The sequence below is a fragment of the Muntiacus reevesi genome, chromosome 6 (assembly GCF_963930625.1).
Source record: "Muntiacus reevesi chromosome 6, mMunRee1.1, whole genome shotgun sequence".
Classification (NCBI taxonomy): domain Eukaryota; kingdom Metazoa; phylum Chordata; class Mammalia; order Artiodactyla; family Cervidae; genus Muntiacus; species Muntiacus reevesi.
In genome coordinates this window covers 108,567,699-108,639,787 of record NC_089254.1, presented here as the reverse complement: position 1 = coordinate 108,639,787, position 72,089 = coordinate 108,567,699, and the positions used below count along the sequence as shown (strand labels likewise).

The window sequence follows — 72,089 nt, the reverse complement described above, 5'->3', positions numbered from 1 at the left end:
GATCCAATGAGTGTTATCGATTTGATCTCTGGTTCCTCTGCCTTTCCTAAATCCAGCTTGAACATCTGGAAGTTCTCGGTTCACGTATTGCTGAAGCCTAGCTTGAGGGATTTTGAGCAGAACCTTGCTAGCTTGAGAAATGAGTGCAACTGTGTGGTAGTTTGAACGTTCTTTGGCATTGCCCTTCTTGAAGATGAAGAAGAGGCAAAACTAATGTTACAGAGTTAAGAATAGCTCCTGGATGTGAGGGCGATCTGGTTGCGACATCTGTCACCCCATTGATCGCCAGGGTTGATTCGGCTGATCTGGCTGGCTAGGCGGGTGTCCCCTTCCTCCCTCACCGCTCCATGTGCGTCCCTCCCGAAGCTGCGCGCTCGGTCGAAGAGGACGACCATCCCCGATAGAGGAGGACCGGTCTTCGGTCAAGTGTATATGAGTAGCTGCGCTCCCCTGCTAGAACCTCCAAACAAGCTCTTGAGAATAGCTCCTGGCTCTAGGTGGAAGGGGGTGGGGTGGTGCCTGGGAAGGAATCTAGGAGAACATTCTCGGCTGCACCTTGTTTTGGGTGGTGATGACTCCGCTGTGCACAGTGTGAAAATTTATGAAGCTTTATATACTGAATGCATGTTATATTCAAACAGGCACATGCAGATAAAAAACAATAAACTGAAATATACACTCCCACCATTTCCAATCCTCAGTAACCATACTAATAAATTCTCACTCATTTCTTGATTATCTTTTCCCTATTTACCCTACAAATTTGTCCACAAATTGGGTTAAAGTTCTGTTAGGAATTATTACAGTTTTTCACCCTGAAATCAGAATCTGCGTTTTTTTTCCCCATCCCCTTTATGTATTAAGAGTCCATGACTCACAAACGGAGCAAAAACAAAACAGCCTCTCTAGGTGAAGTACCCAAGCGGTGGAAGCCGATAGAAATGGTCATGTCTTGACGTATCTTGGTCAATTACTGGCAGGCAGAGGCTTTAGCCAGGTTCCCCCACCCTTCTGTGGATCTCTCTTCACACGCCTTTATGCTGTTCATCCATCTCAGAGGTTATGAGATTAAGTGTTAGTCACTCAGTCGTGCCTGACTCTGTGAGAGCCTGAGGACCGTAGCCCACCAGGCTCCTCTGCCCACGGGATTCTCCAGGCCAGAATACTGGAGGGGGTGGCCATTCCCTTCTCCAGGGGATCTTCCCCACCCAGGGATGGAACTCGGGTGCCCTGCGTGGCAGGCAGATTCCTTACTGCCTGGGCTGCCGGGGAAGCCACTGTTTTGGCCACCAATGAACTATCTCAACAGACTGAGTGGGAAAACAAATATAAACATCCTTTTTTTATAAGTGTTTTTTAAATTGAAGTATAGTTAATTTACAGCATTGTGTTAGTTTCAAGTGTAAAGCAAAGTGATTCAATTATTCATTAATATATATATAGATATTTTTTCAGATTTTTTCATTATAGCTTGTTACAAGATATTGGGCACAGTGCCCTGTGCTCTATAGTAGGCTAGGCTCTTGTTGTTCACCTATTTTATATATAATATGGTGTATATATTAATCCCAAACTCCTAATTTAGCTCCCCCTCCCTCCCAGCAGCCATGAACATTCTTTAGAAACCAGTGATGCCTTTGTCATCACTTCATGGCAAATAGATGGGGAAACAGTGGAAACAGTGGCTGACTTTATTTTGGGGGGCTCTAAAATCACTGTAGATGGTGACCACACCCATGAAATTAAAAGATGCTCACTCCTTGGAGGGAAAGTTATGACCAACCTAGACAGCATATTAAAAAGTAGAGACATTACTTTGCCAACAAACGTCCGTCTAGTCAAGGCTATGGTTTTTCCAGTGGTCATGTATGCATGTGAGAGTTGGACTGTGAAGAAAGCTGAGCGTCGAAGAATTGATGCTTTTGAATTGTGGTGTTGGAGAAGACTCTTGAGAGTCCCTTGGACTGCAAGGAGATCCAACCAGTCCATCCTAAAGATCAGTCCTGGGTGTTCATTGGAGGGACTGATGTTGAAGCTGAAACTCCAATACTTTGCCTACCTGATGCAAAGAACTGACTCATTTGAAAAGACCCTGATGCTGGGAAAGATTGAAGGCAGGAGGGCAAGGGGACGACAGAGGATGAGATGGTTGGATGGCATCACCGACTCAATGGACATGAGTTTGAGTAAACTCCAGGAGTTGGTGATGGACAGGGAGGCCTGGCATGCTGCAGTCCATGGAGTCACAAAGAGTAGGACACGACTGAGCGACTGAACTGAACAGAACTGAACTGATGCACCTGTCAAATGTTAAGCTTTTGTAACTGGTGCCTATCACAGTGCAGAAAACAAAATAAATGCTCAATAAACAGTTGAATAATGGATTGGTTATTACTGGCCAGCCAGGCAAGCTGCTTCAGGAAACCCTAAAAAGAGACAAATTCAGTACAACTTACTTTTAAACATTTCACTGTCAACACCAGTACCAAGTTGCTGGTTTTGTTTAAATTTCCAAGTCAGCCTTGCAACAGGTCTTCACAGGAGAGTCAGACACAAGAGCCATCTATTCAACTGGGTCATGGGCTGAAATGGGCAGGATTAAGTCAGAGAGAAACAAGCCGCAGCTGAAGTGTGGGTGGAAGGCTATTCTTTCCACCGACAGCAGCTAACACCAGTAGAGAAGAAACTGGAGCTGCTGGCAGCCATGTGGGCATCGTGGAAGGGACTTCATTCAGCAGTGGGATCTTCTTCCATTAAGGTCAGCTTGACTCTAGCTGTTGACCAGAGAGATTCTTTTCTCATATCAAGGCTTTTGTTTCTTTGATTTCACAGTTCTTAACTTTTTAAAAATCAGTCACCATTAAAATTCTAGCTCTCCTCTATGGCAATACTTAAATTTGAAAATTTTCCATTAAAAAAAAGAGGCTGTAAATTTGTAAGTGCCTGAGATTCTATGTCCATTCAAAGAAAAGTTTCTTCCTCTTCCTTTGTCACCTCTTTCCTCTTCACCTCATTCTTCCTATTCTTACCTCCTATTACCTCTATTTCTTAGGATTGCCCATCCAATGTAAAAAGAATTTTTTAAAGTAATTGCTTACTGCTAATTAAGAGAGACTTTTAGCATCAGCCTCTACCATAAGCAGACAGAAGGCTGGGCCTCTTCTGCTACTTCCTTGACCTTGCAGGATTTCAGCAACCCTGATCAACTCACACATCCTTGCTGTCAGCAGAGGGGGCTAACTCTGTCTCCCCGGATGATTGGGAGGGCAAGCGACATCATACACGTGAGCATGTTTTGGTGAAATGAGAAGAGTGACACAAACGTCAGGTGCTCTGATGAATAATTCATGAACCGAAACACTAATATTCTCTAACCAGAGAAAATTGGTCTCGGATTTTTTTTTTATTCCATTTAGTCTTATTAGAACATGGCTTTCACTAAAACCTGGAAATGTAAGGGTGGCTCATTCTCAACAAGTTGTTTGCATGCAAGGCACTCAAAAGTAAAGACTTAATATGTCAACAGAGACAATTAACTCACGGGTAAAGCTTATTGTACAACATCCAAAAAAAAAAAAATTAGAACAAAAGGCTTTTAGTAATCGTCCCTGTGGAAGCCTTTGGGAAGGTGCTGATTGCCGTGGGGAATCAACAATCATTTAACAGGATTTGATGACATCAGTGTGAGTCACGCTAGTGTGTAAAACTAGCATGAGGTCATTTTAAACTAATCAGATGGGTGGCTGGAGAAAGGTGCCATTCACTATTTATTACCTCGACCAGCAACAAAAGGACTGGATTCAGCTAATGGAAACCAAGGGCTTAATGAATCAGGCTAAATGAGGAGGGTGGTGGTAATTGTGTCATTAGGCCACTAATACTGGGAATCTGTCTACCTCTTCTATTGGCCCTAAGGCAACTCTTCCAAAGGTGATTCTATGGTCGTTTAAAAAGCTTTCTGCTTTCAGCGGTAGAGCTTTTCTTATTGCAGTCCCTGAAAATTCTGGGTTATTGGGAGTTTGTTCTGGGTCACTGGGAATGTTCATTATGGGTCTGTAAAAATGTTGGTGATGCCCACCAAATTCTCTTCCAATGGCAGGTGTCTAATCAGCCAGTTGACGTGACTACATTAAAAAAAAAAACTAAAGCTGATTATATTGAATAGTTTCTGGAAACCTGTCTCATTTTCTTACTGTGCGATCGTGTCAGACAGGCACACACATTATTGCAATTCAAGTGAGGTGCCCTAAAAGGCATATAAAGGGTTGTGGGGGAGGTGAGACCCAAGAATCGAGACTCTATCTCTGACTGGTGGGTCAGGACCTGCTCTTCAGAGTAGCTCTCACAGACACTCACAAGACAGGCTGAAATAGGGACAAGGGGAAGAGTTAAAAGGCTAGATGACATAAGACTCTGAGAAAATTGGTATGAGGGCTAGAAGAGTAGGCTGAAAGAGATTTTATAAGATGATATAGATAGGGTGTGGTGGTTCAGTCATTCTGTCATGTCCGACTCTTTGTAACCCCATGGGCTATAGCCCGCCAGGCTCCTCTGTCCATGGGATTCTCCAGACAAGAATAGTGGAGTGGGTAACCATTCCCTTTTCCAAGGGATCTTCCTGACCTGGAGATCAAACCTGAGTCTCCTGCATTGCATGAGGATTCTTTACCTACTAAGTCACGGGGGAAGCCCCCATAGATGGAGTAGCAAAAGCAATAAAAATTAAGGAGTACTTCACATTTCAGTTTGAGTATATGGGAAAGAAGTGAAATAAGGAACCAAAATGAAGAAGTGAGGGAGGAGGCATTTTGAGGAGGGGAAAAGATGACTTGGGTTTCTGGAAATGCTATCTGAAAAGGTGCAGACACCCAGGAAGAGAGAAGACAGAAAGGCAGGGACCTAGACCCAGAATGCAGCCTGCCTGCTGCAGCGATGCTCAGACTCTGATGGAGCAGGAGTGGGGAGGGCCCAAAACCTGGGCTAACAATTCTAGGATGCAGAGAAGGCAGACAGCAACAGGATAAAATGTGACAAAAAGCAATGGCTCAAACTTGGGCACCCGTCAGAATCACCCCGAGGGTGTGTTCTGAGTGATTGCTGGGCCCACCCCCAGAGTTTCAGATTCAGCAGATCTGGGGTGGTGGGTCTAAAAATTGCATTCCTAAGCAGTTTCCAGGTGCTGATCTGGGGACCACACTTTGAAAACCACTGGCGTAGAGGAAGTAGGGGCTTTACGTATAGAAGGATTTGAGATCAGTTTCCAACTCCATCAAGTTATCTAACCTCTCTCAGCTTCAGTTTTCTCAAGTGGAAAGTGGAGGAAAAAAATTTCTGATCTTGAACATGAAGGGTATGTGTGTAACCTATTACTAGTATCTGGCATATAGGTGGTATTCAGCATGTGATCTTACAGGCAGGAAGGCAGGAGGAAGATAGAAGTGGTTGGTAGGTAAGCAGATGGTCGCGTAGGAGAGCAGAAACCTGCCAGACATGGGCAGGGAGGGAGGAGATGACAAGTTGTACAGGGAAGTCTGTGATCGACAGGAGATGTGGGGAAGAAAGGAGAGATGTCCGTGGAAAACAGACTAGTGGTTCCCAAGGGGTCAATGGAGGAGGAAAGAATGGATTAGCAGTTTGGGACCAACAGATGCATCTATTACATACAGGATGGATGAACAAGGTCCTATTGTATAGCACTGGGAATTATACCCTGTATTAAACTGTAATAGAAAAGAATATGAGGAAGAGTATGTATAACGGAATCATTTTGCTGTAGAAGTTAACACAAGCAGAAGTTAACACAGCATTGAAAACCAACTACACGTCAATAAAATACAATTTAAAAAAAACAAAACAGATATGTCAGAATAGTAGCCTGAGCTGAAGAGCATTCCGCCCCATGTGCTTCTTTATCTGATACCTAGGTTTGTCAGCAGGGTCACTGACTTTTTAAAGATACATTTGGGGAGCAGGAGTAAACATGGTAGCCAGATGGAGTCCAGTAAGAGACGACGGGTCCAGACCGTGACGATGCCTGGGCTTCCCTTTCCGTGGGGTCACGTGACCGTGGCAGGTGCCTGTCAAAGGGAGACACACGCTCCTAGTCTTAGAGGTTGGGGTTGGGGAGTAAAAGATGGGTCCAGACCACCATCACCGAGACTCTTCTCTTTTTCCAGGCAAGGCTTAGGGCACAGCATGGTGCTGAGAACAGACAGTCAGGGCAGGAAGTGGGGAGAAAAGAGAAAGGTAGCAAATTCTATTACAAGCAGAACCAGTCACATGATTTGCAGGTCCCAGCGCAAAAGGAAAAGGTGGGGGCCATGGTTCAGAGAGTGTTCAGAAGATCAAGCTAGCATCAGCACGTTGAACCCAGTGTGGGACCGTCCTCAGGGTGGAGTCCTGTGGGTACCAGCCGCCATCCTCTTTACAAGACCACAGTATCCCTACCCTGCTGTATGTCTGCAGTACCCGGGGACTAGGTAAACTAGTCGCCTGTGTTTGCAAACTCTGGAGCTCAGTTCACTGGCTTCAGGAAACTCTTAAAGAGAGAAACTCCAAAAGAAAGCAAATCTCTTTTCTCCCATGTAGGGGTTGACCAAAAAATTATTTTGGGTCTTTCTATTGCATCTTATAGAATCCTTCAAGCGCAAACAGGTGGCTTAGTGTCTGAGGTGGGCCTATGAAGTGTTTGGGGGCGGGGAACGGGGCAAGGAGGGTCCCCTGATACTTTAAGCGCTTCTCAGGTTGCTCACTGGTAAAGAATCTGCCTGCAACACAGGAGATGCAGGTTCCATCTCTGGGTTATCCCTTGGAGGAGGAAATGGCAACCCTCTTCGGTATTCTTGCCTGGGAAATACCATGGACAGAGGAACCTGGCGGGCTACATTCCATAGGGTTCAAAACAGTTATACAGGGCTGAGCACGCATACACATGAATGATTAAACACTGAGAAAAGTGAATGCCTTTAACCACAGCTCTGTGACCCCTACCTGCCAGGCTCAGGAGGGGATGCGAATTTGAAGACCTGGTTTGAATCTTGGTTGTGAAAAATCAAAAGGCCCTTGTTTGGAATCCAGTTTGTGATTAAACTGTGGGTAAATACACTCTCAAACCAACCCCAAAACCTCCGTCTCCAGGTCACTACGGTTCTGTCCTTGGATGTGAAGCAGTACCTATATCGGACACTAGGAGACAGTGTTGTCTAGTTGTCTTATGAGGCCACATTTCAAGGGATTTTTCTTCCCCCACTCTGTCTCAGGTTCCACTTGCTAAAGGATTTTGAACCGTTATTGTAAAGAGGTGAAAGGACGGACACTCAATTGTCTACTTCACGGCAATTTAAATATATTAGCTTTATGAGGGACTCTGCCAAAAAGCAAAAATGCAAAGACACCTTTGAGGGCGGGGTGCTGTTATCAACTCCACTACATAAATTGTTCAACCAAAAACCACAGGGTCAAATGCTGATTTCAAGACAGGCTGAAAGGGATTCTGGAACTGAAGAAAGTGAAAGTTGCACAGTCGTGTCCGGCTCTTTGAAACCCCATGGACTGTAACCTGCCCCGCTCCCCTGTCCATGGGATTCTCCAGGCAAGAGTACTGGAGTGGGTTGCCATTCCCTTCCCCACGAGAATCTTCACGACCCAGAGATGGAACTCAGGTCTCCTGCCCTGCAGGCAGACCCTTTACCATCTGAGTGAGTGCCCTGAAGAAGGGCACAGGTTTTCTACCCCGCTTCCACCCCCTACAGGTCAACTTGGAAGGCGGTGCAGCCCAAGGACTGGCTGCGTGATTCTCATGGCCTGAGGCGAAACATCTTTGTTGGCAAAATTAAACAGAAATGATGGGAGATGGGAGAGAGGCCCCAAAGGGAGGGGATACATGTATACCTGTGGCTGATTCATGTTGAGGTTTGACAGAAAACAACAAAATTCTGTAAAGCAATTATCCTTTAATAAAAAAATGCATTAAAAATAAAAAAAAAAACTAAAAGTGATACTTCCAAGGCTGTTCATTCACCCCCACTGGGACCACAGATCCCTCCCGGTCCCACTTCCCGAAAAAACCAGCAAGACCTGTCTTGTGGAAACACCCATCGAGTGCCCATGAGGGTTATAGAAAGAGCCATGCACTGTTTGCATTCGTCTTCCAGGATATTTTCCTATCAGGCGATAATTCCTGTACACAAATAACTATACATGGTAACCTATTTGAGGAAGTAATATAAACTGCACAGTCCCTACCACACAATTTCCAGACGGGGTAGCAAGAACTCCCTCTAGAGAGGAATCACCTAGTTTCACAAAAGCTTGGCCCTTGAGAAAGAAAGGCCTCCGGGTCAGAGGAAAGAACAGCAGATGAGGCACAGCTCAGGTCCAAGGACAGGGCATGGGTACATCTCGTGGAGACAGTCTAGAGAGATGTGCGTGCAGGCTCCGCGACTCAGTCCTGTCTGACTCTTCTCGATCCCATGGACTGTAGCCCGCCAGGCTCCTCTGTCCATGGGATTCTCCATGCAAGAACACTGGAGTGGGTTGTCATTTCCTTCTCCAGGGGATCTTCCCGACCGAGGGATAGAAACTGAGTCTCCTGCATCTCCTACATTGACAGGCAGATTCTTTACCACTGAGCCACCTGGGAAGCCCCTAGAGAGATGGGTGGGAGTGTATCATGAAGATGCTGAATGCCAGGTTAGAAATGCAGAGTTTAATGGTGCAAATCAAGGGCCAGCTGAGATTTTCAGAAAAGAACAGTTTGAGGGACTTCTCTGATGGTCCAGTGGCTGAGACTCCATGTTCCCAATGCAGGGGACCCAGGTTCCTTCCCTGGTCAGGGAACAAAATACCACACGCCATAATTAAGACTGAGCCTAGCCTGATTTTTTTTTAAAGAATGATTTAGTAAGAGTCTTACAGGAGGATTCATAGAATAGAATGAAGGAGATGCAAGCAAGAAAGCACTTTAAAAAATTGCCCCCCAAATACAACTCAGACTATTTGCCCATGAATTCCCATTTCCTCACTTTGGGCTGTGTGACCTTGGGCAAGCTAATTAACCCCTCTGAGCATGTTGCTCATTTGTAGCACAGGTTAATAAGATATGATCCTCACAGTGTTGATGTGTAGATCACCTAGATCTTCTGTGTAAGGCGCTTATTACGCGGCTGGCGTATCCTAAGTGCTCACTAAATACTAGCTATGATGATACGATACAGATCATTGTACTGTGAGGAAACTGCAGCTCAAATAGACTGAAAAAAAAAAAACCAACAAGAGGTAAACCTGGGACACAAACCAAAGTCTTCTGACTCAGATCCAGTGTTTTTCTTCCCTGCTCACACATTTTAAGAATTTGGGAAAGTCCTAAAATATCTCCTGCAATCTTGTGTTTTGATCTTTATGTCAAAGCACACATTCTTTCATAAATATAGATCCTGTTGAAGCTCGTTTTTCAAAATTGTGAGGAAGAGAGTTGAATTAGTTCCTGCAGTTAAATGATTTCCAGTTCATAGAGATTTTATATAGCTGGGGATTTAAATTGTTTTTCAATCGAATCCATTTATTTGCATTTCAATAAGAAAACTTGATAGTATCTATAAAGTGGTCTAGTGGTAAAGAACCCACCCGCCAATGTAGGAAACATAAGAGACTCCAGTTCAATCCCTGGGTCGGGAAGATCCCTTGGAGGAGGGCATGGCAACCCAATCCAGTATTCTTGCCTGGAAAATCCTATGGGCAGGGAAGCCTGGTGGGCAACAGTCCATGAGGTCGCAGAGTCAGACAGACCGAGCAACTGAGCACACACTGTATTATAATACATGCAATGTAATGGCATAATAAAGTTATCACAGAAGAAACAAATCTTCCACAAAAGTGATTAACTCATTTTGTATAACTTCGAGCAAGCATACTTCTCTGCAGGTTTTTCTTTGGCAAGAAATGTATACGATTATTTTAGTTCTACAATGCCCCGTGAGGAATAACGAAACTCAAAATACTTTGACCAGAGATGAATCAGGCGGTAAAGGGATGGGTGACGGGAAAGTCAGAGGTGTAACCAAACACAGGTTCTTCAGCTCGCCACTTCACAGTCAATAAATCGAGAGGCAAGCTTCGTTAGAGAAGAAAGGTGTTTTATTCGGAAAAGCCAGCGATCTGGGGAGAAGGTGGACTCATGTCCAGAGACCAACTCCTAAGATTCTGCTCAGCCATGCCAATTTTCAAGGTGTTATTGTTGCTGTGTTGTCTTCCGGCCACACCACACAGCTTGTGAGATCTTAGTTCCCTGACCCGGGGTCGATCCTGCATTGGAAGCACGGAGTCTTAACCACTGGGCTGTCAGGGAAGTCCGGCCGTGATAGTCTTTCAAGGGAAAAGACTCTCAGTTGGTCATCAAGTCTGGAGGCCAGATTCTTCTTCATCTTCCGCTGCGCGCAGGCCTGCTGACGTCTCTCGACCTTCCTTGGGACGCTCTCCAGCCTGCCCAGCCCACCTGCGGCTGGCTGTTCTTTGCTCATCTGGCCTGCCTGCAAATCTCCTAAGGGAAATCTAGGGGTTGAGAGTCAGTCATTCTTTAATTACTTAATTCTTTATTCTTACTCCTTCTAATCCAGGGAAGGAATCAAAAAGTTAGGTCAGGCGCTTTGTATAGGTGGTGGCGCTAGTGGTAAAGAACCCGCCTGCCGATGCAGGAGCTGTAAGAGACTCGAGTTCGATCCCTGGGTCGGGAAGATCCCCTGGAGGAGGAAATGGCAGCCCACTCTAGTATTCTTGCCTGGGGAATGCTATGGACAGAGGAGCCTGGTGGGCTATGACCCATAGGCTTGCAGAGTTGGACAGGACTGAGGCGAGTTAGCACACACACAATGCGGGAAAGCCGAAATCAGGAGCTAAGTTAAATGTTGCCTGATGAGCTCATCTTTATGATGAAAGTCTAAGGCAAACAGCAGAGATAAACAAGCAGAAAAGGGGCAGGGGAGCTGCTTACAGAGGGTTTAAGAAGATAAACAAGAGAAGATCACTGTCTTGAAATTCTTGCAGAACCATCCTTTGTGCAAGAGGTCAGCTCATCCTTTAAAGTCCCAGAAATCCAGACACGGACTTGACCATTTGAAATCTGCAGAAATTCCTCTTCAATTTTAGATACAACTTGCTGTCAATTAGAGGGCTCAAAACAGAACTTAATATAGAATTACATTGTCATTTACAAAAAAACTAAAGGCGTGTGTAGTGCTGGTTGAAGGAAGGGTGCCACGTGCATGTGAACACACGTACAAAGCCTTCCTGGAACAAAACAACAATGGTTCTACAGGCTGGAGACTGAGGTAGGATGGAGAATTACCTGCTCTGCATATGCTTTTGTTCTGTACGTGTTTCTGTTGCTGTTTTAGCTGCGCTGCGTGGCTTGCAGGATCTTAGTTCCCGACCAGGGGTTGAAGCTGCCTCCTCGGCAGTGAAACTGCAGAGTCCTAACCACTGGACAGCCAGAGAATCCTGGAATGTGTTTCAGCACAGTTTAATAGTTTTTCTGACATTAACACAATAGATTTTCTGACATTGATGGTGCTTAAGCTAAGTCTTGTCAATGAGATGATGAGAACGCTTTAAAAGGAATTCCTGCTAAGGGTTAGGCCCAGTTCATGTCAGAATCAGTACTTGGCCTTTGAATTTACGGATGCTATGGATGAGGTCGTTGAGGTGGGGCGGGGGAACCAGGGAAAGTGGGGAGCCCTTGATCGACCCCATTTCCTTCCAGGTTCCAGGAGGGAAGGGGTGTGAGGCTCTCAGATGCCCGACAGCCCAGACTCAGCGGTGGTTATCAGAGGCAGACAGGAGCCTGCAGGCCCGTGTTGATTTTTTCCTTATGCCTTTCTGCTTGAACATTTAATCCCTCTTTTAGTTTCAAATCAGCACAGTGGCAGATATTATCAACAACCATTATCCCTGTCCTGAGGTAGTTGTCAACCCGGGGAAAGAAATAGGATCAACTCTGGGGAGAGGCCGCCTGGGCTTTGCCTCTGGAGGCTGTAATTGCCTCTGTCAGGAGAGGGATACAATTCCACTTCCCTCTCTGCCTGCAGACACCAGTGTGAAATTCTCTTCCCCTGCCCTCCTCTGGGGGCTGGTCCCGTTGAGAATGAGGCTGGTTCTGGACAAGGAGGAAAGGAAAGCTGACTGCCCCAGTTACAAAGTCTCAGCGGATCCTTCCAGCTGCCACGGCCTGCTCCAGGTCTGCTGGCTTCCCCCGGACCCTGCTGACCGCCAAGGACACTGAGCATCCTTAGCTCGTGTCCACTCTGATGGGCTGGCCCCGGCCCTGACTGTCCGATGGATTTTGGGCTGATCCCTGACTTGGCCACAATCTTTCTGAGGAGGTCACCTGCCTGACTTGCGCCTTCAGCCTGATGCCGTGACCCCCGCCCCAGGTGCAACATATGATGTTGCACAACCTCAGGTCATCAAGGAAGCGAAAAACAAGCTTAGTCCCTCTTGATGAAATACCTGATTCCCTTATGCTTTGCCTAAAGAGAAATTTGCTTCAAGGGAAAAAATAACACATAAATGCTGAAAATGAGCTTGCTTTTGAAAAAGGAGGATGTCTGTTCAGCTTCATGGCGGGGGGGGGGGGGGCATTCTCTCTATCTCCAACGTTCAGGTGAATTCTACAGTCTGTGATGAACCAGATCTTGACCTTTATCTTGTTTGGCCATCTGCCTTGATTCTCAGTTATTTAGGAAGTGCTTTAATAGCATTTTTACCTGTGAGTAAAGAGACAAAATGGGGACTTCCTTGGTGGTCCAGTGGTTAAGAATCTATCTGGCAATGCAGGGAGTGACGAGGGTTCCGTCCCTCATGTGGGAATTAAAATCCCACGTGCTGCAGAGCAACGAAGCCTGAGCACCGCAACTCCTGAGCCCGCAAGCCACAAGCAGAGCGTCCACACACCGCAACAAAATAGCCTGTGTGGTACATGGAGATCCTGTGTGCTGCAGCTAAGGCCTGACACAGCCAAAGGAATGAAGAAGCACTAGAAAGAAACAGAAGATGATGCTTAAAAAAAAGAAAAGGCCTGCTTGTTTTTTACTGTTAGGTTATCCAGGAAGAATAAAGTTTTACTCAGGATTGATTTGGACATCTTCTGAAAAGGGCAGACTAGATCATGGGAAACAATTCTTTCAGTGAGAAGATTTTTAAAAGCTGCTCCAAATATATGAATACTTTGCTTAAAGTCATGGGGTGGGGGTGGCTACCTCACAGTGTGGACTTAGGACTGAGATCTAGACAAGACTTGAACCCGGGGTGGAGCATCCACCTTGAAGCCTGTTGTTCTCCCAGGGCATGGGCTAACTCCTGAGGAAGGAACTGGAAGACTGGGAAGATGAACAGAGCTGTGAAAGTCATGTGTGGGGACCTCCCCGCTTCATACCCATCCCTGTGCCTGCAGTGAAATCCTGCATGTGGCGGGCTCCGCGCAGACTCAGTGACTGGTGAGTGTAGGTCACTGATACGCACTAATCTAGCCTTCCTTCCTCCAGCATAAATAGAAAGTAAGACTTGTTTTAAGAATACATGGTAGGTCCCAGCTAAGCTCAAACTAGAGCTCAGAGTATGGAAGTAGTCATCTGGGAATTCCTGCAAGTGCCATATTGGCATGAACTGGAATGAAGAGAGGCCTTGGTCCTGGGCTAGTGGGAGATGAAGGCTGGGGAGAATGGGCAGGACGAGGATCAATAGTAAGGATGGCTAGGCACAAGTCCCCATCAATATTTGTTTCTTTTTATTGGAGTATAATTGATTTACAGTGTTGTGGTAGTTTCAGGCGTACAGCAAAGTGAATCAGCTGCACATGTACATACGTATACTCTTTTTTTAGATTCTTTTGCCATATAGGTCTTTGCGGAGTATTGAGGAGAGTTCCCTGTGTTATTGCTCAGTCACTAAGTTGTGTCCGACTCTTTGTGATCCCATGGACAGCAGCACACCAGACTCCCCTGCCCTTCACTATCTCCTAGAGTTTGCTCGAACTCATGTCCCTTGAGTTGGCGATGCTTTCTAACCATCTCATCCTCTGCCACCCCCTTCTTCTTTTGCTTTTAGTCTTTCCAGCATCAGGGTCTTTTCCAATGAGTTGGCTCTTCATGCTAGGTGGCCAAAGTATTGGAACTTCAGCTTCAGCATCAGTCCTTCCAATGAATATTCGGGGCTGATTTCCTTTAGGATGGACTGGTTGGATCTCCTTGCAGTCCAAGAGATTCTCAAGAGTCTACTCCAACACCACAATTGAAAAGTGTCAGTTCCTCAGCACTCAGCATTCTTTATGGTCCAACTCTCAAATCCATACGTGACTGCTGCAAAAATCATAACTTTGACTAATGGACCTTTGTCAGCAAAGTAATGTCTCTGGTTTTTAATATGCTGTCTAGGTTTGTCGTAGTTTTCCTTCCAAGGAGTAAGCGTCATTTAATTTCATGGCTTCAGTGCCTTCTTACTAGTAATGTATTTTATATATAGTAGTGTGTCTGTGTCAATCCCGACCTCCTGATTTATACCCCTCCCTCACTATTGACTTAGGGGTTAGATCCCAAAGAGGAAGAGATGTGCTCCCCAAAAGGCTCTGACTGCGAGCTGTGATGCTCTGAGGCCCAGCTGACAGACTGAGCCAGGTGGGAGGCCCATCCTCTATGTCTGCACGGTAGGTCCTCCGAGATGCAGCGTGGCCCCCTGCAGAGGTCACAGAACTCAGTCAAAGTCTATGCTCAAAACAAGGGTGCTGGGGTTTCCTTGATGTTTCAGTGGCTAAGACTCCACGCTCCCAATGCATGGGGGCCCAGGTTCGATCCTGGGTTTGAGTTATATTATTTTTAAATAAACATTCAAAGCACACAACAATTAAAAAACACAAGAGCACCAGTAGCAAAGGCCAGGGCAAGATCCCTCAGAAGGAAGTCGAGCAGAAGGACGTGCCCCAAGCCTGCTGGGTCCTAGAGATTCCCCGGGGAGTGAGTGGGGCTGGGGAGATACAAGGTGCCGAGTTATCTCAGGAGCTCGTGGGAACTCAGGCTCTTCCTGTCTGTGGTGTGGCTTCAGCTGCAACCTGAATGGGGCCCGGGACCTTTCGCACTGGATAAAAAAATACTAATTTTGTGAATGAAAAATTTTCAGATAGAGATTACTTTTTCATAAGGGTATAGAAACTCAAGTTTTAAAGATTATCCTTTTTAATTAGGTTATTAGTTTTCATGATATTGAGTTGTAGGAGCTCCTTACACATTTTGGAAATGTATCCCTTGTCTGATATATGGCTTGCAAATATTTCCTCCCATCCCGTAGGTTGACTTTTATTGATTGTTTCCTTTGCTGTGAAGAAGCTTTCTTGTTTGATAGAATCCCGCTTGTTTATTTTCACTTTGTTGCCTGTGCTTTGGTGTCACATTAAGAAATCATTGCCAAGACTAATGTTGTAGGGATTTTTTTTAAAAATGAGTGAAAAAGTTGAGCAGACAATTTCTAAAGACAAACAAATAGCCAATAAGTATATGAAAAGATGCTCAATATCACTCATCATCAGGAAAATGCAAATCGAAACCAAAATGAAATATTACCTCACATCTGTTAGAGTGGCCTTTATCAAAATTAAAAAGAAGAAAAAGAGATAAATGTTGGAGGAAGGGAATCCTTGTACACTGTCAGTGGGAATGCAAAACAGTGCAGTCACTCTGGAAAACATTGTGGAGGCACTACAAAAAATTAAAACTAGAACTACGGTCTGATCCAATAAATCTACTTCTGGGTATTTATCCAAAAGAATTGAAACCAGGACCTTGAAGAGATACCAGCACTCCAATTACTGATTAGCACAGGCATTCTGAAGATTCAGAATTGAAGCATTCTCAATAACCAAGATGTGTAAACAACCTAAATGTCCGTGATAAACGAAATAAATGATATAATGGACTATTATTCAGCCTTCAAAAAGATGGAAGTTCTGAAAGTGTGACAAGGAGGGTAAACCTTGAGGATGTTCTGCTAAGTGTAATAAGCCAGTCACAGGGCAAATAGTGCATGATTCCTCTCACATTACACTATCCGAAATATTCAAACTCATAGAATCAGAGAGCAGAATGGTGGTTGCCAGAGGCTGTAGGAAAGGGGAAAGGGTGTATGGTTATACACAATGTGAGTGTGCAAAATGAATTAATTCTAGAGACCTTCTGGGCAGCGTTGTCCCTATAGCTAACAACACTGCCTTGTAACAACATTTTTTTGTTATTTGATCTCACTGTTAAGTCTTACCATAATAAAATTTTTTTAAAAATTCACTCCTGCTTTTTCTTCAATTCATTTTTAAGTTTCTGTTCTCAGCCAGATTTTTTTGAAATTAGAAGAAAAGATTCTATTCTCAAAGAGGCTTTAGTCTTACCAGAGAGACAGTTAAGAAAAAAAAAAAAGCAAGGTACACTGACTGTTTAACTAGCAGTGAAACTGACAACTGCTATTCCTCTTGTTGCATTTCACGTTTCATAATTCTAATCCACAATGTCACTTTGCTTCCCAATTCCAATTGACATCATTTTGATGTACATTTTGGGTTGATGCCTAAGGACATTTGAAAAGAGTTTAGTGCTGAGCATAAGCTGAATATATTCCCAGAATTCCTGTGCTGATCAATTATTTATCCCTTACAAATGCTAAGATCAAAACTGAAAAAAAAGTCTATATTTCAGCTTGAGAGGAGCTTTTGGGAGACTAGCAGGAACAAAATACTTTGAGTCTTAAGTTGGTAAAAATGAGCTTCCCAATTCACTTATTCTTTATCTAAATTAGGCAATTCCTTTGTCCCTAATAGTGAAAAATAAATTTTTACATTATGAAGAACTTATAATTTATATCAAATGTTTTAGTCTTTTAACATGAGAGTTATTGGGGATTTTTTAATACAACTAGTAAATATTGTGATTTTTTTGCTTTAATTCAAAAGGTAATAAAAACGCCTAATTGCCACTTTAATAGCATCTTTTGATCCATGAACTTCTCATTTTTGTATACATTCATTTTTTAATAGATTACTTTTTTTAAGAAATTTCACATTTACAGAAAAATTGGGAAGACAGTACAGAGTTCCTGTGTATCTGGCCCTATCTTTCACCAATTATTATTACTATTTTTTAATCTTTGAGGACCTTGTGTTATATACATATTTTAATATTTATTTCTTTGGCTGTGCCAAGTCTTAGTCGTGGCCTGTGAACTCAGTTGCAGCATGTGGGATCCAGTTCCCTGAGCAGGGATGGACACCGGGCCCCCTGCGTTTGAATCACAGTCTGCCCCCGCCCTGGACCACCAGGGAAGTCCTCCCCCTGACATCCTAGTTCTTTCATGAGTCTGGGAGAAGTGACCGATTTTCAGTTTACTCAGCTTTTTTCTTGTTGTCAGGATAGAGTGGTGGCTTCTAAGAACTTGAGAAATAGGAGCTGTAACAGGAAGTCACACGCGCATTTTTAAACCTTAATCTAGGTTTTCATGGACGCAATAAATGAAAAGTAGTGCACCATGAGTGAATAGAACAGGAGGGTGCTGATTTCCAGCTGTGTCCCCGGCTATGGTTGCGCATCCTGGGGCTGTGAAACGAGAGGCCACGGCAGTGAGAAACCTCTGCACCCCAACAAAGAGTGCCCCAGCTTGCTGCAAGTAAAGAAAAGCTCACTCAGCAATGAAGACCTAACACCACGAGAAATAAATAAATAATATATAAAAAAGGAAAACTCAAAAAAGTTGTTGTTTTAAAAAATCTATCTATTTGGCAGCAACTACTATCTATTAATAGTTGCAGCATGTGAGATCTAGTTCCCTGACCAGGGATCAAACCCCAGTCCCCAGCAATGAGAGTGCAGTCTTAGCCACTGGACCACTAAGGAAGTCCTTTAGGTGGTATTTTCAAGGACAGATTCTTACAGGGGAATTAATAGATCTAGGGGTATTGTTCACACTCCTCTCAACCTTCCAGAAATAACGATTTGACAGGAGTGAACCTGTTTTATCACTCAACTTTCATTTCTCTATTTCGTTCACAAAACACTAAACGCTTGGTTTAATCAAAATGTATTATGTCTATGATGATTCTGTGATATAATTTCATTATAAGGGGCTCATTTTTGGAGACATCTTCCTTTGGTCTTATTTTCTTTTAAATTGTCTACCCACAGGGTTATAGCTTTTTGTCTCCTTGAAAATTGTACTCTTAGGTTTAGGACATATCTGACTGGACCCAATGTTCCCTCCAGACAATGTGGTCATTTTCCCCTGCTGCCTCCCCACGTGGTCAGAACAAAGATCTATATGGCAGTTACTCTCATTTAACATTTAAATCTTAACAGTTTAATTTCCAACCAAGACAGTTAAGGACATATCTGATATTTGGCTTCTAACAGAGTGAGCTTTTCATCATTGGAGACACAATTCAATCCTCTTTCTTGCACTGGTTTTACATCCGTTTTGGAAAACACGACTCATTTTCTCTACATGGTCTGGGGGTCTCCCTCCCACAAGGCTCCTGCACCCCCTTCCTCAATTCTGCTTTCCCAAATGCTTTCCACCATTTCTCTACTAGAATGGTTATTTCCTCAACACATGTGTAAGTTTTGAGCAAAGAGCACAGAGTCACACCTCTCTTTTAATATGTGTGAGTTTTTAGAACACGGTGTGTTCCCTGATTTCCTTATTCGTATCATGGATTTTATATGCTTCATTCTCAGTGACGTCATAAGATCCATTTCTCATCCATGTATCAGTTCACTTTGTTTAGTACCCAGGGCCTAAAAGTGGCATGTCACATAATGAATGACATGGATTCATTCAGACCCTGCTGTCTTGTCCCCCAAAATACAGGAATGAATGTTGCTGCTGTTCCTGCTCCTATATTGCAAACATCTGAACTAGCCTGGACTGAAATCTGCTTCTTCCCTGCTGTATTTTCAATCTGTTACCCAAAGACTGGTTACACAAAACCACTGGCTCTGGCCTCATTCTGGGCTTTTCCCAGAAAGCATACCCAAAGTTGAGTAGAAATGAAGCAAGCCTTTGCGTTTGCAGCTGTTGACTGCAAACCATCAGGTCATTGACATGGTTTTCTTTTTCTGCCAGCCATCCCTCCTCCACGATTAAAATGGTTTCCATGTTTTCATAGAGCAAAAGTAAATGTTTAGTTTTGAAGCACAAGCTTTATTACCTAATCTTTGTACATATACCTGGGCATCTGTGCACATATTTTGAAAGGTAATTATTAAGTAATGAGCCTATTGAAATGAAATATGAAACCTAGTGAGAGGAACTGCTATCAGGAATTTAGTGAGGACTAAAACCCCGGTTCTCACAATATGATGTAAGTACCCTGGGGAGCCCCAAGACCTTTCAGGGATTCATGAGATCAAAACTAGTTCGTAAAAGGACTGAAACAACCTTTTCCTTTTCTGCGGTGTCAGTACTGGAACTGTATTCACATCACAGCAGACTGAGTCCAGAAGCAGGTATGCGGGACGCCCTGGTGTTCCAGTGGTTAAGAATCTGTCCTGCAACGCAGGGGATGTGGGTTTGATCCCTGATTAGGGAGCTAAGATACTACGGGCCGCGTAGCAACTGAGCCCGAATACAGCGACTGGAGAGTCGGCATGCCTCAATGAAAGATCCCGCATGGGAAACTAAGACCCGAGACAACCAGAATAAATAAATATTTTTAAAAGGAAGCAAGTATGAGATTCTACCTCTCATTTGACTTAGCCAACCATTATGAGATTTGCAAAAATGTGGACCGATGCTATTCCCCTCCCTCCTTTTTTATTTTAGAAAATAGTTTTTTTTTTTAATCAAATACGTCGACATGTGACAGGTTGAATAAATACACATTCAAAACTTTCTCCAAATTAATTTGTAATACAGTAAATATCAACATACATAATTCACATAAGCAAGAGCTCTTTAGGATCCTTAATTCTTAAGAAGATAAAGAGGTCCTCAACCCCAAAATTCTGAGAGCTGTTATACTAAAATGATTATTCAAATTCAGTCTAGTTATCTTAGCTCTTCCTCTGAATAATTTTTTAGCTCATGAAGATGGGAAAATTCTACCCACTATTTCCATCCTCATCTGTAATAGGTTTTTACTATAAAAAATACTTATAAATTCGTGCATACTTATAAATAAAAAGGAAATTGTCAAAGGAGATTGGAAGCCCCATCCCATACAACCCAGAAAAGACACACACATGAGTAAAAATCTGTTCCTGAGAAATAAAAATTTCTTCTGGTATGAGCTTAAGTGTACAGACTTCTGTGTCAAAGTATTTAAAATGTTCCTTAAAAAAAAAAAAAAGAGGTTAATGAGGGAGTTTCCTAGTGGTCCAGTGGTTAAGACTGTGCACTTTATAGTGCAGGGGGGCCCAGGTTTGATCCCTAGTCAGGGAACTAGATCCTGCATGTCACAACTAACAGCTGGTGCAGTCAAACAAATTAAAAGAAGAAGAAGATAATGTCTTCCTAGTCCATTCACAACTCGCATTTCTCTAAAGTCAGGAGTCACAGCATTTTTCAAACGGCTCTCTTGAAATATAACTCCTATGTCATATAGTATGTAGCTAGATGGCTTTTAGTGTATTCAAGAATTGTGCATCCATCACATAATCAGTTTTAGAATATCTCCATGACCCCAAAAGGAAATGTGGTACCCATTAGCTATCACCACTCAGCTCTCCGCATCCTTGGCAATCGCTAACCTGCTTCCTGTCTCTACAGGCAACTATCCTGGACATGTCACATACACGGGATCATGCAGTATGTGATCCTTTGGGACTGGCTTCTTTCACCTAATGTCATGTGTTCAAGGCTCACACAGGTGCAACATGAATCAGTATATTATTTCTTTTTATTGCCAAATAATACTCTGTTGTATGCCTATCCCACATTCTATGTATTCATTCATCAGCTGGTGGATATTCGTGTGATTTCCACTCTATGGCTATTATGGCAAATGCTGTGGTGAACATGAATGTACAGGTGTTTGGGTGAGCGTGGGTTTTCATTTCTCTTGGGGATGGACCTAGGAGTGGCAGTGCTGGGCCAGATGGTAACTTTATGTTTGAGATTTTGAGAAACTGCCAGACTGTTTTCCAACGGGGTTTACCCACTCCACGTTCTCACTAACAACATACCAAGATTCTAACTTCTCCAGACCCTCACCAATGCTTGTTACTTTCATTTTTAAAAACTCTAGCCGTTCTGGTGGGTGTGAAGAAGCATCTCGTCATGACTTGGGTTTGTCACGGTCTTTTCATTGTGAAATGAAGATTGTCAACTGGCAAATTCTAGAATCTCAGGCTTTAAGCACTCAACTTCCTCAAAAGTCTTCTTGTAATGGGGATGCTAACCTCAACAGCTTTCTCTTCTAAATGGTAACATTAAGTTTAGGGCAATTTTCTTTCTGTAGGGTGTCTCAATAACCCTATCAGTTGAAAGCAAGATCTAGAGAGTTCAGAAGCCCCACACACGGTCACAAACTCCGTGACTTGGTTTTCTCTTCTGTGGCTCAGACAGTAAAGAATCTGCCAGCAAAGTGGCAGAGAGGGAGACCTGGGTTTGATCCCTGGGTCAGGAAGATCCCCTGGAGGAGGGTATGGCAACCCACTCCAGTATTCTTGCCTGGAGAATCCCATGGACAGAGGAGCCTGGCGGGCTACAGTCCAAAGGGCCACAAAGAGTCACACATGACTAAAGCAACTTAGCACACACCCAACCTTCTTTATGGTCCACCTCCCTCATGAGAAAGCAGCAAGAAGTCTGCAGTCTGCAACCAGGAAGAAGGCTCTCAGCACAGATCGACCAGACTGGCACCCTGATCTCAGACTTCCAGCCCCCAGAACTATGAGAAATGTGTGTGTGTGTGTGTGTGTGTGTCTGTGTGTCTGTGTGTAAGCCACATAGTTAACAGTATTTTCTTATGATAGTTTGGTTGGACTAAGATACTTTCCCTTAAAGGACCAAATGCAAATTAAGCAAAGGTTTACAAAGGAAATTGTCCTACAAAACAGAAATAAAACAAGGCCCCAGAAAGATTCCCTTTGGAAACAGGAATACAGAGCTGATGTTTACTGAAGACAGGTTTCTGAAGCAGCGTGGATGTTCAGAAGCCATTCTATAATTGAAGCAATGTGGGGCTTCCCTGGCGGCTCAGATGGTAAAGAATCTGCCTGCAATGCAAGGGACCCAGGTTTGATCCTGGGTCCAAAAGATCCCCTGGAGAAGGAAATGGCAACCCACTCCAGTATTCTTGCCTAGAGAATTCCATGGACAGAGGAGCCTGGTGGGCTTAAGTCCATGAGGTCACAAAGAGATGCACATGACTGGATCAACTGACACTTTCACTTTCATTCTTCTGGACATAGAATCTACTAGGCAGTATCGTGTGAAGTCAAGAGCACTGGCTTTGGGTCAATCCCAAGGTCAAAATAATCTCTAACTCTTCCCAGCTATGTGAACTTCATCCTGTAATTTGTTTCCTCTCTCCAGTCTCTGTCTATAAAACAGGACATCACCATCTATCTAAGAGCAGTATGTTATTACAGTCAGACTCACAAGCTCTGGAACTGACCTACCTGGATTTGTAATCCAGTTCGGTAACTCCTCAGCTGTGTGACCTCGGGCAAGTTGCTTAACCTCTCTGATCCTTTGTTGATTCATCGGATGCCTACCCACAGAAGCGAGATGAAGACTAAAGGATGAAATTATGTACAGTGGCTGGTGTATAGTAAAGCACTCAACAATAGTTAGTGCTGTTACCTAATACTAGTATTAATATGAAATTAAATAAAAAATGGGAAAGTTGGATGATGCCAAGAGTTGGGGATATGAGGAAAGAATATCTTTTGTTGACCAACTGGGGGAACTTAGCCAAGTTAAACATATGTTTACTTTATGACCCAGCCATCCCATTCCAGTGTATGTATTGCAGAACAATTCTCAGAAAAGATTCCCGAGGGAACAAGCGTATGGGAATGTTCATCAAAATGCTGTGTGTGGGAGCAGGAGTTGGAGACATGCGTTGTGCAGGACGTGGATAAGTAAAGTGTGGTGGATACAGTGTCGTTCACTAATGAGCAGTCCGAGGGCTACATATACAGTAAGGACAGAGAGAGTTGCACACATGAAAAGGGGGAACCAACTGTATCATCTGGGGATCTAACCAGGAACACAGAAAGCATTGTAAGCATCTTAAAACAGAGAGGAAATTTAATTTGGGGAATTGGTTACAGAGGTGAAGAAAATCTGAGACACTGACATGAGACAGGTGAGGCAGCCTAGGCATTCACAACAGCAGGAAGTCATCACCCCCACCCCGGGCTGGAGGGGCAGGGGATGACATGGTGCGACCTGAGTCCAGGGACTGAGGTCACCGGGCAGAAGCTGGACTTGTGGCGGGGTTCAGTTTTCAGTTCAGTCACTCAGTTGTGTCTGACTCTGCGACCCCATGGACTGCAGACCGCCAGGATTCCCTGTGCATCACCAACTTCCAGGGCTTACTCAAACTCATGTCCATTGTGTCAGTGATGCCATCCAACCATCTCATCTTCTGTCATCCCCTTCTCCTCCTGCCTTCAATCTTTCCCAGCATCAGGGTCTTTTCCATGAGTCAGTTCTCTGCATCAGTTGGCCAAAGTGTTGGAGCTTCAGCTTCAGCATCAGTCCTTCCAATGAACAGTCAGGACTGATTTCCTTTAGGACTGACTGGTTTGATCTCCCTTGCAAGGGAGAGTCCAAGGGACTCTCAAAAGTCTTCTCCAACACCACAGTTCAAAAGCATCAATTCTTCGGCTCTCAACTTTCTTTATAATTCAACTCTCATATCCATACATGACCACTGGAAAAACCATAGCCTTGACTAGACAGATCTTTGTTGGCAAAGTAATGTCTTTGCTTTTTAATATCTAGGTTGTCTAGGTTGGTCATAGCTTTTTAATAGCTTTTTGATATCTAGACTGTCTAGGTTGGTCATAGCTTTTCTTTCACGGAGCAAGCGTCTTTTAATTTCATGGCTGCAGTCACCATCTGCAGTGATTTTGGAGCCCCCCAAAATAAAGTCTCTCACTGTTTCCATTATTTCCCCATCTATTTGCCATAAAGTGATGGGACCAGATGCCATGATCTTCATTTTTTGAATGTTGAGTTTTAAGCCAGCCTTTTCACTCTCCTTTCACTTTCACCAAGAAACTCTTTAGTTCTTCTTTGCCTTCTGCCTTAAGGCAGGGTTGTTGAGGGGGAATTGGAGCCATGGGGAAACACAGCTGCTCCAGGATATCCTGAGAGAGAGAGAGACAGAGGAGCAAACACTGGACTCCCCCTTCCTTCATCCACCGGTCTCCCACCGTGTCTCCCACTGGCTAACTTCAGGCAGATGCTGACTAGGGAACCCGGCAATGCAGCTTGCTGGGATGAGTCCACCCCCCGCCCCCCGTCTCAGTTCCCTCCACTCCACCCTGCACTGCGTGGTAATACAAACCAGAGCAGGGGAAGAACAAGAAACAGGTATGAGAGTCAAAGATACCAGTTGGCACACAATTATTCATGTAAATTACAAATACCTATACATTCAGGGACTTCTCTGGTGATCTAGTGGCTAAGACTCCGTACTCCCAATGCAGGAGCCCTGGGTTGGATCCTTGGTCAGGGAACTCGATCTCACATGCCGCATCTAAAGATCCTGTGCACCACAACCAAGACCCAGTGCAGCCAAATAAATATTACACACACACGCACAGAAAACAAATACCTACACATTCAAAGCATAGCTACTTATTTCGCAAGGAACCTACAAACTCAAGGACACATAGAAAACACATGAGAATAGCTGTCCATGCATGAAACTTCCCTGTCAATCCAGCGGTTGGAATTCTGCCTTCCAGTGCAGAGGTGAGGGTTCGATCCCTAGTCTGGGAGGATTCCACATGCCACAGAGCAAGGAAGCCCATGCACCACGACTGCTGAACCTGTGCTCTAGAGCCGGGGAGCCACAACAGAAGAAGCCACTGCAATAAGAAGCCCGTGCACCACAGCTAAGGAGTAGCCCCCACTCACTGAAACTAGAGAAAAGCCAGAGTGTAGCAACGAAGCCCCAGGGCCACCAAAAAAACAAATACTTTTTAAAAAAATTGTTCCACATTAAAAAAAATTCTTAAAAAGAAATTGTCCATGTAGGAATGAGTGAGGGAGTAAGAAATGAGGCTAAAAAAGAATAACAAACAAATAAATGAAACGAGAGCAGGAGTTTGCAGGAGCAGAAAGATACCTGCTCACAAACCCAAAAGTACAATTAACTAACCCCAAGCACAATTAATCGAACCCGTGTCTTTTGCACCTCCTGCCTCACAGGCGGATTCTTTACCGTCTGAGCCACCAGGGAAGTCCCATAGTGTTAGTTGCTCAGTTGTATCCGACTCTTTGCGACCCCATGGACCGTAGCCCACCAGGCTCCTCTGTCCATAGGGATTCTCCGGCAAGAATACTGGCGTGGGTAACCAATCCCTTCTCCAGGGGATCTCCTTGACCCAGGGATCAAACCAGGGTCTTCTGCATCGAAGGCAGATTCCTTACCACTTGAGCCACAAGGGAAGCCCCAACTAACCCTGAGGTACATAAAAACAGGTGGAGCTGAAAGTGACTATAGGGTAAGGGAATGTCATACTCATCAACTGTTGTTTAATTGCTAGCACCTTAGCAGATCTGTCAGTTGCCACCATCTTCTTGATCCTTCATAAAGAATCACAGAATCTAAAGTTGTAAAAGGACTTAGATCCTCTGCACCTTCTGGAAGGAATTTAATGTGTTAGGAAGACCACAGTCTTCACAGGCAGATAGACCTGGGTTCTTACTGGATGGAGGACTGTGTCCTTGCTAAACCTCCCTGAGCCTCAAAATCCTCACCTATAAAATCAGGGTACAATCAATACCTTGCAAGGCAGGGTTGGAAATGATACACATAGAACAATAAGCAGAGTGTCTGGGACACATCTGGCTTTCAATAAGCAGGAGTTCTCCTCGAGTCCAAGGGGCTTTCCTAGGGGCTCAGCAGTAACGAACCCACCTGCTAAATGCAGGAGACACAGATTCGATCCCTGAGTCGGGAAGATTCCCCTGGAGGAGGACATGGCAACCCACTCCAGTATTCTTGCCTGGAGAATCCCATGGACAGAGGAGCCTGGTGGGCTACCGTCCACGGGGTCACAAAGAGTCAGAAGTGACTTAGCAACTAAAGAATAACAATCATTGAGTCCAAATCCCTCACTTCCCAGAGAAAGAAATGGACACTACCATCTCATGGAAGCTGGGGGTGTTATCTGGGGTCGTACAGGCAGAGCAGAGTTGATTATGGATTTAAAATATCCATATTTAAAAATCTACTTAGGGAATTTCCAGGGCTTCCCTGATAGCTCAGTTGGTAAAGAATCTGCTTGCAATTCGGGAGACTTGGGTTCAACCCCTAGGTTGGGAAGATCCCCTGGAGAAGGGAAAGGCTACCCACTTCAGTATTCTGGCCTGGAGAATTCAAGTCGGGCATGGCTGAGCGACTTTCACGTTCACTTAGGGAAGTCCCTGGGGATCTCGTGGTTAGGGTGCAGCACTTGCACTGCAGTGGCCCAGGTTCCATTCTTGGTCAGGGAACTAAACTCCCAAGCCACACCAAGCAGCAACCCGCTCCCCCACCCCCCAAAAAAAAGACCTATTTAAATGGATCTCAAGGGTATATACCTAGGACTGGGACTGAAGGTACAACTTTAGGATAAATTCCCAGAAGTAAGATTGCTGTGTGAATAAGTTAATAAATATATAGTTTTGTTAGGTATTGTCAAATTCTACCTCCCCAAAGAAATGGACATGTTTGCATGTCTACCAGAAATTTATGAGAGTGTCTCAAACTTTTTTAAAAAAGAGTAGTGGTGTCTCTAGAGTAGGAAAATTGAAGTAATTTCAAAACCATGTTGTGCAAGACGCTGCCCACAGACAGGTGCGCCCTTAATGGATTAAACGAGTTCACTTGACATGTCATCTTCATTGGGAACGGTGTGAGGACCTGGAAAAGTGTTTAGCACAGAGCAGCTATTCAGTTGGAAAGCTTTCTTTCTCAAATATTGATTTCCTTGTGTGTGAGGGAAGCTCTCCTCTGTAGAGAAGTGAGAGGGATGGAGGTGGGGTGACCCAGATTTGTGGCTTTGTAAACAGACGTCATGAGCGAGGTTTAATGAGATACACACTGCCTCCCCACCAGCCACTCCCACTTCTCCTAAGGACTCTTTACTGTTATCGACTTCATTCCCCAGAGCCATTCTACTTTGGAAGAATATACCTCTACCCCTAGATCTAGAAGGTCTAGGTGGGTCATGTGACTCAGGCCTTAGCTAACCAGCCCAATTTTTTTTTTCTTTTTTTTGAAATTTCCTTATTTATTTTCTCCATGCTCTGTGGCCTGCAGGATCTTAGTTCCTCAACTAGAGAATCAAACCCTCTCTTCCTGCAGTGGAAGTGCAGACTCTTTAACCCCTAAACTGCCAAGGAAGTCCCCTCACCAGCCCGATCTTATTCTGCGATTGTGTTGATGTTTCCAGTGTGGACGCATAACACAGTGAGGACCAAGGTAGAAAATATGAATCTGACAAGAGAAAAAAGAAAGTAGGAATGTGTTTGCCTAACTGATCCTCTCAATAAACTAACCGTGAAGACTGTCTACCTCTGGGTCTCCATCTGCATGACCCAATAAATCCCATTAAGTAAATCAGTAAGAGCTGGGTGTTCTATAACTACAATCAAAAACATTCTGATTTCTATAATGAGAAGTTTCAGTATTACCTACAAGAAATGTCTCACAAGTACATGATATTCTTTAGGTTTTTTTTTAAAAGAATAGGTGTGTGAAAAAATACATACCTTTTTAAATCAAAGTATAGTTGATTTACAATGTTGTGTTAATTTCTGCTGTAGAGCAAAGTGATATATATATATATATATATATATATATATATATATATATATATAATTTTTAATGTTCTTTTCCATTACAGTTTATCCCAGGAATATAGTTCCCTGTGCTATATAGTGAGACATTGTTGTCCATCCAGAAATATATATATCTTTGCATGAAGCTTTTTAATTCCAGAAAACAGTTAGTCATCTTAACATTAATAGCCAAGGCTACTGGTTCCAGAGTCTTGCCTTTTAGAACCTAACGTGTCCTAAATCGCTTCAGTTGTGTCTGACTCTGTGCAACCTTATGGACTGTAGCCCGCCAGGCTCCTCTCTCCTTGGGATTCTCCAGGTAAGAATATTGAAGAGGGTTGCCATGCCCTCCTCCAGGGGATTTTCCTAAATCCAGGGATCAACCCTTATCTCCTACATCTCCTGCATTGGCAAGCAGATTCTTCACACTATTGCCGCCTGGGAAGCCCTTAGGAACTAAAGTGGGCATTAATACTAGTGGTTCTAAATTTGTGACCTCTCAGTCTTACAAGTTAGATTCAAAACTTTCTTGAGAAAGTTCAGTAGTCACGAAACATCTTTTTTTTTAGTTTTTTTTTTTTTCTTTTTTCATTTATTTTTATTAGTTGGAGGCTAATTACTTTACAATATTGTAGTGGTTTTTGTCATACATTGACATGAATTAGCCATGGATTTACATGTATTCCCCATCCTGATCCCCCCTCCCCCCTCCCTCTCCACCCGACCCCTCTGGGTCTTCCCAGTGCACCAGGCCCGAGCACTTGTCTCATGCATCCAACCTGGGCTGGTGATCTGTTTCACCCTAGATAATAAAAATGTTTCGATGCTGTTCTCTTGAAACATCCCACCCTTGCCTTCTCCCACAGAGTCCAAAAGTCTGTTCTGTACATCTGTGTCTCTTTTTCTGTTTTGCATATAGGGTTATCGTTACCATCTTTCTAAATTCCATATATATGTGTTAGTATGCTATAATGGTCTTTATCTTTCTGGCTTACTTCACTCTGTATAATGGGCTCCAGTTTCATCCATCTCATTAGAACTGATTCAAATGAATTCTTTTTAATGGCTGAGTAATATTCCATGGTGTATATGTACCACAGCTTCCTTATCCATTCATCTGCTGATGGGCATCTAGGTTGCTTCCATGTCCTGGCTATTATAAACAGTGCTGCGATGAACACTGGGGTGCACGTGTCTCTTTCAGATCTGGTTTCCTCGCTGTGTATAGCCAGAAGTGGGATTGCTGGGTCATATGGCAGTTCTATTTCCAGTTTTTTAAGAAATCTCCACACTGTTCTCCATAGTGGCTGTACTAGTTTGCATTCCCACCAACAGTGTAAGAGGGTTCCCTTTTCTCCACACCCTCTCCAGCATTTATTGCTTGTAGACTTTTGGATAGCAGCCATCCTGACTGGCGTGTAATGGTACCTCATTGTGGTTTTGATCTGCATTTCTCTGATAATGAGTGATGTTGAGCACCTTTTCATGTGTTTGTTAGCCATCTGTATGTCTTCTTTGGAGAAATGTCTGTTTAGTTCTTTGGCCCATTTTTTGATTGGGTCATTTATTTTTCTGGAGTTGAGCTGCAGGAGTTGCTTGTATATTTTTGAGATTAATCCTTTGTCTGTTGCTTTGTTTGCTACTATTACGAAACATCTTTAGATCAGAATGAAAGACATACACACCTAGATTGGCTGCACTTTACTACCATTTTGAAATACAGTTGCCCCATCTTTCTCAATTATGATTATATTTCTGCTTCTCCGAGCTTCTGCTTTGTCCAATCAAAACCTTTAATTTATCCTATTACAGATTGTTTAGTGTGGGTTGTCAAGACCTAAAAAGACCCTGGGCTTTTATTCTTCCTGCGAGCTGATAAACCAGCCTATGACAATTTCATGGATGCTGATAGACCACACAAAAGTCCAAGTCAGATACAAAAGATTTTGTTGCTCATAGTAATAGGAGTAACCAGCAACTCAGCATTTCCTCTCACTGCTTGCCAGAGCCCCAGTAGCCACAGGGCAGTGGGGAAAGGGTGAGATATGGCCAGCACTTGGAGTGGGCTGCATACAGGAGAAGAATCTTCGGCTTAGGGAACTCAAATCTTTTATAACTGGCAGTATGCATGACTTTGCTCTGGTTATTCTACAAATGGCTTAGGAAATCCAGGACCTCAACAAAAAATGGGTTGTAGTTCAAGTCACTGCTACCATCAATATTATCTGAATCAGATTAAGATTTATGGGCTTGGTAAGGGAGCAAATAATATAATTTGGCACCTTAAAGGTATTTGTCTATTTTCTGGAGATTCCATGTGTGGAAGTGGATGGAGAGAAGGCAGTGGAGAGAAATGCTGGTTGAGGCAAATGGTGATGGTAGGAGCACATCAGCTTGTTCACCTCGTCCTTTAACCCCACACATGGCAACCTCATGTTAGGAAGGCACATGTTTTCTGGCATTTTTTTCACCCTCTTTCCAAGAGGCTTTGCCTCCTAACCTTATACAGTATTCACCTTGAAAAGAGATGCAGTAAAAAAAATTTTTTTTCCATATCACATGTCTGCAGCATTTTAGTACCTAGAGAAGTTTCAGCACTTTTTATTGTGTGGCACTCTGGACAACTCCAAGACAGGCTCATCTCTTAATCTGGCCCCAATCGCTGCAATCACATTGAGTGGAAGATCTCTTCTGAGTATTATTGTATCTTTGGTGCTACATTAAGTGACAACCTAAGAAAGGCAGGGAGGTAGGAAGGGAATTGATATTTTGTGCAAGGTACTGTGCTAACCATTTTAAGTACATGGTTTCACTTAGTCATCATCAGTTCAGCTCAGTTCAGTCACTTAGTCGTGTCCGACTCTTTGCAACCACATGGACCGCAGCACACCAGGCCTCCCTGTCCATCACCAACTCTCAGAGTTTACCCAAACTCATGTCCATTGAGTTGGTGATGCCATCCAACCGTCTCATCCACTGTCGTCCCCTTCTCCTCCTGCCTTCAATCTTTCCCAGCATCAGGGTCTTTTCAAATGAGTCAGCTCCACGCTAATATCCAGAAAGGTAAGTAACTTATATCAGGGTAAATAAGTGACAGAATCAGGTTAAAAATTCTACGTGTATCTGACATCAGAATCCATGGTGAGTTCAGAAAATTCATCTTGAAATTCAGGAACACTGTAACTCAGGAAAGAGCTCTGTGCAATGAAAGAATAATACTAATATGTGTTGAATATTGAATGTGAGTATATCTAATTATAGGAAAATTTCCCTAGTTACAACAGTTACTGCCATACTTTACCATAGTATGAGGTCTCTCACTGACTGCATTATATATGCAAGTGGACCAAGACTGGTTTTCTGAGGAGGGTGGGTAACATTTGTTTAGAGTTGGGTGCTCCTTTTAATTTTCACAAGAGGAATTTAAACTTGAATCTTGCATTTCTACTATCTTGCTATTTACTTCAGAGCAAAAAAAAAATAAGTGCTCAGATTAGAACTTCCTGAACCTCTTTGAGCTCCACATCCCAAACTATATCTGGCACCTACATCCATTTTTTAATTGAAATATCATTGCAGGTCAAGAAGCAACAGTTAGAACAGGACATGGAACAATAGACTAGTTCCAAATTGGGAAAGGAGTATGTCAAGGCTGTATATTGTCACCCTGCTTATTTAACTTTATATGAGTACTTTATATGCAGGGTACATCAGGATAAATGCCGCTCTGGATGAAGCACAAGTTAGAATCAAGACAGCTGGGAGAAATATCAATAGCCTCAGATATGCAGATGACACCACCCTTATGGCAGAAAGTGAAGAGGAACTAAAGAGCCTCTTGATGAAAGTGAAAGGAAAGTGAAAAAGTTGGCTTAAAGATCAACATTCAGAAAACTAAGATCATGGCATCTGTTCCCATCACTTCATGGCAAATAGATGAGGAAACAGTGGAAACAGTGACAGACTTTATTTTTTGGGGCTCCAAAATCACTGCAGATGGTGACTGCAGCCATGAAATTAAAAGACGCTTGCTCCTTGGAAGAAAAGCTATAACAAACCTAGACAGTGTATTAAAAAGCAGAGACATTAGTTTGCCCACAAAGGTGCATCTAATCAAAGCTATGGTTTTTCCAGTAGTCAGGTATGGATGTGAGAGTTGGACTATAAAGAAAGCTGAGTGCTGAAGAATTGATGCTTTTGAGCTGTGGTGTTGGAGAAGACTCCTGAGAGTCCCTTGGTGTGCAAGGAGATTAAACCTGTCAATTCTAAGTTGGCCACCTGATGTGAAGAACCTACTCATTGGAAAAGACCCTGACGCTGGGAAAGATTGAAGGCAGGAGGAGAAGGGGATAGCAGAGGATGAGACGGTTGGATGGCATCACTGATTCAATGGACATGAGTTTGAGCAAGCTCCAGGAGATAGTGAAGGACAGGGAAGCCTGGCGTGTTGCAGTCCGTGGCGGGGGGGGGGGGGGAGGGTGTCACAAAAAGTCACATGACTTAGTGACTAAACAACAACAACACTAGTAGATTTACAATGTTGTGTTATAATATCTGCTGTACAGAAAAGTCACTCAGTTGTACATATATACATACATTCTTTTTTATATTCTTTTCCCTTATGGTTTATCACAAGATATTGAATATAGTTTCCTGTGCTATACAGAAGGACACTGTTGCTTATCCATCCTGAATATGTGCTGGGATTGTGCTTACTCGTGTCCGACTCTTTGCAATCCTATGGACTGTAGCCCATCAAGCTCCTCTATCGGGATTATTCAGGCAAGACTACTGGAGTGGGTAGCCATTCCCTTCTCCAGGGGATCTTCCCAACCCAGGGATTGAAGCCAGGTCTCCCACATTGCAGGCAGATTCTTTACCATCTGAGCCACCAGGGAATCCCAACAATACGGGAGGAGCCAGGGGATCTTCCTGACGCAGGAATCAAATTGGGGTCTCCTGCATTGCAGGCAGATTATTTACCAGCTGAGCTATGAGGGAAGCCCATGCTATATATAATAGTTTGCATCTGCTAACCCCAGACTCCCAATTCATCCCTCTCCCACCCCCTTCCCCCCTGGCAACTACAATTCTGTTCTCTATGTCTGTAAATCTGTTTCTGTTTCATAGGTAGGTTCATTTGTGTCATATTTTAGACTCCACATATAAGTGATATCATTGTCTTTTTCTGTCTGACCTACCTCACTTAGTAGGATGATTTCTAGGTCCATTCATGTTTCTGCAAATAGCATTATTTCATTCTTCTTTATGGCTTAGTAACATTCCATTGTGTGCAGGGGTGAATACCAAATCTTCTTTATCTGTCTGTGGACATTTAGGTTGTTGCCATCTCTTGGCTATTCTGAATAGTCTGCACCTATCCTTGACTCCCCTCCCTGCTCACAGTGGAAGATGTCCTCCCCCATCTAAAGCTGATTCTTATACCCAGACCCTCCTTCCTCTTCCGGTCCAACTCCATCAACTATCCTTCCTCGGATATAGTGTCTCTAACCATTAAATGTCTACCAGCTCTCAACTATCAGCATTTAAACATGAACCAGGCTTTACCTTCTTAAAAGACTCTTCCTATAGCCTATATATATGTTTCTTCTATGTAGCATGTTATTTCCTTCCTTCACAGCCAAATTTCTTTGAAGAACTGACTGTATTCATGGTCTTTGCTTCCTATTTCTTATTAATGTCCCAACCACTATGATCATTACAACACAGTAAAATGGGCCGAAATAGTGCCTCAGTTTCCTCATCAGTGCAATGCGGATTATCACAATGCCCACCTCAGGACTGTGAGGATTAAATCAATTATTATATATTAAAACCCTTAGGACAGTGCCTGGCACTGTAAATGTTAACTATCATTACTATTATAAAATCATTTCTTAATTACACAGCTGCAAGTGTAAGGATAAGAATAAGAGAATGCAGAGTGCCAACCTCAAAGTTTTGCCCTACCAAACAACAGATACAGCTGTTGGAAAGTGACTTTTTAAAGGACACATTGGAATAAATGACGTTACTGTGCGGTAAACGTCATCAGTGAAAGTGAAAGTCGCTCAGTCCTGACGGGACTCTTTGCGACCCCATGGTCTGTACAGTCCATGGAATTCTCCAGGCCAGAATTACTGGAGTGGGTAGCCGTTCCCTTCTCTAGGGTATCTTCCCAACCCAGGGATCCAACTCAGATTTCCCGCATTGCAGGCGGATTCTTTACCAGCTGAGCCACAAGGGAAGTCCAAGAATAACTCCATTCAGACATGTATCTTATTCTTTGTTCTGTTCCCAGGATTCCGCACAAGGTCTGGCGAATAGCAAATATTCAATATCCGTCTATTTTTCTATCATCTCCTCATCTAATATTCATCTCAACGGACACTTAATAACAACTAAGTAATAGAATTCTTCTGCCTCCAAAATGAACTCGATAAATCTGTCGGCTTGATATATTTTTAAAAATTCGTTTAAATTTAATGCACTTTTTTTCAGAATCAACCATGAGCCACACGCACACGCTGCTAGTTTCACTTAACAAAAGCATACTGAAGTTTACCAGAGAAGAAAGAAAATAAGCCCCCGAGCGCTCTCCCAGTTTCCTAGGAGACGGGGGTCTGACGTCATGAACCGGCAAGCGCGAACGTCCTACTGCGCATGCCCGCCGGCTCCCCGTCGTAGGCTGGGCGCAGTGCGCATGCTCACGCCGGGGTCAAAGGGTCAGCGTCTCTGACTGGCTGAGGGGAAGACGCCGGGCGGTAAATGGCGCTGCAGGCGGGAAGGTTGAGTGGCTGGTACGCCGAGCCTCCGGGGAGATGTGTAGTGACTTCCATAGGGCTGAATCTGGGACGGAGGTGAGAGGCGCCGGGGTGAAAGCCAGGGAGACGAGAACAGGGCTGCGGGCGGGCGCGGGAGGCCCGGGCCCTCAGGAGGAGGAGGCGCGCGGGGCCCGGACGCCGGCCACCCTGGTGCCCCGTCCCCCAAACTTGCGCCCCCCGGAGACCTGGAGCCCTCAGAGGGCTCACTGCGTACACGGCTGGGTATAAAATGGGAGCTGTCTAGTCTCTAGCGTTATGGGCCAAACCTGTGCACGGCAGTCAGACACGGTGTGCAGGAGAGGCTAAGAAAAGCAGGGTGTCGCCCGGCTGAGCATTCATAGACTTTTCTAGAACAGGGGTGTCTGAGTAGGTGGCGCCACCTTCGCCTTCTGTTCTGTACGTCTTCGCTTATGGCGTCCTGCCCTCGCTATTACATTATATATTTCCAGCCTGAGTATCCAGAGCCACACAAGCAGTGTGAGGCCTGCAAGGATTTATTCAGGAATTGAACCCGCAAGGACCAGGCACTTAGTATGTGTCAGCCGCGGGTGAAAGAACTAGTCAGAAGCAGGAAACAGCTTCTGCTATTGCGGAACTGAGAAGGGAGGCGGACTGCAAATTACAGGACCTTGGGCAACCTAGAAGACTTAAATGGGAGGAAGAGGCGACAGCAGAAGTTTCAGGGACCTTTTGAAGCTGACTTGGCAAGGAAGGGGCGACACGGGGCAGGGAGTTGGAAGTATGTGGGTGCTGCCTTTCGGCTTCCCTGATAGCTCAGTAGGTAAAGAACCCGCCTGCATTGCAGGAGACCCCGGGTTCGATTTCTGGGTCGGGAAGATCCCCTGCAGGAGGGATAGGCTACCCATTACAGTATTCTTGGGCTTCTCTGGTGGCTCAGCTGGTAAAGAATCTGCTTGCAGCGCAGGTAACCTGGGTTCGATCGCTGGCTTGGGAAGATCCTCTGGAGAAGGGAAGGGCTACCCACTCCAGTATTCTGGCTCGGAGAATTCCCCAGCCCATGGAGTCGCAAAGAGTCAGACACGACGGAGCAGCTTTCACGTTTATTTAGGGGAAGTGCAAGTAGTTCTTTGTAGTTGAAACCAAACAAAGCTAGTGGGGACACAGTGTTGGGAAGTGAGGCAGGGAGTGGCAGGTTGTGGGGGATCTTTTTTTTACAGAGGGGGGAGGAGGGGTAGCAGTGCCCTAAAATGATGAGCAAGCTTTCTGCGGGGGCCCAGATAGTCTGTATTTAGGCTTTGCGGGCCATTCTGTCAGGCAGAGAAGGCAATGGCACCCCACTCCAGTACTCTTGCCTGGAAAATTATGTGGACAGAGGAGCCTGGTGGGCTGCAGTGCATGGTGTCGCTAAGAGTCGGACACGACTGAGCGACCTCACTTTCACCTTGCACTTTGATGCATTGGAGAAGGAAATGGCAATCCACTCCAGTGTTCTTGCCTGGAGAATCCCAGGGACAGGGGAGCCTGGTGGTCTGCTGTCTGTGGGGTCGCACAGTTGGACACGACTGAAGTTACTTCGCAGCAGCAGCTGTCTGTCAGGACTACTCTACTCTGCTGTTTAATGTGAAGGCAGCCAGAGGCGTGTAAACAAATGAGTGTGGCTCTGTTCCAGCAAACCTTTTGTTCTTTTGGGAAATCTCTGTGTTTTTAAAATTTTTATTTATTTTTGGTTCCGAGTCTTCATTGCTGCACCAGCTTTCTGTAGTTGTGGCAAGTGGGGGCTACTCTCTGGTTGTGGTGTGGAGGCTTCTATTGCCGTGGCTTCTCTTGTCTGGAGCACGGCCTTTATAGCACAGCAGGCTTAGGTAGTTGTGGCAAGTGGGCTTAGTAGTTGTGGCTCCTGGGCTCTAGAGCACAGGCTCAATAGCTGTGGCGCTCAGGCTTAGTTGCTCCACGGCCTGTGGGGTCTTGCTGGACCAGGGATGGAACCCACATCTCCTGCATTGGCAGGCAGAGTCTTTCTCACTAAGGCACCAGGGAAGTTCCAACTTTTTGTTTTTTAAACATCAAGATTTGGCCTGCTGGCTATAGTTTGCCAACCCTTGCTCCTTTAGAGTGGAGGTGCTGCTCCCCATAAGAACTGCTACAGTTACAAGCTTACTGATTGAAATGATAATTTGAATCCCAGGTTAAACTCAGATGACTTTTGCAGTCAGAACAAGCCTAGCATCTAAAAACTGAGAACCCAGTACAGTCGAATCACTGAACAAAGAATTCAGCATCATATTGTTGGCCTGCCACAGCCGTCTGGCGATCCTCAGCAAGATTGCCTTGCTAGAATTACTTTGGATTACAGAGCGGGCGGGAGTGGGGAGGATGCTTCTTTATTCTATTTCCTTTTTGTCAACAAAACCAACTAAACAAGCCTCTTTTTTCTGAAGTGCTGGGCACCCTGTGGCCATTGCTTAATTTATTTGGATTCTGTTTCTTTTCTTTGTACATGAGTCTACTACGAGAACTTCTACTTGGAGTCATTGTGTTGAGGAAGATATCTGAGGTCACAGACTATCCCAAGAAACTTAAATAAGCTACTTTAAATTTTTAATTCACAAGAATAGCCACATTATAAAATAGCTAACTTTTCCAACCTCTTGTGACTAGGAGGCAAAAGACATTTCATACAAGGTCTTCTTTTAAAAAACAAAAAAAAGTTGCAAAGAGGATTTTTTTTTTCCCAAGCAGATTCCAGGGATGCAATTTCTGGTAGGTGAGAGAGCAAGTAGAAAACTTACATAGTGAACCCTTAATTTAAAGAAGACACACCTTGGAATGCAATTTACAGTAGATAATCTGTTCTTTACCTTACTTTTAAACAGTAGCAATGGTATTTTTACTTTTATGTTCCTCTGAGCATTAGAAAAGGTTTTTGGCAGTATTTTGGTATCACCCACCAAGTGGCTGCATTTGCACATAGTTGTTAAGTAGTGATGTACTTTCGGTTTTCTCAAAAATGCCAGTATGCGTTAAGTGTAAAAGTAACCAGTGGGTAAAAAAATTCGCTGTCCAGTTTTGTTTGACATGCACAACATACTCTTTCTTCTCTTTAATTTTATTATGATAGTTTCAATTGTATTTGTTGTTAAAGTAGTACATGTTTATGGCAGAAAATTCCAGTAGTACGAAGTGACAAGTCAGAAACCTCTCCACCCCAATTATCATGTCCCAAGGGTGGGGCTAGTGGTTAAGAACCCACCTGCCAATGAGGGTTCGCTCCCTGGGTGGGGAAGATCCCCTGCAGGAGGAAATGGCAACCCACTCCAGTATTCTCGCCTGGAAAATTCCATGGACAGAGGAGCCTGGCGGGCTACAGTCCATGGGGCTGCAAAGAGTGGGACACGACTGAGCACATGTGTTAAACCTTGACTTCTAGCTTTGTAAAGTGAGGATGATAGATGATGATTTCTCAGTTCCCTTTCAGCTGTACTTCTAGAAGGTGAGTCCTTATACTTCTACATATCCTTTCACTAAGCACAGTATTCCCTGCACAGTACACACTTGATAAATATTTATTAATAGTAATGCCTGGTTTTCTTTTTTTTTTTTTTTTTGGCTGCACTGTGCAGCACACGGGATCTTCGTTCTGTAACCAGGGATTGACCTGTGCCCTTGGCAGTGACAGTGCAGAATTGTAACTGTTGGTCCACCTGGGAATCCCCTGGTTTTTTCTTAGAAAAGGTTCAACTCACCTGCTGAATCAACTAGCCCTGAAAATGGATGGCGCTGGAGCGTCAGGTCCATACCCGGCCATTGCCGTCAGTCGGAGAGGCAAAAGAGGACTGGTGTGCCAAACAACACCCGCCCTGACCCCCACCCCCACCCCAATGCTGTGATGTGTAGGAGGGCCACTGCGGTGAGCCTTGAAGCCTAGGGTGTGAACCCGGGTGGAGCCACCAGAGGCAAGTATTAAAAAAAAAGGAGTATTTATTAAATAGTAATAATTGGTCTTGCGGTGATAGAACAACATCTATCCCTTTCTCTCTTTGTATTCCTTCTTACCCAGAACAGAATCAGTGCTGCATCATTACCATTACTCCATTGTGAGTACTTGCAACTTCCTTGTCATTTTATATCCTAACCTACAAAAGCAGAGACATTGCTTTGCAGACAGAGTCTGTCTAGTCAAAGCTGTAGTTTTTCTAGTAGTCATGTATGGATGTGAGAATTGGATTATAAAGAAAGCTGAGCACAGAAGAATTGATGCTTTTGAACTGTGGTGTTGGACAAGACTCTTGAGAGTCCCTTGGACTGCAAGGAGATCCAGGCAGTCCATCCTAAAGGAAATCTGTCCTGAATATTTATTGAAAGGACGGATGCTGAAGCTGAAACTCCAGTACTTTGGCCACCTGATTGGAAGGGCTGACCCATTGGAAAATACCCTGATGCTGGGAAAGATTGAAGGCAGGAGGAGAAGGGGACAACAGAGGATGAGATGGATGGCATCACCGATTCAATGGCCATCATTTGAGTTTGAGTAAGCTCTGGGAATTGGTGAAAGACAGGGAAGCTTGGCGTGCTGAGGTCCATGGGATCACAAACACTCGAACACAACTGAACTGAACTACTTTCCTGATTGTGATTAAACCCAGCTGTCTACTTCCACTGTCCACTGGATATTGCTAGAGAAAATCACAACCAGGCTGACTGATTTCATTTTAAATTTATAACCTTGAACTTCAAGTGGACTTCTAGTCCACCTGAGCTTTCCTAGCTAATTCACTTTGTCTCTGCAACACATCTGTTATCAAGTCCAACCTTAGGCCTGAATTCCAGCCACACATGTTCTAGTACCTTCTTGATACCCACATGGATGTCTAATAGGCCTCCCACACTTAACATGTTCATAATTATTGACTCCTGGATCAAGGGAAAATAATAGAAGAACGTTAATATGCCCCAAACTGAAGCCTTGGTGTACCACCACATGTGTACACCCAGCCCCAGCCTGCTGCCTCCTACAGGTTCCCTGTCTTGTTAAATAGTGAATTTTTTCTACTTGTTGCTCAAGCCAAAAACCTTGAAGCCATTCTTGAATCTACTTTTCCCCTCCTATCAGCCCACACTCATCAGTGCGTTCTGTCTTCCGTCCCTTCAGTGTGCTACCGTGGATTTGACCACATTGCACTGCCTTTCCTGCAGCCGTCCCTCTCCCTAGTAACCATCACCTGCCTGACTGCGGTAACCTTGTAACTGGTCTCTGCTTCACCCTCTTTGCACTTCCTCTGGTGTATTTTCCATGTAGTATCCACAGTGCTCCATTCAAAACATAAGCAGACTCTACCGCCCAGAGCTTTCCAGAGGTTTCCTGTATCATTGATAGTAGTACCTGGAATCCTGTTTCTTACATGGTTTGCAAACTGTGATTCATCCTTCAGCCACATCCATAACCTCAGCTCTCCTCTCCTGCCTTTGTGATCTCTCCGACACTGCCTCACCCTTCTTCAGACACACTTGTCCTTGCTCTTCCTTGAATGTACCAGATCTCCCTCAGCCGCAGAGCCTTTGCAGTTCCTGTTGACTGCCTAGATTCTGCTCCCTCAGAAGGTAACATGGTTCACTTCCACACTTGCATCATTTCTGTTCACAAGTCAACTTGTACGAAGAGGTCCTTCCTACTGTTTGTTTTTTAAGGTTTATTGTTTATGGCTACACTGGGTCTTCGTGGCCGTGTGCAGGCTTTCTCTAGTTGGGGTGAGTGAGGGCTGCTGTCTGTCAGTCGCTGCGGTGGTTTCTGCTATTGCAGAACGAGGTCCCTAGAGTGTGCAGGCCTCAGTAGTTGCGGCTCACTGGCTCCAGAGCACAGGCTCAGTAGTTGTGACGCGCAGGCTTAGTTGTCCCACAGCATGTGGGGTCTTCTTAGGCCGAGGGTTGAACCCATGTCCCCTGCATTGGCAAGGAGATTCCTAACCACTGAGCCACCAGGGAAACGCCCTTCCTACTGTTAATCTTTATTCCATTTACCCTGTTTCTTCCTCTGAACTCTTACATCTGACATCTTACATTGTTTATGTGGTGTCTTCCCACCTCCCACCCCTGCCATTTAAGAATCAATATTGCAGATGTTCTCTGTTGGGTTTACTCCTTTAAGTCTCAGTGTTTAGGAGAGTATTTAGCCCACTGTAGGCGCTCAGTAGGTCTTCCCCAGTAACTCAGTAAAGAATCCTTCTGCGCTGCTGAAGACACAGGTTCGGTCCCTAGGTTAGGAAGATCCCCTGGAGTAGGAAATGGCAACCCACTCCAGTATTCTTGCCTGGGAAATCCCATGGACAGAGGTGCCTGGTAGGCTGCAGTCCATGGGGTTGCAAGAGCCAGACCTTACTTAGCTACTAAACAATATCTGGCTTCTGTCTCCATCTTCCACTAAGAGTGCTTTTCTCCAGGTTGCCGTCAAACTTTATGTTGCCAAATGCTCATTTCTGAGCACGCCTGCTAGTCTAGAAAGGCAGAAGGTGCTCTTCCTGCAAACAAGCTGTCAGGACCCCGAGACAGGCTGATCAGTGTGTGTCTAAAATAATCCATTAGGAATACCCTCCTTCCCTGGGGAAGAGAGAACAAGAGGATAGGAGAATACACTTCAAATGTTTCTCCCGCGGAGTCCCTCACAAACGGGGGCAGGAGGCCGGGGAGGGAGTGTTCCTACATTGTTAAGCTTCTGCAGTTTAGAGTCTATGCTTTGTTGTCTCTTTCTGAGGTCTTGTGTGTAGTTGATTTTTCTAAGTGAAATTTTGAAGCACAGTCTGATAATAACTTCCTAGTGCAATCTTAACCTTACATTTAATGAAATTACTAATTTGTGGAATGTCATAAATTAAAATTTAGTCTTTATTGTGGTAGAAATTAATGCTGCTTAGGTATGTATAGTAATTTTTGCCTGACTTTTAATATATTTTTCTTATAGGATGATTGCTTTTTAAAACATATTAGTCAAAGGCAGCAGCTTTCAGGGAATATACTAGAAACAATGGAATTATACTATTTAGTGTCTGAGTAACAGCTGTCTTTTCCATGTAATTTAGAGAAAAGCTTTATTGAAGAGCCAGGCCTAGTACTCTGCCCTGAAGGGCAGTTGAATTTTCTAAGTAGCAGAAGAGCCTGATTTCATAAATGAAAAGAATTAGTCCTCTGATTTAAGGGACTCCATGATAAGGACCAAATTTTGGATTGATCACATACATGTTAACATAGATGCTGTTTCCTTGCCTTCCTACATGTTCCATCTCGTCTCTTTATGTTATGTGTTGTTTAGTCACTAAGTCATGTCTGTCTGATTGTTTGCAATCACGTGGACTGTAGCCCACCAGTCCATGGGGTTTCCCAGGCAAAAATACTGGCGTGGGTTGCCATTTCTTCTCCAGGGGATCTTCCTGACCCAGGGATCAAACCTGTGTCCCCTGCAGTGACTGATGGATTCTTTATTGCTGAGCCACCTGGGAAACCCTGTCTGTGTTATTACAGTTACACGTATTTGCCTGGAATGCATTTCCTCTATATATTGTGTATGCAGGAAAACTACCAAGAATTGTATTCAGTTTGTAGATGAAAGTCCAAGCCTGTTATAGGGCAGGAGTGTGAATATTTGGTTTAGAGTGTAGATGGACTTTCACACTTAACTGGTTTGAAACCTTGCTGCTGGGTCCATCTGCAAACAGATTTCATCACAAAAGGTCAGGGGAAATGAGCCTTTATCCAAATGACAATTACATATGCATGTTTGCCTTAATAGCATTCATTTCTGGTAATTTGATCTTTAAGCTCCCCTTCCTCCTCTTTTGTAAGCTTCTCCCTAAAACTAAAATGATGCTTTAAGGCATCTTTATGATACGTATTGTACTTAATAAGCATATATAATAAACATAGACCTTGAAGGTATATGATCGCCTATAAAACAGACTCAGACTCTTGTTAATAACTATTAATAACTTTAGAGATAACTAAGAACACTCATGGACTTCTGTAGAACTTTGCATAGATTGTCCAAACAGGAAAATTTGCATAGCTTAAGGATCCTTTTACTCCATCCTTTGCCCAGTTGTACCCACCTGTGCCCTGTTTACCTCATCTTAACAAGCAGCTACTAAGTTTGTACCAGATGTAAAGCATTTTGGAATTGGTGGTGAGCCGAGGTAGAGCCTTCTCCTTTAAGCTCTTAGGTCCAGATGAGGGAGACAGGTAATATGTTCTGAAGCATAAGAATGGCTTCCCGGAAGGAGGTGGCCCTCAGGAAGGTATAGAGTTTTTATTGAAATGTCTCTGGGCCGTAGAGCATTTGAGAGTATAGGGAAAGGACATTTCTCGATCAGTGAACCTTTTGAATGTGCCTGAAAGAACTATATGCTGAATCTTTCAAAGTTAAAGTAGCCTCTCACACAGATTAGGATCTACTGTCCCTTCTGTGCCTTCACAGAGCCCCATGTCATTTCTGTTACAGCACCTACAATGCTTTCTTGAATTCTTTAATCTTTGACTCTGCCCCGTTCAATTCTTTGAGGATAGGAACTGTGTCTGTTGTATCTATGTATGCCCAGCAACTTATTCACTGGAATATTTACTGGAAATATTCAACTGGAACATTTACCAATGAATATTTGTATAATTAAGTATTACCGCCTTTGTAGTGTTGCTCTAGTGTTGATTCTGCTGTTGAAAGAAAACATTTGGGGATCCTTGTGATGTTAGGATGTATTAGGAGAGATGTTTGAGAGAGACCAGGTAATTGTTTAGACAGGACCTTAGATTGGTTTGACCTTCAGCTGTCAGGTCAGTTCAGTCGCTCAGTCATGTCCAGCTCTTTGCGACCCCATGAATCACAGCAGGCCAGGCCTCCTTGTCCATCACCAACTCCCGTAGTTTCCTCAAACTCATGTTCATTGAGTCAGTGATGCCATCCAGCCATCTCATCTCTGTTGTCCCCTTCTCCTCCTGCCCCTAAACCCTCCAAGAATCAGGGTCTTTTCCAATGAGTCAACTCTTCTCATGAGGTGGCCAAAGTATTGGAGTTTCAGCTTCAGCATCAGTCCTTCCAATGAACACCCAGGACTGATCTCCTTTAGGATGGACTGGTTGGATCTCCTTGCAGTCCAAGGGACTCTCAAGAGTCTTCTCCAACACCACAGTTCAAAAGTATCAATTCTTCGGCGCTCAGCTTTCTTCACAGTCCAACTCTCACATCCATACATGACCATTGGAAAAACCATAACCTTGACTAGACGGACCTTTGTTGGCAAAGTAATAGCTCTGCTTTTTAATATGCTATCTAGGCTGGTCATAACTTTCCTTCCAAGGAGCAAGCATCTTTTAATTTCATGGCTGCAGTCACCATCTGCAATGATTTTGGAGCCCAAAAAAATAAAGTCTGACACTGTTTCCCCATCTATTTGCCATGAAGTGATGGGAACAGATGCCATGATCTTAGTTTTCTGAATGTTGAGCTTTAAGCCAACTTTTTCACTCTCCTCTTTCACTTTCATCAAGAGGCTTTTTAGTTCCTCTTCACTTTCTGTGATAAGGGTGGTGTCATCTGCATGTCTGAGGTTATTGATGTTTCTCCTGGCAATCTTGATTCCAGCTTATGCTTCCTCCAGCCCAGCGTTTCTCATGAAGTAGTCTGCATATAAGTAAATAAACAGGGTGACAATATACAGCCTTGACATACTTCTCCTATTTGGAACCAGTCTGTTGTTCCATGTCCAGTTCTAACTGTTGTTTCCTTACTTGCATATAGGTTTCTCAAGAGGCAGGTCAGGGTCTGGTATTCCCATCTCTTTCAGAATTTTCCACAGTTTATTGTGATCCACAGCTGAAGAAGTCCAAAAACTGTTGTCCCTGTACTCAGATTTTTGTCCGACTCAGTGATACAGACTTTTAGGCTTTGTAGCCCAGGGGAACAGCTCCAGGCTTTGGGCGCCAGAGATCTCTGAAATCTTGACTCATTTTCTCATCTGCAAAACAGAATGGTAACAAATAGGGTTAATGTAACAGTTAAAAGAGATAATGTATATAAGTTATGTACCACTGATACCACATCTAGTACAAATAGTAGTTGTTTTTAGATAGATATTGTTATGATAATAAAATCTGGCAGATACTGATTTACAAACCAAATGCCAAAACTCTTCATTTACAAGATTGTGTCCTCCGTGTATTCTTTCCCAATTAGGAAATTTGGGCTCAGAAAGGTTCCTTAGAGAATCAAGAGAAATAGTTTAGTTATCTTAATAGCTGCCATCACCAAGCTCTGTTTGCCTGATGTGGTCATCTTCCCTAAAGGGATTAAACTATCCTGTCAAGCAGAATTTACTTGGATTCCTTGTACCCTGGCTTCCTTCTGAAGCTCTAGGTTGATTACACCTTGCTTCTTTCAACTTCTCAAATCTGGACATTATTCACTTAAATTTATGTAATTGTCAGGTTTATGCCAAATTTTTAGGGTATTTTCTACTTGGGTTTGGAAGATACATCATCCCATCCGATGACTTATAAGTTGTTAATATTGCCTATTTGTGTAAGTATTATTATGAAAAATAGATACGTTTTCCTAAACAAAAAATGTAGTGAGGAGTGAAGTTAACTGGGTTCTCATCTCTCCTTCTGTATCTAATCTATTACTATATGTTGTTCTGGTTAAAGTTTGTGAAGATTATCTCGGCTCTTACAGAGTTGGGAAAAGGGAGGAGTATTTTCAGACAATTGTGGATATTCTTAGTTGATAGTATACCAAAACTTCACAAGTAGTGAAGTTAGTTGCATTGTAGAATATGAAATTATGTCAGTAAACTTTTCACATGTTATAACCCGTTGATTTATCATAACTTTAAACTGTCTGGGAGTGAATTTTACCCAGTGATTGGTCATTTGGAAATAGTGGTTCACTGAGTTATGTAGATCTTCCAAGTATTTACACATTTGTTAAATAATTAGCCCCCCAAAATCACATTTGTTAAAATCACCAGTGATTTCACCAGTACCTTAAGTATTGGGATGCTGTCAAGCTCACAGTAGTAGATAAAAAGTTTTCCAAAATTCACATTTTATCATTGGCAACAAATACTGTCAGTTACTCTTCCTTAAAGTGGTAGGGTCACTTTCTTCATTTTCAATAAAATGTCTGCCAGATACCAAAGTTTGTGTAATCGTAATTTGTCTGCAGTCATTCGTCAAATCAAAAGTGTTTTGTGAAAAAGTATCCATCTCAGATAATCACACAGGTGCTTTTCCTAGAGACAACCCACTGCGTTTCGGTTTGCAGCAGAAGTGCTTTCTTTGTGTGTGAAGTTGGGGGGAGTCCCCAAGATACCATCTGCAGAGTTCCAGGTCCTCACCCCCTCACTCATTCAGGCATTAATTGCATGTTTGGGGGTTCCCAAGGCTACCTTCAGGTTTCGTGGTTTGCTGGAAGGACTTACAGAATACACTGAAAGCTTAGTCACACTTACAGTTTACTGCAGCAAAAGGAAACGTTGAAATCACCCCAGGGAAGGGATACAGTGGGACAAGATCCAGAATTCCCAACAGGGAGCTTCCAGTTCCTGTCCTGGTGGAGTGGACAGTGCTCGCTTCCCCAGCGACAGCGAGGAAGGTGCGCCAGCCAAGGACGCCCACCTTAGCTTTGGGGTCCAGAGTCGTCGTGGGGCTTTGTTTTGTGGACATAGTCAGCCCACCGAAAACTGAGGCTGAGCTGCCCCCAGCCCCTCACCCCACCCTGTGGGTATCAAGTACTCCTGGAACACATTGCATCCTTAGCAGTCTTGTCAAAGAAGTACTGTTTGTTTTCTTCACTTGACCGATGAGAAACCTCAGGCCCAGAGATCTAGTGGGTCAGGTTCTGACATCCCAGCTGTCTACTCTTAACTGTTGTAAATTGCTTTTTTTTAAAACTTATGATTTGTTTTTGGCTGTGCCGGGCCTTTGTTGCAGTCCCTGGAGTTTCTCTGGTTGTGGTGAGCGGGGGCTACTCTTCACTGCGGTGTGTGGGCTTCTCTCCTTGCAGAGCACAGGCTTTAAGGCGAGCAGACTCAGTAACTGCTTAGTTGCTCCATGGCATGTGGGATCTTCCCAGACCTGGTATCGAACCCATGTCTCCTGCATTAGCAGGCAGATTCTTAACCACTGGACAACCAGGGAGGTCTTCATTGCTTCTGAAAACCCCTTGCTCTAATCGACAAGTCAGAGAGCAAACTCATAAAGGTGACATCCAAGATCTTTTGCAATCTGACTTCTGTTCTTTAGGACTTTGTTATGTCCTGCCTTCTTTGTGCCACAAGCTCTGGCATTTCAGGTCTCCTTACAGTTTACCTACGCACAGCTGTTTATAACGTTTTCATCTTGGCTGATGTTGCATCTGCCAGGTTTGCCTGCCTATGTGCCCTATTCACAGATTCAAGTGTTTGGAGCTTCTCAGGGAAAGTTTTTCTCCATCGTCCCTTCCCTTCCCATCCCCTCCACCAGATAAGGAGCTAGCAATATATATAATGGACAGATAAAAGCTGATACCTGTATGACAAGTGTGGTAGGCATAGTGAGAAAGATAATTATAGCAAGTAAGGAAGGTTATGCTTTGCAGTTAGTTTGATTCTGTGTCTCAAACTATACTGTCACCTTCTTTGAAGGCAGGGACTCATTTTATACCAAGAGTACTTGGTACATAAAAAATATTTTCTGGGTAAATGAACACAACTTTTCTTCTAAATTATATTTTCTATTTCGTAATTTCCTCCAAATCCTAAAAATGCTGAAAAGTTTCTTACAGACTTTTGGTAAATTGTGTAAATGTTGATTTGTAGGATTATGTGTGTGTGTGTGTGTGTGTGTGTGTGTGTGTGTGTGTGTGTATGTTGGATTTTATATTTTTAGATAATGAGTTTTCCTTCTCTTTTTTTCCTCCCTTTTGCAAGCTCCTTGCCCGACTGGAAGGTAGAAGTTCCTTGAAAGAAATAGAACCACATCTGTTTGCTGATGAAGAGTCACCTGTGCATGGTAAAAACAGTCTCGAGCCAAAATACGGTGTCATAAATTAAGTATTATAAAACAAATTTTTTCCCCGCATATATCCATATATGGGTTTCCCTGGTGGCTCAGATGGTAAAGAATCTGCCTGCAATGTGGGAGACCCAGGTTTGACCCCTGGATTGGTAAGATCCCCTGGAGAAGGGAAAGGCAATCCACTCCAGTGTTCTTGTCTGGGAGAATTCCATAGACAGAACAGCCTGGCGAGCTACAGGCCATGGGGTTGCAAAGAGCTGGATACGACTAAGCAACTAACACACCCACACACACACATTCAAATATACTCACACTTCTAGCAAGAGCCTACGTAGATTAAACGTGAAATTAAAAACTGGGACAGTGATGATGATGGCACACTTTTTAGCCTTCGTTGTCTGCCAGCTGAGATAGAGCCTAGTTTACCTTCAGTAAGTCTTCAGTGTAAACAACCTCTTTTATCCCAGCACAATATTTGTGGGAGTTTGTTACTTATTTTTTGTTCTTTACAAGTTTGAGGATCACAGGAAAGTCCTTATGTACTTGGTAGTTCTGTGAATATTTTTACAATAGGGAAAGTGATACCCACTTATTCTATTAACACTTCTCCACTAGGGAAAACTTAAAAAAGAAGGTGGTGTGCTTAGATGTGTATTTCTTTATTTCTTTTCCAGTGTAATAGCTTTAAAGAGATATAATTCACCCACTTAAGTGTATAGTTTGCACTTATGCATGTATTGGTACAGTCAATTCTAGAACATTTTCTTCACCCCCAAAAGAAGCCCATGCCTGTTGGAAGTCACTCCTCAATTCCTCTCGCATCCCTTAGCTCTAGGCACCCATTAATCTACTTTCTGCTTCAATGATGTGCCTTTTCTGGACATTTCATGTAATTGGAACCATCCAATATGTGGTCTTTTGTCACCGATGTCTACTTTGCTTCATATTCTCAAGATTTATTATACTGTAGCACACATCAAATAGTTTGTTCCTTTTTATTGACTAATGTTCTGTTGTATCCATTCATCAGTTGATGGCCATTTGGGTTCTTTCTGCTTTTTGGTTGCTATGTTTTTCTCTGGAGAAATATTTTCAGTTTTCTTGGGTAATATCTACGAGAGGAGCTGCAGAGTTGTATGGTAGCTCTGTGTTTAACTTTTGGCAAAATTGCCAGGCTGTTGTCTAAAGCACCTCTGGGAAACCCACACTTTACCTGCCACCGTCAGTGAAGCGTGTAATGGTTCCAGTTTCCCCAGATCCTGCAGACAGTTACTGTCTGTCTTTTTGATTATAGCCTTCCCAGTGAGAATGAAGTGATACCGCGTTGTGGTTTTGATTTACATTTCCCTCATGGCTAATGGTGTGAGCATCTCTGCGTGTGCTTTTTGGCAACTTGTGTGTGTAATCTGGGGAAATATCTAATCTTTTGCCTGTTTATAAAATTGGACTGTCTTTTTATTGTTGAGGTGTAGGAGTCCTATATATATTCTAGCTACAAGCCTTTATTAAATATGTGATTTGCAGATATTTTCTCCTGTTTTGTAGTTTCTTTTCTCCGTTGAGGCACAAAGTTACTAATTTTGATGAAGTCCCCCAATTTATCCAGTTTTTCTTGCTCTTGTCTTTAGTATCATAGCTAAGAGCCATTGGCTAATCCAAGGTCAAAAAGATTTAGGCCTTTTGGTATTATTGCAACTGATTTCTGTTTTCATTATTTTCTGATCAGAGAACATACTTCTGTGATTTCAGTCTGTTTAAATTTATTGAGATGTGTTTTCTGGCCAAACATATGGTCCATCCTGGAGAATGTCCCATGTGTGCTTGAGAAGAATGTGTATTCTGCTATAGTTGGGCCAAGTGTTTTATTGATGTCTCTTAGTTCTAGTTGGCTTTTAGTATTGTTCAAGTATTCTTTTCCTTGCTGATCTTCTGTCTAGTTGTTCCGTCCATTATTGAAAGTTGGATATTTTAGTCTTTTGGTCTCCAACTATTGGTGAATTGTTTCTCCCTGTCTTGTCAGTTTTTGTGGGATTCATGTAGTGTTGGGCACATGTATGTTTATTATCATTATTATAGCTTATCAATGAATTGACTTATTAATCATTATAAAATGTTTCTCTTTGTCATCTCACACCCTTTAAGATGGCTACTATCAAAGAAAACTCACAAGTGTTGGTGAGGCGGTGAGCAGATTAGTACCTTTGTACACTATTGATGGGATCATAAAATGGAGCACCCATTATGGAAAACAGTCTGAAGGTTCCTCAAAAAGTAAAAAATAGAACTACCATTGTACTTCTGGGTATACAGTCGAAAAGAATCGAAAGCAGAGTATTGAATAGATACTTACTTGCATACCTGTGCTCATAGCAGCACTGTTCACAGTGCTCATCCGCAGATGAACGGATGAAAAAAAAATGTGGTCCCTGCATCGTGTGGAATATATCCAGCCTTCAAAAGGAAAGAAATTCTGCGACATTGTACAACATGGATGAGTCTTGAGGACATGCTTAGTGAAATAAGCCAGTCACAAAAAGAAAAGTATTTCCTGATTCCCCTGTATTATATGGGGTATCTGAAATAGTCAGATACATAGAAACAGAAATGGAATGGTGGTTTCCAGGGGCTGGGGAGAGAAGAGAGAATTGTTTAATGGGTACAGATTTTCAGTTTTGTGAGGTGATAAGTTCTGGAGATCTGCTTCACAGCTGTGTGAATGTACTTAACGCTACTGAACTGCATGGTTAAGGTGGTGAATTTTATGTTATGTCTTTTACCACAGTTTAAAAAATGTCCTTTGTCTCTAATAAGAGTTATTTTGTCTTAACGTATATTTTGTCTGGTAATAGGCTAGCCACTTCTGGTCTCCCTTGGTTACGTTTGCATAGTATTCCTCCTTCTGTCCTTTTGCTATCAACCTTGTGACTTGGGATGGAAAGTACGCCCGCTGTAGACAGCCTATAGTTGGGTCATGTTTTTTTATTCCATTTTGTCAGTCTCTGCCTTTTGTTTGGACTATTTAATCCATTTGTTATTATTAGTTAAGATAGGGCTTATGGCTGCCATTGTGCTGTTTTCTGTGTGTCTTAGGTCTTTTTTGTTGCTCTGTTCATCCTTTGCTGTCTTCTTTTGTGTTAAATGGACTTCAGCGGTGGCTCATGTGGTGAAGAATCTGCCTGCAGTTCAGGAGACCTGGGTTCGATCCCCGGGTCAGGAAAATCACTTGAAGAAGGGAATGGCAACCCACTCCAGTGTTCTTGCCTGGAGGATTCCATGGACAGAGGAGCTTGGCGGGCTGCCATCCATGGGGTTCTCAAAGAGTTGGACACAAAAAAAGTAAAGAAAAAATAGTCGGACCCAACTGAGCAACTAACACTTTCACTTTGTGTTAGATAGATATTTTCTAGTGTATCATTTTAATTCTTTGTTATTATTTTTACCTTTTTTTGAGTTAGTTACCTCATGATGGCCTCAGGATTACAATTAACATCTTAATTTATAATAGTCTAGTTTGGGTTAGATACTGTCTTCATTTCTATATTTTTTGAAAAAAATCTTTGCTATCGTATAGCTACATTCCTGTCCCCTTCCTCTTGCTGTTATAAATTAAGTATTTATACAGTGTATGCCCATTACACTTAAAATTTTGCTTAGTTAAAATCATTAAAATTACTTAATGGAATTGTTTCTTAAATCAGATGAAAAAATAATTACAAATATAAAACACATATAACTCTTATATTTACCTATATAGTTATATTTACCTGGGTTCTTTATTTGCTCATTTGGAATTAAGTTACACTCTACTGCTATCCTTTCATGCGTCCTGAAGGACTCCTTTTAGTATTTCCTATAGAGCATATGTGTTAGTCAAAAAAATTCTAAACTGTCAGTAATAAATGACAAATTTTGATCAAACATATTAGAAAAGATTCAGCTATCTTTTTATTCTATCAGAAAGGATATTATTACGTTGAACCTAATGGAACTGACATTAAAACATGGATTCGAAGCACAGCTTATACATTTGAATGTTATGTTTATAGAAACTTTAAAAAAATCATTATGTTCAGTCACTAACAAAAAAGTTTACTTAAAATTATGATAGATCTTAGAGCTATAAAACTGGTTAGATGAAAAAAATGGTTAGATGAATACTCATTGGAGCAACAGCAGACATAAAACTCGGATTATAAGGGTTATTTATCAACAACAGCACTTTAACAAAAAGTGTTACAGGGAAGTTCATTTTGAAGCAGTGAGAGATTGAGGGGTTACAAGCATCTCCAGTGCTGTTGTGAAACATTTTTAGTGGTTTTTTTGGATAGTAGTTATTCAGTACCATATGCAAACTCATTATCTCTTCAGTACTATAGTGATTGCTCTGTAAATTCAGCATATTTGTTATATGATCAGTAGGTCAATAGGAAATAAAGTGCTCAGTCACTCAGTCGTGTCCGATTCTTTGAGACCCCATGGACTGTAGCCCACCAGGCTCCTCTGCCCTTGGGATTCTCCAGGCCAGAATACTGGAGTGGGTTGCCATGCCCTCCTCCATTGGATCTTCCTAATCCAGAAATCAAACCCAGGTAGATTCTTTACTGTCTGAACCACCAAGGAAGTAAGTTGGTACCTAGAGGATGTATTTTTTGACTTTTCTTTCTTTTCCTTATTTTGAAGGCTCTTTAGATTCGTAAACTCACTCTGACAATCTGTTACCCAAACCCCTTACAGCATTCTATTTGTGATAGTAACTATCAAGGCCAAACCATCCAGATTTTCTGATTTAGTTTAACTTGTCAACTGTCAAACTGTAGAGGTGATTTTTTTTTTTTTTTTTTTTTTGGTTTTTGGTTTGTTTTTTTAACTACCAGTTGTCACACTCAGTACTTTGACTGGACTAGGGCAAGGCTTCTCTTAACGGCTCACAGAAACTTAGGAGATAGTGTTTCAGATGCAGTTGAAAGGACCGTGTCTCCCTATAGAACATTATGTTTGAGTATTATTTTTGATCTTGTGATTCGGTAGTATATGTTTATAAAAATCAATGAAATTTATTTCAGTTCATCATTAAACAAACATATTTGTAGAGAATCTAGTTCAAGAAGTTAATGATAGTATTCATCTTTAATTTCCAAGTTGGCAGATTTTACTTACCCAGTTGTTAGAAATGCCCTTTCCCCCCACTTTGCTACTAATCTGTAAAAGGGGAAGAGTGCTTCTACCTACCTAATAGTCTCTTAGACAGCCTTAAACTTTGCCTCAGTTTCATTCATGCTGAACCAGGGCTCTGAAGAATCTTTGTTCACACCACACCAGCTAGCTGTTCCTCAGTTAACGTGTGGGTTTGGAAATCCTCGTTAGATCTTGTAGGAGAGTGCTCTCAAAGCCTCACTCTTATGAATTACACTGAAAAAATGTTTCTGAGCACCACCCCTCTATCCAAGAAAATATTTAGCAAAGTTTTCATTTTTCCTCTGTTCTGAGAACTCCAGAAAATATCCAGAGAGGTCTCACAGTTACCCCCTCACCAATATTATGGGTTTCTAGCTCCCTGCGGAGTCCCTCCTCTGTTGCTTCAGAATATGTTACATTTCTCTTACCTTATCTTCATTTGACTCTCCAGCCACATGAAATTGCTGTTGAATTTTTACTCTTTTAATGAACCTGAACCATTGTTATTTTTCTGGTTCCTCATGTATGCCTCCCTTCCTCCAATCTGATTTCCATCCTTGCTCTTACCTGAAGGCAGTGACTGCTCCCTGTGGTGCTGTTTCAGACTGAGTATGTCTGTTTGTAAAGTTTGGTTCATAAAATGATGTTTCTGTCAAAGGTCCTTTTACAGACTACATTTACTGCTGTCAGATTACTATCCAGGACAGTTTGGAGATCTGTTCCTTACCTCCCCCTGCCATTTTTTAATTTTTAGAACCTTCCTGCTGTATTTACTAGTATTTAGTACTATTTCTGTTAAATTTCTGTCTTAACTGCCTTCATGCTTACTTCTCTAACTGTGGCTGTATGCTGAGAACTGAGTTTTGGCCCTCTGTCTTAGTTTTAGGTTCACTCCCACCCCACTGAAGAGTTTTCTGTTCTCCGTTCTGTGTAGCTTATTCCTGAGTTGCTCTCTTCAGCCTCTTATTACTGTCATGAATCTTGAATCCTAGTGGCCGTAGGATATATTTATTTGTAACACCTAGAGATACATCTTAACATACCATTTTGAAAGCTAAATTCTTATTAGAATATTTACGTGATACGTGGATTAAAAATCTCTACTCTGTTTTTTTGTTGTTTTTTTTTTCTTTACACGGTACTTCAAGCCTGTCTTTGAGAACTTTTAAGTCACTATGCTAGATTTCCCCTTACCTTCTGAGTCAGTGAAGGAGGCCAAAGACTTGAGAGAAATGTAGCATCGGCACACTTGGGCCCAGGGGCAGCTGGCAGCGGCTGACCCAGCCCTGGATGTTGGTTCCTGTCCTGGCTTACCTCTGGTGTTGGCCCCTCATTCCACGCCTTGGTCAGCGGCCTTCACACCTGCCCACTCTGCTAACCAAAACCGCACCCCACCTGTGCCTCCCCACCCCAGCTGCTCCCTTTCAGAATGCCACGTTCCAAAACTGACTTTCTGCACGGAATGAGAACTTACATTTTCATTTTTTAGATTTCTTTCAAGGCATTCTTAAGAAGAAAAGAATCTGATGAAATGCATTCAAATGATACTGTACTTTGCACTAAGGATAGAATTATTCAAGTCCCCACCTTAAAGTAGTGAACAAGAAATCTATCAAGTAAATCGTCAGAAATGACATAGCACATAAATGTAATGATGATCGGTGATAAAGTTTCCTTTTCCTACCTCTGGGTGTTGTTATTAGGATTCCCGTTTTCAGTTGGAAAGCCCTGTGGAGGCGTTGATGGCTGCTCCTCAGCCTCATGGGCCGACTTCCTAGGAAACAGAGAGAAGCATGTGTGTGGTCTGCTTGTTCGTCTCCCCAATGCGCCTCTGCGTGGCCCGTTGCATCCTCACAACCACTTTCCCATGAACCTTGCTGAGCTGTGTTTTCAGCTTTCCTTCCCTATCATTAATATTGGCTCAATGTTAATGTTCCTTCATCTAGTGATGTAGTTTATTCTCTTTCTATAGTATAAGGTGATAAAAGAGTTTTATTTGGGGGCATGGGGAGGATTTCCACTTAGTTCTTCCTTAGCCATATGGTAGAAGGGAGTAACCTGAACTTCTGGCTTGAATATAACTAAATATAATTTTAGTCACTATATGAGCATCCATGAACAATTGTTAATGTGAAGATAATTTTACTCCCTGAGGCTGAAATCTTGGAAATGGGGGCGGGGGAAATCTTTTTAATTAAAAATTTGAATTGCAAATTGTATATAAGATTATAGTGAAAATTGGCTGAAGTTTTATACTACTTAAATATGGTATGGTAGCAGATTGCTAGATTTCTTAGAGATTATTTGTGAGTGTTCCAACATACCATGGTTTGTTAGTAATAACAGGAAATAAAGTAACTGGACTCTCAGACAGACCTTATAGTTGGTTCAGAGCCTAGGAGCCTACCTTTTTAACATGGTGTTTCCAGTTGTACAGTTCGGCCATAAAGTGAATGGCAAATAAACAAGAACTGGAAAGCCCCTGTTTTGAGTGGATTTTGAAAAAGTCTGGTGGCAGGACAGTTTCCCAGGTGTTTTATTTGTGCTGTCCTCAATAAACGAGGGGCAGAGAAAGAGATTTGAGTCTTCAGAGTAGTTGACCCTGACTTATAATGCTCGGAAGATAACTCACTTTGCAGGTGTCATTTCAGCGAACCGGTGTCGAGCGGTATTCACACAGCACAGAGCCGCTAAAGGCAGTGTGGAGACGTGCGGGGTGTCTCCCCTGGGGATGCAGCTGGCACTCGGGGCCTGAGGGCTGTGTGCCCTTCTGCCTGTGTGTGTCACACTGCACAGTCAAGAGCCCTTCCACCCAGGATGCCAGCCACTTTGGGAAGCCCTAGTTAGGGAGTGTCTCAGCTGCACGTAACAAGTCCAGCCTCATGACTTACGCTCCTCATGTTGGTGTGGAGGCAAGCAGTGCATGGCTGGTATGCAGGGTTCTGTATTGTCATCCACGGCCTGGGCACCTCCAGTCTTCCTGCTCCATCCTCTTTGGGGCCTCCCCTTGCAGTGTGTACCTGTCATCCTCGCTGTTTCCAGACAGCTGTCCCCTCTGAGAAGAGAGTGACAGAGCAGAGGTGGCGCCCGTGTCAGGACAGCACAACTGGGAAGCCCCAGCAGACATCCCCCTGTGGCTACAAATGTGGCACCTGGTGGCCTCTCTTTGCAAGGAAGACTGGGAGAACCGCTTTTAAGCTGGGCACATTGCTCTTCCCCCCAAAGTGGGGTTTTACACTTAAAGAGAAAGGAGAAACCGGACGTTGGGTAATTAACGACCGGAAATGCTGTGCCCCAGTAGTAGTGCCTTTTTTTAAAAGATGCTTGGTCTCAGGCGCTTTATTCGCGGTGCTGTAAGAGCGCTTGTGAGTGTATGAGGACCTGCCTCCAGGAGATGCCCATAGGCCCATTTCAACCTTCTCATTTTGTTTGTCAAACTTCCTTGGTGCTAATTAACAGCCAACACCTTTTTCAGAGGTGAAATGTAATATTTTATGTTTAATTTATTTATTTGTATTTGCATATATAAATTCCTTTTGGCAAATGGGTTTAGATTTTCTTTCTAAAGAGAAACACTTCCATAAATGTCTTTATAAAAAACATTTTTGCAGACTTCATTTTGTAGCCTGTCATTATTGTGCTGCTGCATTTTGACTGACATTTTTAAATTTTACACAGGTGATATTCTTGAATTTCATGGTCCAGAAGGAACAGGAAAGACAGAAATGCTTTATCATTTAACAGCACGATGTATACTTCCAAAATCAGAAGGTGGACTGGAAGTAGAAGTCGTGTTTATTGATACAGATTACCACTTTGATATGCTCCGGCTTGTTACAGTCCTTGAGCATAGACTATCCCAAAGCTCTGAAGAAATAATAAAACGCTGCCTTGGGCGACTGTTTTTGGTGTACTGCAGTAGTAGCACCCAGTTACTCCTCACCCTGTGCTCGCTGGAAACCATGCTCTGTAGTCATCCCTCTGTCTGCCTTTTGATTTTGGATAGCCTGTCAGCTTTTTATTGGATAGACCGCATCAACGGAGGAGAAAGTGTTAATTTACAGGAGTCTACTCTGAAGAAGTGTTCTCAACTCTTAGAGAAGCTTGTAAACGAGTATCGGTTGGTTCTCTTTGCAACAACACAAAGTATAATGCAGAAAGCCTCACACCCGGAGGAAGGGCCTTCCTGTGCCTTTAATCACCTGAGTGATGTGGATGTAGACTATAGACCCTATCTCTGTAAGGCCTGGCAGCAGGTGGTGAAGCACAGAATACTTTTCTCCAAACAAAACGATTCTAACGCAGGCAACCAGTTTTCTTTAGTTTCACGTCATTTAAAAAGTAACAATTTAAAAAAACACTTTTTTACTATTGGAGAAAGTGGTGTTGAGTTTTGTTGATGTGTATCATAAAACAGTCTTTTGTCAGATCTTATGCAGTTTTAGAAAGTGTTTAATAGGCTAAAATGATTTGATTCTAAAATTTTAAACTAAACTTTGCACAGTGGCAGTATCATAGCCAATGAGGTTTATCCGAGGCGCGATTATTGCTAATTGAAACTAAACTCTAAGGGAATCTAACATAACCACGTTTCTACACAGAATGGATTTCTTAAACTGGAACCTTAGGCTGTTCTGTTCCTGGGTTGTTGAAGGTTATTCAGAGTGGTAATAGTTAAACTACATTAAGTTGTTTTAAAACTAAATAAATAAGATAGACATTTCAGTCCAAATAAAATGGAGTTTTCTAACTTTGTGTCACATTTCTGGAACTCAGTTAAATACTTGTTTAGGAAAGTTGAAACGCCTTTCTGATTTTTCATATGTAATTCCTTTAAGAAGCTGTGAACTTGGAAAATGTTTCTATGGAGCTGTTATTTCTGTAAAGGGGATGAAAGCAGGGAGCCTACCCAATCTGCCATTCACACCCAAGACTTTGGGAAGTCAGAGCATTCTGATCTGTCATACCGAATCCCAGGATGCAGCTGCATTGTGGTTGGGTTTCTGTATAACTGTTGAATCATGAGGAAATGAGATACCCATTCAGAGAATTCTGTGAAGGTTGAAATTCATCTTTCTTGTTAAGTAACTTGTTTGTTGTTATTGAGTCACTCAGTCATGTTCAACTCTTTGTGACCCCGTGGACTGCAGCACACCAGGCTTCCCTGTCCTTCATCATCTCCCAGAGTTTGCTCAAACTTGTGTCCTTCGAGCCCATGATGGCATCCAGCCATCTGGTCCTGTTACCCCTTTCTCCTCCTGCCTCTGCCTGTTAAGTAAGAGGCAAATGCTAAAACCATAGTATAACTGCAGGTTACTTGTGTTTTCTTACCCATTTAGAATAGGTCAGACATACCCTGAAATGAATCGAAATGTTGCCAGCTGAGAGCTGGACAAGGCTTTATATCCCTTGGTCCAGTAATGGCCAGAAAGGGGTGCATGCGCCTCCAGGGGCACATGAGGTAGCCTGCGGTGAAGGAGCAAGAGAAATTTAGAACCTTGGTTCATATATTCTAATCTAAGAAAGGATTAAGTCATATCAATATTTGATATTCAGATTGACCCTATCACTCATTCAACCTGGGTATCAGATTGTCTTGTGTCACTTGAATTTTTGAGGTATCCTGTAGGAAAAGTGGGAAGAACAATGGACACGGGTGTTCTCAAGGGTGTGTTCATTTAAATGTAACCTGCTTACTTAAAATTAACTGTATGTTTACTTATCTAATGAAGCTGCTTTGTAAGGGCTTAAAAGATCATTTTCATAATGCAGGCATGGCAGATGTAGCATAAGCTGTCTGTACCTGCAGCTCCATCTTTGAGGAACCTGCAGTTCCCCAAACCCAGCGACTTCTGCAGGTGTCTTCTGGACGCAGAGCCTGCTGGGCGGCATGTGGGCCAGGCGGGGCAGTCCTTAACCAGTGACGGTCAGCGTTTGGTAGGTCAGTAACTCCCTCTTCCTCACCCCTCAGTGAGAAAGAAAGTATTTCTCAGGGTGGCCCCTGTAGGAGTCATCTGTTCATTAGCTCACTGTCTCTTGCCTTCCATCCTTCCCTCTCACATGCAGCCTCATGGGGTTGTCTCCCTAAGGAGCAAAATCCTTGTCTAGGAACTGCTTTTGTTGTGAGTTGAGGGGGAACCCAACTGTCGGCAGGCAATAAAAAGTCGTCAGGTTGACAGCCCTTCTAGGCGCAGTATTTGCTCTTCAGCCACATTATGGAATTTAAAATGATGGCATTCTAATTGTTAATCAAGTTAAATTACATTGGATCACATTACTGTCATCACACCCACTTAACCTTTGTGCTGTCAATAAATGTTATTTTGCTATTAATATACTTTAAAATATTGCCATATTTTATCCACAGTTCATCTTTTTTCATTTTATATTCTTGTGTATTTTATTACATGCAGTACATGTTACACGTAAGTAATCTATAAATATTTGTATGTTGAGGGAATATGCTTATTTTTCCTCCCCATAAGAGTGTGTGATCAATAAGAGTGTGTGATCAATAAAAGTGACAATCTCTTGCTCTACTTGAGAGGACTTCTCCTTTTAGCTGTTGAGATGTGAAAATTCTGTAACCTTCGTTACCAAGCTCTGGATGTGTGTTAACACACGTTTATGAAAAACTAGCAACTCTTAGCAGGACTGTGGCCTTGACTGTGACAGGAGTTCCCGTTTCTCCTCTGTATAAATGAAGTGCTAATTTCATGGACTGTTATTCACAGATTTATAACTTATTCTTCAGGAACATGATTAAAAAATAATGAACTTTTATTATTAACTTAAATTATCAATTATATATTAATGTGTCAGACCAAAGACTTAGTTATCTTAAAAAGATTTGTTATCTGACATGTTGGAAGGAATTAAGAATCCTGGTTAATAAAAAATTCTTTTAAACTAAAAATTATACCGGTGGGATTTCTTGAACACTGTAGAAAAATGAATACTTGTTTAAAAAACAAATCAACTTTAAAGCAAAGGAAGCAGCACATCCCAAGTCCCAGATGGCAGATAACATGATGCTGGGTGGAAGCAGGAGAGTAACAGGGATGAGGAAGTACAGAACTTAGGGTATTTATTCCATTTCCTTGTTTAAAAGAGAAGGGGGGGTCATAAAATAGTCCATATAGGTGAAGAGGAAGATCACTGTGAGAATCTAGTTTTCAAAAAATGTGTTTAAAATATATTTCAGACATTCATCTGATAAATGCTATACAAAAATCCGTATAATGCTCACCTTACCACTTCCTTTCAGCTTTCTCAAATGCTGGATCATTAATGTCATTCCAGAAAACTTTGATGCAGACTACTACTCTTCTATATGGATTATCTAAAAATGAGGATGAAACAGACATTTTCAGATGAACAGAAACTAAGAATTTACCATAAAAATTTCCTCAATAAATGAACTTCTAAAAGATGGACTTCATGAAGGAAGAATGTTATCCCAAAGTCTGAAATGTAAGAAGTAATGATGAGTAGAGAAAATAGTAAGTCCTTGAGTAAATCTAGAGAAATATTGATAGTGTAAAACAATGTCTAATTTATGGGAGAAAAAAACAATACAAACATTCTAGTTATCCCATTGTCTATAAGCCTAGTACATGTAAGGTAGGTAATTGAAATTGCATCAATCTAAATAGCTTGTATTAGTCTGAAGGAAAGTAGAGAAGGGCCAACTTTAGACTTAAGTTTCAACTTGACAATTTGAAGAGCTGCCTCTAAAATTAATATTTGCTCCAGTAGTGTATGTTGAAACAAAGGGGAAAACAAAATATGAACAAACACAGGAGAAAAAGTGGATAGGACAAATGAGCACAAAATAATGTGGTAGAGATAAATCCAGTTATAAATGTGTTGCACTCTTCTTTGAAAAATCTTGGGTCATTAGACTAGATTTTTAACAGTCTGCTCTATCCTTTTTAAAGAAATGCTACTAGGGAGGTGGGTGGGAGGCTCAAGAGGGAGGGGATATATGTATACATGTAGCTGATTCTAGGCTGCCCTGGTGACTCAGCTGGTAAAGAATCTGCCTGCAGTGTGGGAGACTTGGGTTTGATCCCTGGGTTGGGAAGATCCCGTGGAGGAGGACATGGCAACCCACTCCAGTATTCTGGCCTGGAGAATTCCATGGACAGAGGAGCCTGGCGGGCTACACTCCATGGGGTCGCCAAGAGTCGGACACAGCTAAGCGACTAAGCACAGCACACGGCAAATAGCTGATTCACTTTGTTGCAGAACAGAAACTGACACGACAGTGTAAAGCGGTTTTATTCCAATTTAAAGAAAAAATAAAGCTTCTAAAACAAAGATACAGAAATGTTGAGAGCCTAAGATGAAAAAGACTAGAAAGATTGAAGGGAGCTCCTGGAGCTGTGTAAACAGACTTGATAACTGTGGTAATATTTTCTTTTTTTAGTGAAGGTCACTCGCTAATGATAGAAGGCTAAGTTTATATGACCTTCGTAAGATAACTTCAAAAACATAAAGCAGAAATTTCAAGAACTACAAGGAGAAATCAACAATTACCATCTTAGTAGATATTTTAATATACGTGGGAGACCAGTCAGTTAAAAACATTAGTTAAAGATAGAGAATCTAAGCACAAATTCAAACTTGATCTCATGGACATAGATAGAACTCTACAGACAAAATGAGAATGCATATCTTGAATACAAAAGTAACATTTATGAAAACTGATCATATGCTATGAGAAGCCATCAAATTTCAAAGAATCAATATGGAGCTCATTTTTCTTCAATATAATGCAGTTGTCAGAAGTCAACAAAAAGGATAACTAGAAATCTTCCAAATTTAGAAAAACATTTAAATTTCTAAGTAACAATTCACATAAGAAGTCATATTCACAATTAAACAGTACTAACATACAAATTGTTAGAAAAAGAAAAAACTCAAAGCACACAGGAGAGAAACTGAGGAGAAATTAATGAAATATAAGACAGCAGAAACAGCAAAGTCAAATGACTGAGAAGAGCCAAGATCTCAAACAGTATTCAGTTCAGTTTGGTCGCTCAGTCGTATCTGACTCTGCAACCCCAAGAATCACACCACGCGAGGCCTCCCTGTCCATCACCAACTCCCGGAGTTTACTCAAACTCATGTCCATCGAGTTGGTGATGCCATCCAGCCATCTCATCCTCTGTTGTCCCCTTCTCCTCCTGCCCCCAATCCCTCCCAGCATCAGGGTCTTTTCCAATGAGTCAACTCTTTGCATGAAGTGGCCAAAGTATTGGAGTTTCAACTTCAGCATCAGTCCCTCCAATGAACACCCAGGACTGATCTCCTTCAGGATGGATTGGTTGGATCTCCTTGCAGTCCAAGGGACTCTCAAGAGTCTTCTCCAACATCACAGTTCAAAAGCATCAATTTTTCGGCGCTCAGCTTTCTTCACAGTCCAACTCTCACGTCCATACATGACCACTGGAAAAACCATAGCCTTGTCTTAGATGGACCTCTGTTGGCAAAGTAATGTCTCTGCTTTTTAATATGCTATCTGGGTTGGTCATAATTTTTCTTCTGAGAAGTAAGCGTCTTTTAATTTTCATGGCTGCAGTCACCATCTGCAGTGATTTTGGAGTCCCCAAAAATAAAGTCTGACACTCCTTTTAAAGGATGTTAACAGCTTGTGTCAATAAATTTGAAAATTGAGACAATGGGCACATTACAATATCTCAAAAACAACAAAAAAAATGACAAGTACTGTAATTGTTACAAGACTTGAATCAGTAATTTGATCTCTGTCCACAGTCATTTAGGGGGACTTCCAGTAATAGCAGACTATGTCCCTGCCAAATCAGAAATCCTCTCTGAAGGACAACAGTATCATTCATAGGCCTCAAGTTATTATTAAAAGTGGTTTCTTAAATGCAGTGTTCAAAATACAATCTAAGGTAATATGACACAGAAAGACAAGTCTCTGGGGGTGAGAAATTTCAGGAAGAAATGAACCCCCGACAGACATACACATGTTTACACCCAACCTCATGCAGACTAAGAATACACGGGAGGAATAACATGAGTCAGGAGTGATGGTAAAGGAAATGGGTGTTGTAAGGGCCACACATTGTCTGGAAGAAGAAAAGTATCAACATCAGACATTGATAAAGAGATTGCAGCTTGCAACTTGTAGAATAACCACTCAATAGAAAAAAGAAATTACAGTTTTTCATAGTAAAGGAATAGACAAAGATCACTAAATGTGAACCAAAAATATAGTAATGTCAGACAAAAGATAATAAAGTAAGAAGACTGGAAGGTATTTTTTCCTGAGGTAAAAGGGAAGTTGATAAAACATTTAACTCACAGGAATAATATAAAGATGTATAAGGGGAACAGAGACATTGAGAATTATATTTGGATATTTTAACACCTAATTGGTAGCCAGTAAACAAGATCAATAAGGATACTAAAAAATAGAAAAGGATAATCCACAAAACACCACACCACTCATCAAGTGCAGGATACATTATTTTCCAGCTTGCTTATAACATTTCTTAGTGACCATATACTGGGCCATAAAGCTGTGTCTACAAAATTCAGAGGATTGAAATCACAGAGTAATTTCTAGTGATGATACAATTACCAGAAATCAATAATGAAAAGATAGTTACAAAGAAAATCTGCATATAGTTCAATGGGAGATTGAAGATATCAAAATAGAAAATATGTAATTCACTAATGAAATTTGTATTAAATTTGAAGAGTATTGTTAAAACAATACATGGGGTAATTTATAGCCTTAAAGCCTTTGATCAGAAGAAAGGCTGAAAAAAGAGCTAAATAAGGCTTTCCTTAAAGAACAAAATAGCAAATTAAACCCCCCTCCCCAAATAGAAGAAATGCACACATAGTAATATTTTTTGGGGTGTATCTTTTTAGGCAAGGAAAGCAAAAGCAAAGATAAACATACGGGACTACATCAAATTAAAGCTTTGGCACTGTGAAGGGAACTATCAACAAATCAAAAAGGCCACCTCCTGAATGGAAGAAGATACTTGCAAACAATTTACCTCATCACGGGTAATAATCCAAAATGACAAAGAACTCATAGGATACTAAAAAAAAATCCAACCCAACTAAAAACTGGGCAGAGGATCTAAATAGATATTCCTCCAAAGAAGACATACAAATGGCCACCAGGAAAAGATGCTCAGCATCACTAATTATTGGGGAAATGCAAATCAAAACTACAGTGAAATATCACCTCACACCTATCAAAATGCCTGTTTTATATATATATATATATATATATAAAATAAAAACATACTTTGGTGAGGATGTGGAGTAAAGGGCACTCTAGTGCACTGATGGTGGGAATGTTGGTGCAGCCACTATGGAAAACAGTATGGAGATTCCTAAAAAATTAGAAATACATGATCCAACATTTTTACTCCTGAGTGTTGATCTTAAAATGAAAACACTAATTAGAAAAGGTACATGCATGCCGTCTTCACTGCAGCATTATTTACAATAGTCAAGATACGGAGGCAACCTTAAGTGCCCATCAGTAGATGGATAGATAGAGTGGGTTGCCATTTTCTTCTCCAGAGGGTCTTCCCAACCCAGGGATCAAAACTGGGTCTCCCACACTGTAGGCAGATTCTTTACCATCTGAGCCACCAGGGAAGCTCATGAAATCTGTCGCTCAGTCGTATCCGACTCTTGGCGACCCCATGGACTGTAGCCCACCAGGCTCCTCCATCCATGGGATTTTCCAGGCAAGAATACTGAAGTGGGGTGCCTATTTCCTCCTCCAGGGGATCTTCCCAACCCAGGGATCAAACCCAGGTCTCCTGCATTGCAGACGGATTCTTTACCGTCTGAACTACCAGGACAGCTGATGAAATGTCCAAATCACTAGAAATACCAAATCACTATGTCATGTAGCAGGAACTAGCACCACGTTGTAGGTCAACTATACTTCAAAAACAAACTCATAGAAAAACAGGTATGTCTGCAGTTACTAGAGGCTGGGGGTGCAGAGAGGGGTTGGATGAAGGCAGTCAAAAAGTACCGACTTCCAGTTACAAGTGGTAGGGATATAACGTACAGCACGACTGATGAAGAATGCTGTAGGCTGTGTATGAAGGTTGTTAAGAGAGTGAATCTTAGGAGTCCTCATCACAAGGTAAAAATATTTTTCCTGTTTCTTTACTTTTATATCTATGAGATGATGGATGATCACTAAACTCAGTGTGGTCATCACTTCATGATGTATATAAATCAAATCATTAGGTTATACACCTTATATGTACACAGTGCTTTATGTCAATTATAGCAGTAAAACTGGAAGAAAAAAGATTTTATATATATATATACATACATACATATGTATGTATGTATGTATATATATATATATAAACAGGCTGGCCACAAAGTTCATTCAGTTTTTTCTGTAAAATGGTTCTAGTATTGCTTCATTTCAGTTCAGTTCAGTCGCTCAGTCATGTCCAACTCTTGGCGACCCATCAACTGCAGCATGCCAGGCCTCCCTGTCCACCTCTAACTCCCGGAGTCCACCCAAACCCATGTCCATTGTGTCGGTGATGCCATCCAACCATCTCATCCTCTGTCATCCTCTTCTCCTCCTGCCCTGTCTTTCCCAGCATCAGAATCTTTTCAAATGAGTCAGCTCTTCGCACCAGGTGGCCAAAGTATTGGAGTTTCAGCTTCAACATCAATCCTTCCAATGAACACCCAGGACTGATCTCCTTTAGGATGGACTGGTTGGATCTCCTTGCAGTTCAAGGGACTCTCAAGAGTCTTCTCCAACACTACTGTTCAAAAGCATCAATTCTTCAGCGCTCAGTTTTCTTCACAGTTCAACTCTCACATCCATACATGACCATAGCCTTGACTAGATGGACCTTTTTTTGGCAAAGTAATGTCTCTGCTTTTTAATATGCTGTCTAGGCTGGTCATAACTTTCCTTCCAAGGAGCAAGCGTCTTTTAATTTTACAGCTGCAATCACCATCTGCAGTGATTTTGGAGCCCAAAAAAAGTCAGCCACTGTTTCCACCGTTTCCACATCTATTTGCCTTGAAGTGATGGGATCAGATGCCATGATCTTAGTTTTCTGAATGTTGAGCTTTAAACCAACTTTTCCACTCTCCTCTTTCACTTTCATCAAGAGGCTCTTTAGTTCTTCCTCACTTTCTGCCATAAGGGTGGTGTCATCTGTATATCTGAGGTTATTGATAATTCTCCCGGCAATCTTGATTCCAGCTTGTGCTTCATCCAGCCCAGCATTTCTCATGATGTACTCTGCATATAAGTTAAATAAGCAGGGTGACAATATACGGCCTTGAAGTACTCCTTTTCCTATTTGGAACCAGTCTGTTGTTCCATGTCCAGTTCTAACTGTTGTTTCCTGACCTGTATACAGGTTTCTCAAGTGGCAGGTCAGATGGTCTAGTATTCCCATCTCTTGAAGAATTTTCCACAGTTTATAGTGATCCACACAGTCAAAGGCTTTGGCATAGTCAATAAAGCAGAAATAGATGTTTTTCTGGAACTCTCTTGCTTTTTCGATGATCCAGCGGATGTTGGCAATTTGATCTCTGGTCTTCTGCCTTTTCTAAAACCAGCTTGAACATCTGGAAGTTCATGGTTCACGTATTGCTGAAGCCCGGCTTGGAGAATTTTGGGCATTACTTTACTAGCGTGTGAGATGAGTGCAATTGTGTGGTAGTATTGCTTAGTTATCTTTAATTTCTTTTAAAACAGTTTTGCTAGATTGTATTGTGACAGCTGTCATATGAGCATGTATTTAAAAAAACATCAAGATTGGTGAATTTTTGTGTAGCCATTTTAAAATTGAAGATGGAAGAAACAAAGCAACATTTTTGGCATATTATGGTTTATCATTTCAAGACAGGTAAAAGCACAACTGAAATGAAAAAAAAAGTATGCCATGTCTGGAGGTGTTGTGACTGGTCACACAGGCAGTGTGCATCTCCTGATGGAAGTTTCTTGCTGGATGATGCTCCACAGTTGGTTGACCAGTTTGAAGTTGATAGTGGTCAAATCGAGACTTTAATTGAGAACCATCAACATTACACCACTCAAGAAAGAGCCCACATACTCAAAATATCCAAAAAAGCATTGAAAATCATTTGCACCAGCCTGGTTGGTAATTGCTTTGCTGTTTGGGTTCCACACAAGTTAAGGGAATAAAACCTTCCTGACTGTTTTTCCACATGGGATGCTCTACTTAAATGTAATGAAAATGTTCCATTTTTAAAACAGATTGTGACAAGTGATAGAAAAAAAATGGATACTGTGCAATAATGTGAATGGAAGAGATCGTGGAGCAGGCAAAATGAACCACCACCAACCACACCAAAGCCCAGTCTGGATCCAAAGAAGGTGATGTGTATATTGTGAGAGTGGAAGGGAGTCCTCTATCATGAGCTCCTTCAGGAAAACCAAATGATTAATTCCAACAAGTATGCCTCCCAGTTAGACTGACTGAAAGCAGCACTTGATGTAAAATGTCTGAAATTAGCCAATAGAAAACATAATCTTCCATCAGGATAATGCAAGACTGCATGTTTCTTGGATGACCAGGCTGAAACTGTTACAGCTTGACTGGAAAGCTTGGCTGATTCCTTTATTCATTCATTCATTCATTTATTTTTGTCTTTACAAAATTATCTTAATGAAAAAAAATTCAGTTCCCTGGAAGACTGTAAAAGGCACCTGGCACAGTTCAAAACGATAAAAAGTTTGGGGAAGATGGAATTATGAAGTTGCCTGAAAAATGGCAGAAGATAGTGGAACACAATGGTGAGTATGTTGTTCAATACAATTCTTGGTGAAAATGAAAAATATGTCTCTTATTTTTACTTAAAAACTAAAGGAACTATTTGGCCAACCACATATGTATGTAGCACTAGAGACAATCAACAACCAATTCAGTGGAAGGTAAATAGTATCATAACCAAGTTGGTTTATCCCAGCAACACAAGGTGGGTCTGGCATTTGAATGTCAGTAAAGTTTGTCATGTAAACTAGATTAAAGGGAGGAAAGTTAAGATAAAAAACAATGCAGAAAAAGTATTTGATAGAATTCAGTTATTTTGTGCTAAATCACTGTACTTTTCTCACAAACAGTTTTAAAAATGTGAGTATAGCAGTAGATACAGAGAAGCTTTTAATAAAATTGAACATCTTTTCACAATATTAACTCCAGAAGATAATTTCCTTGAACTGATAAGAAGTAGCTACAAAAATCCTACCATAAACATTCCTACATAGTGAAATAGTAGAAGTATTCTCTTTAAAATCAAGAACAAATCGAAAACGTCTACTGTCCCTTCAAACATTGTACTAAAGGGGTCAGCAGAATAAGGCGAGGAGAGTGAATGAAAGGCTTAAGAGGGAAATAAAACTGTCCTTACTGTGAGATTGTGCAGCTGTGTACCTGGAGATCCAAAAGCCATCTATGAAGAGATACTAGAATTGAGTTTAACAAAGTTGCTAGTTATAACAGGGTCAATATTTAAATATTTCTGAATACCAGCAACGGGATTAAAAAAATGGAATTTTGAAAGTGTACAATTTCAACTGTTACTAAAAATATATCTTAAAAATCTCACAAAAATACACAAACCTCTTTTGGAGAAAATCACAAGGTTATGTTGAAAGAAGCTAAAGAAAACTGAAACAAGTGGAGGGAGGTAGCATGTTCATAAGGTGAGAAACTTGGTGTTATATAGACATCAGTTCTGCAACTGATAACATTAATCTAGTGCAATTCCTGTCAAAATCCTAGGTTTTTTTTTTCTATTTTGGAACTTAAATGATTCTTAATTTCTTAAATTTAGTAGAGCAAGGAACCAAGAATAGCCAAGAGCCTTGTATCAGTTCAGCTCTTTCAGGAGACAGATGCCAAATGTGGTTAGAGGTAAAAGATGTGAGGGATAAAGAGAAGGAGCAGGAAGAGGCCGGGGGTGGGGGTGGGTTTGGGGAAACCCTCAGAGTATGCTGCCAGTCTGATGCCCGTGGGGGAAGGAAGGGCTGACAGAGGTTGGTACTGGCCACACAGCCCTGAGAAAATCTTGACCACAGCGAGCTCTGGTGCAAAGATGGCAGAGCGGTCCTCATTGGGCCAGGCCTTAATACTCCTGTCCTGCTCAGGCGCTGGTTAGATGCCCAGGAGGGCCGTTGGCTTGCCTCAGCCGCGGCTGATCCAGAAGATGCCTCAGGTGGAGTCTGACAACTGACCCCACCCCTTGTGGCAGATTCCCTCCTATAGGAAATTGATAGGTGCGCCAGCGTTCTCAAAGAATAAGCCCACCCGTGCATGGAGCTTAATACAGGTCAGAAGGAGCAGACCACTGTGGGGAGGATGGACTTTTCACATGGCAGCAAGGATAGTTGACGTGGGAAAAAGTGAAACTGAATCGTGTGTGTGTGTGTGTGTGTGTATAAAATATTTAGAAATCCATTCCAGTGGTTAAAGACCTAAATGTAAAAGCAAAACATTAAAAACGAGGGAAGACTATATGAGAATATACTTGTGATCTTGGAGAAGGGAAATACTTATTCAAATAGACACAAAAAGCAATCCACCTTAACAAGGAAAATTGTGACATTAAAACTTTGACAGAAATTAACACAATATTGTAAAGCAACCATACTCCAATAAAAAACTTTTTAAAAAATTGAACATTTATTCATTGAAAGATAAAGTGAAAAGCTACAAACTGAAAGTGCGTTTGTAAAACCCATGTAAACAACATGTTTAAGACCCAAACCAAATTATATACATATATGACATATATATATGAATATACATATTATAATTTTTCCTGTTCATTAGATTTTCTAATTCATTATAAATTGTTTATACATCTGGTGTACATACAAATCAATAAGGAAAAAAATTAATGCATAGAAAAATAAGCAAAACATTTGGAGGCATTTCACAGAAGGGCTTCCCTGGTGGCTAAGACGTTAAAGTGTCTGCCTGCAATGCGGAAGACCCGGGTTCGATCCCTGGGTCCGGAAGATCCCCTGGAGAAGGAAATGGCAACTCACTCCAGTATTCTTGTCTGAAAAATCCTATGGACAGAGGAACCTGGTAGGCTACAGTCCATGAGGTCACAAAGAGTTAGACACAACTGAGCGACTTCACTTTACTTCACGAAAGGAGAAACATGAATAGTCAGAAAAAACATGAAGTTCAATCTCATTGGTAATTGGAAATGCAGGTTAAGATCTTAGTAAAGTGTCATTTCATACACACCTGGATGAGAATCTTGAAGACTGGCAATGCTAATCGTGAAGAAGGCAGGCAATTAAAAGAAGTCCTATTCGGTACTGGTGGGAATGCAAACCCACATGGAGCAGCACTTAGGAAAGTAATGTAGCATTGTTTTATAAAGTTAAACACAAATCTCTGTAGTTGGGTATATATTCTTGCTCATGTACAGCAAGAGAGATGTGTACATCTATTAGCATTGCACTAGCAAGAGCTAGAATCAGCTGAGACTTTCACTCACTATAGAACGGACAAGCAGATGGTAGCATCCATATTGTGGAGCACTCAACAGCATTAAAAATGAATTCACTACTGCACGATGCATAAACATCAGATAAATCTTAGAAGCATCATGTTGAATTTTCTTATAAGACTGCAGAAGAATGCATTCAGCAAAATAACTTTTTTGATAGCTTTATTGAGATATAATTCACATACCATAAAATTCACTCATTTAAAGTATACTCTGGTGGTTTTTTAGTTTAATATTTAGAGTACTGCAGCTATTTGAATTTAGAAAATTTTCATCACCCTTCAAAGAAACTCCATATCCACTGTCAGTCACTCTCCCCAGCCCCTGGCAACCACTAGTCTACTTTCTGGCTGTAGGTTTGCCTATTCTGGACCCTTCCTGTAAATGGAATTGCGCAATCGGTGGCCTTCTTTGAGGCTCCTGTCACTTAGGATAATGTTTTCAATGTTGCAGTAAGTGTCAGTCCTTCATTACTTTTTATTGCCATACAATATTCTATTATAGAAATATATACCGTTTAAAAAATTCCTTCAGTTGATTAACATTTAGGTTGCTTTCAGTTTGGGGCTGCTATGAATAACGCTTAGCTCAGACGGTAAAGAATATGCCTGCAATGCAGGAGACCAGGGTTCAATCCCTGGTTGGGAAGAGCTCCTGGAGAAGGTAGTGGTTACCCAGCCCAGTATTCTTGCCAGAAAATCCCACGGACAGAAGAGCCTGGAAAGCTATACAGTCCATGGGGTTGCAGAGTCGAACGAGACTAATACTTTTCACTTTTCATGAATAATGCTGCCATGAACACTCGTACATTTATATGTGGAGATTCTTTGTAAAATAAGTTTCAAAGAGGGACTTCCCTGGCAGTCCAGTGGTTGGGACTCGCATGTCCACTCTCCGGGGCGTGGGTTCCATCCCTGATAGGGAAATAAGATCTCACACGTTGCGTGGTGTGGCTGGAGGGGGGAAAAAGTTTCAAAGACAAAACTAAACGTTGTCTACTAAGGCCAGAAAAACAAGGGGAGGGCAAAATGAGATTTAGGGATGTTCCATACTTTTTTGGCAGCATCTCAGGCATGTGGGATCTTAGCTCGCCAAGCAGGATCAAACCTGGCCACCCCCACCCACCACAGTGGAAGCGTGGAGTCTGAACTGCTGGACCGCCAGGGAAGTGCCCACTAAGGTTCATTTTTAATGCATCTCATAACTCGTGTTCATAGGTTACAGTAGTTAGAACATATACACCCAAATGTGTAGTAATAGGGTGCTCTGGCCCCAACATCTGTAAAAGTCTGATGGTTGGATGTGGGGAGATGCTGGCCCCTAAAATCTGCAATAGGTTTTGATTTCTGAGGGAGACCTGGGTTCTTCTCGTTTCCCAAATACATTTTTCCACTTTCCAGGTGTGTTCATTTCCTGAGCACTTTTTGTGTTCTGACGGCTAAGTGAGCCTGTTTCTGGATTGCCTGCCTAGCTTTCTCTGTCACCGGTTTTACTGGTCCACAGGGTACCCCCACC

The 72,089-nt window shown here is 42.3% G+C and overlaps 1 protein-coding gene and 1 pseudogene across 1 annotated transcript; both read left to right on the top strand.

The window, feature by feature from the left end:
* The first annotated feature begins 34,766 nt into the window (after positions 1-34,766).
* XRCC2 (X-ray repair cross complementing 2) lies at positions 34,767-59,903 on the top strand. The gene is made up of 3 exons (XM_065939641.1): positions 34,767-34,889; positions 47,759-47,840; positions 56,700-59,903. The coding sequence occupies exons 1-3, from the start codon at positions 34,851-34,853 to the stop codon at positions 57,419-57,421; spliced, it is 843 nt and encodes a 280-aa protein (XP_065795713.1). The 5' UTR covers positions 34,767-34,850; the 3' UTR covers positions 57,422-59,903.
* LOC136171335 (U4 spliceosomal RNA) lies at positions 57,514-57,593 on the top strand (annotated as a pseudogene).
* Positions 59,904-72,089: the final 12,186 nt, after the last annotated feature.

What these genes read in the sequence shown, in the direction of transcription:
- XRCC2 (XM_065939641.1), top strand. Translation starts at nt 34,851, where the DNA reads ATGTGTAGTGACTTCCATAGGGCTGAATCTGGGACGGAG. An exon ending in GGGCTGAATCTGGGACGGAG is followed by an intron (nt 34,890 to 47,758) that starts GTGAGAGGCGCC and finishes CCCTTTTGCAAG; the next exon opens with CTCCTTGCCCGACTGGAAGG. An exon ending in TGAAGAGTCACCTGTGCATG is followed by an intron (nt 47,841 to 56,699) that starts GTAAAAACAGTC and finishes AATTTTACACAG; the next exon opens with GTGATATTCTTGAATTTCAT.